The sequence below is a fragment of the Castanea sativa genome, chromosome 3 (genome assembly GCF_040712315.1).
Source record: "Castanea sativa cultivar Marrone di Chiusa Pesio chromosome 3, ASM4071231v1".
Taxonomy (NCBI): Eukaryota; Viridiplantae; Streptophyta; class Magnoliopsida; order Fagales; family Fagaceae; genus Castanea; species Castanea sativa.
In genome coordinates this window covers 51967361-52039449 of record NC_134015.1, presented here as the reverse complement: position 1 = coordinate 52039449, position 72089 = coordinate 51967361, and the positions used below count along the sequence as shown (strand labels likewise).

The 72089-nt window shown below is 34.3% G+C and overlaps 3 protein-coding genes, 1 long non-coding RNA gene, 1 other non-coding gene and 1 pseudogene across 6 annotated transcripts; 3 read left to right on the top strand and 3 right to left on the bottom strand.

Moving 5' to 3' along the window:
* Positions 1-14937: 14937 nt before the first annotated feature.
* LOC142629931 (E3 ubiquitin-protein ligase APD2-like) lies at positions 14938-16136 on the top strand. Its single transcript, XM_075803978.1, has 4 exons — positions 14938-15082; positions 15167-15236; positions 15314-15614; positions 15840-16136. Exons 1-4 carry the CDS (start codon positions 14972-14974, stop codon positions 15916-15918), a joined length of 561 nt encoding a protein of 186 aa, XP_075660093.1. The 5' UTR covers positions 14938-14971; the 3' UTR covers positions 15919-16136.
* A 3898-nt stretch (positions 16137-20034) lies between these two features.
* LOC142627661 (uncharacterized) lies at positions 20035-21667 on the bottom strand (annotated as a pseudogene).
* A 16582-nt stretch (positions 21668-38249) lies between these two features.
* LOC142627220 (uncharacterized) lies at positions 38250-44285 on the top strand. Of its 2 annotated transcripts, none has more exons than XR_012842788.1 (4): positions 38250-38357; positions 40385-40530; positions 40707-40871; positions 44202-44285. It is a non-coding gene; the product is annotated as an uncharacterized LOC142627220 (long non-coding RNA). The 2 variants fall into 2 exon arrangements; XR_012842787.1 differs by lacking the exon at positions 44202-44285 and adding an exon at positions 43308-43402.
* Positions 44286-48666: 4381 nt separating this feature from the next.
* On the top strand, positions 48667-50184 carry LOC142629136 (aldehyde oxidase GLOX). Its single transcript, XM_075803119.1, has one exon. It carries the CDS (start codon positions 48667-48669, stop codon positions 50182-50184), a length of 1518 nt encoding a protein of 505 aa, XP_075659234.1.
* A 5681-nt stretch (positions 50185-55865) lies between these two features.
* Positions 55866-55938, bottom strand: TRNAA-AGC (transfer RNA alanine (anticodon AGC)). Its single transcript has one exon. It is a non-coding gene; the product is annotated as a tRNA-Ala (tRNA).
* A 653-nt stretch (positions 55939-56591) lies between these two features.
* LOC142629865 (protein NRT1/ PTR FAMILY 4.6) lies at positions 56592-63886 on the bottom strand. Its single transcript, XM_075803911.1, has 5 exons — positions 63678-63886; positions 63436-63541; positions 63010-63227; positions 58333-58773; positions 56592-57865 (listed from the first exon to the last, which is right to left on the bottom strand). The coding sequence occupies exons 1-5, from the start codon at positions 63678-63680 to the stop codon at positions 56900-56902; spliced, it is 1734 nt and encodes a 577-aa protein (XP_075660026.1). The 5' UTR covers positions 63681-63886; the 3' UTR covers positions 56592-56899.
* Positions 63887-72089: the final 8203 nt, after the last annotated feature.

Genomic DNA, 72089 nt, shown 5'->3' with positions numbered 1-72089 from the left:
CCAACCACGAACTCTTGCTGCTTTCCTTACAAATTTTGTTATGTGAGAATCTATATATATATATGAAGGAAAAGATTGGTGCAAATGGTTTCAAGAAATTTCAAGGAGCAGTTTTTCAATGGTGACTCATTGTGACTATGATGCTGAAGGGATTTGCTTGTTTGAATATGTTTTTTTTTTTTTTTGAAGTTTTTATTCTAATTGTGAAGAAAAATATTTTAGATAATTTTGATTAGTCTACTTTGGAATTTTAGGTTTTTCCCTTTTCCAATTTGGAACTATCACTCAATATGTATCTGTCACGTTATATTAGAATTGATATTTTGTTAAATAAGACTTTATTTTTCATTCGTACTACATGTACCGTGATGCATATATTAATCTAATTAATGTTTTGTTTCTTTACATTCTGTACCCAATGATAATTTTTTCATTTAATTAATTTTCTGATTTTTTAATTTACAAATATAAAAAAATGTTAAAGAGTTGAATTAAATATAAATGAAAGTTGAATGAATGAATAAATATAAAGTTAGATGACAACATTTTTACAACAAATTCTAAGTGATGGATTGTTATTGTTGGGTTAAAAAAGTAATCTCGGCGTTAAATTCAAATTTGAACTAATAATAACTAACTATTTATGATTTGTTGTGAAAATATTGTAAAAATATTGTGGACGTAACACTTTTCTAAAAACAAACTAAATTAATTTATAATTCAGTTTAAAAAAATTGTGTCTTCAAGTAGACTGTCCTAACGGAGAAGTTCAGACACATGTATATCAATACCGTAGCATGCACTACATAAGCTGTCTTTTTCCTTAAAAAAAAAAAATATAAAATTATAAATACATTAGTATGCGTGACATCACTATGCTTGAGTAATTTTTCAATAATTCTGAGTACAAACATATGCTACTCAATATTTTCACATAAACGGTAGATCCTACTATCATGTGAGGGGAGAAATTATCACATTGTTATTCTCCAGTTAATAGTACTAATTAATTTTCTAGCAATACATATTATTTTCATGTATTTTCTCCTAAAAATTATCGGACTACATTGTAAAATATGCACTTACATCACACTTTTTTTTTTATAGTTTTTCTCTAAAGTAAGTTGGAAAAATCGTTTCAACCTAATTCGTCGCATTATTTATTTATTTATTTATGAAAATGTGAATTTTCTTTTTTAACATACAAGGAGTTAAGGTTTTTTTTTTTTTTTTTGGGTTTTCGCACGTCAATAGTATGAAATTTTAAAGTATCCTCAGTTCCTGAAGAAAGTTTATTACTCCAATTACAAAAGTAGAGTTGTTAAGCGAACTAAAATCATCCCTCATATAAGTCTTTTCATAAAAAAAAAAAACTTCATATAGCATGAGTGTGCCATTTTATGTTCTATCAAGGTACTTATAATGGTGGTATATATGCTATGTATCTGATTTTTCCCCTTAATTTTAAACTTTTGATTACTTTATAAGAAAAAAATGGGTATGTGACAAGTTGTGATTGATAAAGCATAGAACGGAATATTTAATGGCAAAAGTAGAAATTTATCATTTCAACCTAATTCATCGCATTTTATTTATTTATGAAAGTGTGAATTTTCTTTTTTAACATACAAGGAGTTAAGGTTTTTTTTTTTTTTTTTTTTTTTTTTTTTTTTTTGGGTTTTCGCACGTCAATAGTATGAAATTTTAAAGTATCCTCAGTTACTGAAGAAAGTTTATTACTGCCAATTACAAAATTTGAGTTGTTAAGTGAACTAAAATCATCCTTCATATAAGTCTTTTCATAAAAAAAAAAAAATCTTCATATAGCGTGAGTGTTCCATTTTATGTTCTATCAAGGTACTTATAATGGTGGTAATATGCTATGTATCTGATTTTTTCCCCTTAATTTTAAACTTTTGATTACTTTATAAGAAAAAAATGTATGTGTGGCAAGTTGTGATTGATAAAGCATAGAATGGAATACTCAATGGCAAAATTAGAAATTTATCGTTAGGGGTCAAATTAAAATATGATAATAAATTTTATTTTACACATTATATTTTATGTTATGTATTAAAGTACAAAAATTTTGAACCTAGTTCTAGATCTAGAACTATGTTCAAAATTTTTGTACTTTAATGTTATGTATTTTTGTAGATCTAGAACATAGTTCTAGATGAAAATAAATCATTTTATAAACCAATATATGTATACCAATTTTTTATATTAAACTTAATAAATATGTGTCAAAATTAGGAAAACATGTTATATACTTTTTACCTATTTGATCAATTATCATGTAGGTATCACAGAAAATATAATTAAAAAAAAAAATATCTCTAATTAAGACAGTAGTTAACGGCCTTTTAGAGAATTAAAATATTCAAATATGTACGTTCCGTTTGTTTCAAAGAAAAATATTTTCAAATGTAAAATATTTTACTGAAAATATTTTCATTTTACTGTGTTTGATTAAGTACAAGAAAAATTATTTTCAAATTTTTTTTAATATAAAATGTGAACATTTTTCTAACTCATAGCCTACCAGATCAGTGCATATCTAACCAACCAAATCAGAGAAATGTATTTGGAGCTATTATAGGGTCTCCGTAAATACAAAGCCACAAACCCATGGAAAAAATAATCAAGATTTGCCACAATCATCCTGAAAAACTATGGTAACCCATGAGAAATGAGAAACAATTTGAGAATCAAATCCTCCCTGTTCTTTTTGACCTCCATCCATATTTAATTCTGGTTGCTACAAGTTGTAGTTTATTTTCAACTATTTTAACTCTATAAGAAATGCCTACACCATGATGTAGTTAATTGAGTGGAACCATTGTTGAATTGGCGAGCCACCAGATCAAACAACTGAGACCCAAAATCCATCAACCAAAAACTATACAATCTCGTTCACCAGATCCAGCTCCGATTCACTAAAAGCAAGTCCCACCGCAACCCAATCTCTAGAAACCTAGCTAAATAATCTTGAAGAAGGAACAAGATTGACAGTGGCGCCGAGAGAACTTGAGAACTAGTGGTGGCGCTGACGACGTGGAGCTGGTGATGGGTGGCAACGGTGAAGGGAGAGCCAGTGATGGGTGGTGCCGAATAGGGTGGAACTGGTGATGGGTGGTGATGAAGACGGTGGAACCAGTGATGGTTGAGAGAGAAGGGCTGAGAATGGGCTGGGTTGTGGAGAGAAATTTGAGAAAGCTTAAAAGTGAGAGAGAGGCAGTGCATCGGGACTGAGAGTGTGCAATAAATGTAAAATATTTTACTGATATTTTAAGTGTAAAATATTTTACTGATATTTTAAGTGTAAAATATTTTACATAAATTTACTTTAGTTGATTTAATTGACAAAAAATATTTTACTTTTGATCAAATATTTTACTTTAAAACAAACATTTTAAAATATGAAAATATTTTACATTGAAACAAACAGAGTGGTAGTAACGTTTTTATCAATTTCTCATTCATCAAGCACAGACTGAATTTTTTGGTCCTCATCTGTTGGAAAATTTTTTAATTAATTAATTAGTTTATAGTAATAAAAGATTAGCCCAAAATCTTTTTTTTTTCCCCATAAAACAAAGCAAAAACAGAAAAGAAATATAATAGTTGTAAAAATCAAAGACGCTTGTAGACTTGTAGCCTTTAGACTTTAGACCCACTCAGAGTTGGAGAGTGATAGTAAAACCTTGTAAAACTTCCAAATTTCAAAAATCAAACACAATTATTAAACCGACTATGAGTGATATTCAGAAAATTAATAGTTAATAAATGTAAACCGACTCCGAGTCGGAGTCCGAGTCTGAGACTAAAACCTTATAAAACAAGGTGTAGTTAGTATAAGGCAACAAAAGTTCAAACTCAACTTTCTCACAAACTCTCTTTTATCATCAAGAAGAAGAGTAATTCTTGGTTCTGATATTGGTTACTACCATGGAGTTCTATGGCTTTACTGGTAACGAAGACAACTGGGAGATGCAATCTTGTTCTGCATATGATGTCCTCCCTTCTGATGAGAGCTTCTTTCATGCGCTTGTAGCAAAGCAAAGTCCAGATGAGAAAAACGGTGCTCTGTGTTGCGATGATAATGAGAGTTGCTTTCTTATGCTTTCGGAGCAAGGTTCTTCTGAAGATTCAAGCACTGAAAAGCTTGAGATAGATGAGTTTTTGGGTGGTGATTTTTGCATGGAAAATCTTCTTTCTCTGGAAGCATTCCTTAGGGTTCTTGACATGAAGGCTCCTAGGAAAGATTTAAAGGGGGGTCAATGTGGATTTGCCAAAAGTGGGGCCTCTTTGGATGAGGCTTGGTGAGATGAGTTAATGTTTGCTGATTTTCACCAACCCTGTCCTCTTGCTACTTTCCTTACAAATTTTGTCATGTAAGGTTGTGGGAATCTATATATATGAAGGAAAAGATAGGTGCAATCACATGAAGGATCAAGTGGAATTTGAAGAATTCAAGAAGATTTCAACAAGCAGTCTTAATTACAATGGTGACTCACTGTGACTAGGAGATGGATTATGATGCTGAAGGGATTTGCTTGTTTGAATATAAATGTTTTCTTTTTTTCTTTTTCTTTTTTATGTTTTGAAGTTTTTATTCCAATTGTGAAGACCAATATTTTAGATAATTTTGATTAGTCTACTTTGGATTTTTTGGGTTTTTTCCCTTTTCCTTTTTGGAACTATGGATGTGTATCTGGCGCATTAATAGAAATAAAATTTGTTCAGACTTTATTTTTCATTTGTAAATATACTGTTTCTTAACATTCTATATACCTAATGATAATTCTTTTTTAATTTAAAAATATCCGAAATATTAAACCTATTTTGTTTTTGAACACTTAACAATAATAATCCCCTCAAGGGAAGTGGATAAAGAATTGAATTAAATGAATAAATGTAAAATTTGATGACTAAATTAAAAACGAACTAAAGTTATAATTTATAATTCAGTTTTAAAAAACCGTGTCTCTCAAGCAGACCATCCTCTTGGCTATTATTTCCGGATCACCAACAGGGAGCACATGACCGAGTTGAAGGAGAAGTTCAAACGCTTAAGTATTTGTTAATAATAATGCAAATGTATCCCAATACCGTAGTACAATACATATATAAATACATTATTATGCGTGTCATCACTATGCATGAGTAGTTTTTCAATAATCTTGAGTACAAAATCATGTAATGCTTTCTCATTTCACATAAATTATGGATCTTATTATAATGTGAAGGAAAAAACTATCATATTGTTATACTCCAATATTAATAGTACTAATAACTTTCCAGCAATACTTATATGTTCATTTATATTCTAGCTTCTAAAATTTATCGGACTATATTGTAAAATGTGCACATGCATCACACTTTTTATTTTGACAATGTTACTCTAAACTAATTTTTTTTTTGATACGAAATACTGAACTTTTATTAAGAACTAGAAAAACTTATTACATCATGGGCTAGGGCTTGTTCTAAAAGGCAAGGATTCTCCTTTATCCAAGTCATAAAATCATCAACGCTTAAAGCGTGTTTAGCTAATAAGTGGGCTGGACTATTTTCCTGTCTCCTAACGTGGGAAAACTCTACCCACGGAACTCTTTACTCAGCTCTTGCACACCTTGTATAATTGTGGCCACAGAGGAGGGCGGGTATGAGGTCTCACATAAGGCCCTGTGGATGATGAGCGGGTCACCCCCCAAGATTAAACTGTGTATTCCTATATCTTTCGCGAATATCAAGCCCACTTCATGCGCTAAGGCCTCTGCCTCCACGACTCCCAATGGTGCATGAATTTTCTTACTCATTGCAGCCTCAAGCCGGCCCATATCATCTCTTATAATCACTCCCAACTCCAACTGTTTTTTGGCTGGTACAAATAGCTGCATCTACATTTACCTTGAAAACATTGCCAGGAGGTGGGATCCACATGCCCTTGACTTCAACCACATGTGTTGTGCTTACCATGCAAACGTTGGCTGCCTTAAAATCCTCAATATATTGTGTTGCCCAGCTGACCAACTCCTTGCCACATCGTCGCTTGCCTCCATGCCTTATTATATTTCGATTTTGCCAAATAGCCCATGCCGTGCATACCATCTTTGCCACCACGTCAATATCAGTCCTTTCCACCATCATCACACCCCATAGCAGATCAAAGAAGGACTGCACTCTCTCATATCTCAGTGGGACTGCAATTTTTGAACATGACCACACTTCTCTAGCACTCGGACAAGACCACAGTGCATGACCCGTGTCTCGACATCCCTTCTACACTCATCACAGACGTGATCTTCTACCACTCTACGACGCATGAGATTTGCCTTCGTGGGAAGACTATCTCTGCATGCCCTCCATGCGAAGTGGCGTACTTTGTGAGGCAGGGGTAGGGCCCACAGCTTATTCCAGAACAATCTCACTTGACTACGCTCCGAACTGGCAGCCAGTTCGCCAACCTACGAGAGTCTCATGGCTAATTTGTAGGCACTCTTGACGCTGAACTTACCATTAGAAGCTTCTGCCCATATCAGCCTATCAGCGGGAAGGCGAGAGCTTAATGGTATTCCTTTGATCATCTCAACTTCATGGGGAAGGGAAAGAACATCCAAAATGCTAGACTTCCAACTTGCCGTGGCATTATCAATTAGCTCACTGACTCTTGTGTCTTGGTGCGAAAACTGTCTAGGCGAAGCCACTTTGAAGGTGGTTGGAGATGGTAGCCATTTGTCCCCCCAAATACGAATATCTCTCCCATTTCCCACTCTCCATCTCATACCCTCTCTCACCAATTTTTGAGCAGCCATTATAATGCGCTAGGAGAAAGAAGGGTTGTTCCCTAAAGAAGCTTTAATGAAGTCACCCCTTGGGAAGTATTTTGCCTTGAGCACCCAGTACACCAAAGAGTTATGGTTTGTTTGAAGCCTCCATCCTTGTTTAGCTATGAGCGCCAGGTTAAATTCTTTAAGTTTCTTGAAACCTATACCATCATTATATTTTGGCTCACACAATTTCTCCCAACTTAACCAAGCTATTTTCTTCTTATTTTCCTTTTGTCCACACCAGAAATTTCTTATCATGCTTGTCAATTCTTCACATAAAGCATCTGGTAATTTGAAGCAACTCATAGTGTATATTGGTATGGCTTGGACCACCGCCTTGATCAGCACCTCTTTACCAGCTTTGGACAACAACTTTTCCTTCCATCCTGCTAACTTTTTACGAAGCTTTTCCTTAATCTCATTGAAAGTGCTCCTTTTATTCTTCGCCACCAAATACAGCAAACCCAAGTATTTCTCATGCTACTTTATTACTTGAGCTCCAAACCTTTGTTTTATCTCCTCTTGGATTTCATGGGGGGTGTTCCTACTAAAAAACAGAGACGTTTTTGCCCGATTTAACTGCTTGCCCGAAGTTTGTTCATATACTTTTAAAATTTGTTGAAGGGCATCACATTCTGCCAAGGAAGCTTTGCAGAAAATCAAGTTATCATCTGCAAAGAAAAGGTGAGATAATTTTGGGCCACCGCGACATACCGCAATTCCCTCCAATGCCCCACTTGCCATCGAGGCTTTTATCATTGATGAGAGGCCCTCTGCACATAAGAGAAAAAGGTAAGGTGATAAGGGGTCCCCTTGACGGATACCCCTAGATGGAACAATATTACCCCTTGGAACCCCATTAATCTTTATAGAGTATGTGACAGTAGAGATACATTGCATAATAAGACTCCATTTCTCATCAAAACCCAATTTTTTCATAATTTTATTCAAACACCCCCATTCTACCTTATCATACGCCTTACTCATATCTAACTTCAAAGCCATCTCCCTAATCTTACTCCTTTTTTTCTGACTAATATGGTGTATGGTTTCAAAGGCGACAAGTACATTATCAGTAATAAGCCTACCATGCACGAAGTCACTCTAAGTATCACTTATAATGGATGGTAAAATTTTCTTGAGCCTATTAGCTATTGACTTAGATGCAATTTTGTATGCTACATTACATAAGCTAATAGGTCTGTACTTCGTTACCTTCTTGGGAATTTTGACTTTTGGGATTAGAACAACGTGACTTTTGTTAAATTCAAGGGGAGAAACACCGTGGTTAAGAAAATTTAACATTGTTGTTGTGACCACCTCACCACTTACATTCCAAAATTTCTGGAAAAAAAGAGGAAGCATGCCATCCGGTCCTGGTGCTTTCAGTGGGTACATCTGCTTTAATGCCATTCTCCTATCTGTTCAACCATTGGTTCATTGTGGAATTCACCTTTGGCTGGACTGCTTGGAGTAGGTAAAAAAAATCTGTTGGTTGACACGAAGTAAACAACTCCTCATAATAAGCTACCAGCACCTCCGCTACCTTCTCATCGTCCTCCTGCCATACCTCGTTTGCATCCAAAATGCCTTCAATGAAGTTTTCTTTTGTCTTGCAGAAGCTTTTGCATGGAAAAATCCTGTGTTTCTATCCTCGGATTGGAGCCAGTTGAGTCTGGATCGTTAGCGCTACATGTCATCCTCTTTATCAAGCCAGCAGTTAAGTTCACTCTGGGTTCTCTTCAGGTCGTTGTTGACCTCTGGAGATGTGGGTTGGAGTTCAAGCCATTCAAGTCATTTTTGCAATTCAGCTACCCTCCTCCCCACATGCCCGAACACCGTTTTGTTCCATGCTTCCAAGTAGCTTCGGCACCTCTCTATGTAATTCACCCATGTACTTCCTAAGCTTGCTAACTTTCCTTCCTCCCATGCCTCCGGGACCACGTCTTCACAACTTTGATCCCTAAGCCACATTGCTTCGAATCTAAACATTTTCTTAGTCTTCTTCCTCCTCAGGTTTGGCACCATTCGAAAGGCCAGAGGCGAGTGGTCCTAAACTGAAGAGGTAAGATGGAAAACTTTTTCCTAAGGGAAGATGTTGAGCCACTCTAGAGTTGCCATTGCTCTGTCCAGCCATTCCCTAATCTACAGACCATCTACACGTTGATACAACCACGTGAACTTTGGGCCAGAGAATCCCAAATCCTGTAGCCCACAATAGTTGATGGTTTCAACGAAACTCCTCATTTGTTGTCTCGGTCTGTCACTTCCCCCCTCCTTCTCCGAAGCACTTGTAATTTTTTTAAAATCACCAATCGTTAGCCACGGTAAATTTGAACTTCTTTCTAAGTGTCGTAATTTTGCCCAAGACTCAGGCCTTTTTGCTATTTCTGGGTTGCCATAGAAACCAGTAAAATGCCTCCACCCTATATTTGCCCCTCATCAATAAATGCATCAATATGAGACTGAGAGTACGTCTGAACTTCCATAATGATCCCCTCCTTCCATAGTAAAGCCAGTCCACCACTCTTTCTTTCACTTGGTACTATCAAGCCGTGTTTCAAATTACACTTCTCCTTGACTACTTTCATCCCTTCTCTGTTAGACTTTGTCTCTATGAGGAAGACGATAATGGGAACTTCTTTATTGATTACCTTTTCCAAGGCTTTAATTGACCAGAGGTTCCCAAGCCCCTGGTAGTTTCAGCTGATGAGACTCATTAGGCCCAGCGGAGTTGCTCAGCAGACTCCGCCGATTCCAGTTGTGTTTTTATTTGTGTAAATAGACCTTCAGTTTCGTCCTCCACCCTTTGCTTCTTCTCCATGCACGTAACTTCAGATAGGCTAGGTATAACATTGTCATATTTTCGTTTTGGATCCTTTCCCACTTCTCTATAGTCCATTCCATCATGATTAGAGGGTCCAGTGCATAGCCGAGACCCAACTCTCCTCGTTGGGCCCTTTTTTGTCTCCTCGCAAAGACCTTCAACTTCTTTCATCGGCCCATTTAGAGTTTTTAATTTACTTTTACTTTTTCCACCACACACGTTGGGCCCTCTTTTACTTTCTTTCCCTTCCATGTGTTTTTCAGCCCAGCCCACTTCAAAATTCACTTCCATGGGAGCCAATTTAGTTAAATGGGAAGTCAACTTTACTTCCACCTTTTCCAAGTTACCATCTTTAATTCCCAAGACATCGGTTATATCTCCATTGATCCCGACGTGCTGATCATTGCCAGCCAAAAGCTGCGAAGAATCCGGAATGTGGGCGTTTGAAATCGAAATAACGGAATCCGTATTCATTGCATCATCAAGCACGTGCTCCTCACGCTTCTTTGTATCACCGCTGCTCTCTACCACCATCGGTGCCGTCGTGATTGGGTCTCTCTCATGCGTCGCACTCGCATCGGTAGTAACTAGTCCAACCAATGATGAACCAGCGTTAGTTTTTCCTTGATGCGCTTGACGATTTTCTACCGTACCTGGTGTAGACAGATGGGTGCCTATGCCATCATAGCCTTGTACCTCAACTCGGGTTTTCCTCGCCGGATTAAACTGCTCTGCTCTGAGCCAAGGCCCGAACTGCTGCTCTGCACCTGACAGATCACCCTTGCTGCTAAGCCATACAAAACATTCCTTATCATCGTGCGATAGATGGCTGTACCAATAGCATATCTTTGGCAAGCGCTCGTACATGAACGAAACCCACCCTTCTCGCCCATCCCATATGATCACTCTACTTCTGCAAAGTGGTTTCGTCACATCCATTGCAACCCGAACTCTCATAAAATTCCCTCCCTTTATCTCCGAAGTGTTCCTTGGTTTTGAAACAATACCCAACGTTTTTCCAAGACTGACCACGGCCTCCACCGTCATCAAAGCAAAAGGTAGATTGTGAATTTGAATCCAGAACAATGTCTTATCAAAGCTGAGTTCTTGTACTGGGACAGAGCCATCGTACCTTTGCAACGCCACTAAGTGTCTATCAAACACCCACGGTTCGCCTTGAAGGACTTTTTCCACATTGATCTCTAACTCAAATGCTATTAACAAAATGTTTTCACCCACCATGCTAACCTCAAAATTTTGTTTTGTCCTCCATTTCGGTCTGAACGTTCTGGCTACAGCCTCAACGTTTACCATTCTCCAAGTAAAAAACTTCGCGGCAAGGACGTGCTCTTGTGACTGCTTGTCCTTTGAAAGATCGCACTTTTCGCCTTCTGTTTCAGACAGAGACAATTTCTTCCATCTCATAGCAAGCTCCTCCATTCCTCTTTAGAGATATCTCCCACTACTCTCCACAAACAACATGCCCTCCTAGTAATATAGCTAGATTACTAGAGGGAACGACACTACCCTCACAAGAAGGGACATAATATGCTACAGGGAGTAGAGAGGAAAACCCTACCACCTCACTGAGAACCTTTTCATTTTTACTCTAAACTAGATTTGAAGAATCTTTTCCAACTTAATACATGACAACTTATAAGACTGTTAACGTGTGTTAAGTTACATAATTTATTAAGTCATTTAAATGCATTTTTTATATAAAAATGTGAATTTTCTTTTTTAACATATAAGAAGTTTTAAGTTTTTTTTTTTTTTGGGTTTTCCCACTTCAATAGTATCAAATTTCAACGTGTCCTTTGTTCTTTAAGAATATATATACTCTGGTTAAACATAGGATATGCATAGATTAAGAATTAATAAGTCTTTTACAAACCATACTAGCTTTATAATCAACTACTAATTTTCCTGATCCAAGTCTTGCCAATGCATCAACATATTGGTTAGCTTTTCAGAAAACATGGTCAATCCGCTTGTTGAGGATAGCTTTCAATAGGTTCTGTAGTCACATATTTATTATTGCCAATTACAAAAGTAGAGTTATTAAGAGAACTAAAATCTACCTTCATATAGCATGAGTATTCCATTTTAGCATGAGTATTCCATTTTATGTTCTATCAAAGTACTTATAATGGTGGTATATATGCCATGTATCTTATTTCTTTCCCCTTAATTATTTTAAACTTTTGATTACTTTATGAGAAAGAAAATGAACGTGTGGTAGATTGTGATTGGTGGAGAAAAGAGCGGAATACTCAATGACAGAGTCAGAATTAATTTATCTTTAGGGAGCCAAATTAAAATATGAAAATTATTTTTTTACACATTATATATTACGTTATGTATTGAAGTACAAAAAATTTGAACATTTTTCTTTTTGAGAATAAAATTTTTGAACATAGTTCTAGATGAAGATAAAGTATTTTATAAACTAATTTATGTATAATAACTAAATATGTGTCAAAATTAGGAAAACATATTATATACTTTTCTACCTATTTGATCAATTCTCATGTAGGCCTCACAGAAAATATAAATATAAAAAATAATTATCTCTAATTAAGCCTGTAGTTGTTCCTCAAAAAAAATAATTAAGCCTGTAGTTGACGGTACTTTATAGAATTAAAATAATAAAATATGTAGTAAAGTTTTTATCTGGTGGAATTTTTTTTAATTATTTATTTACAATAAAAACTGATGGTGGGCTGTACTTTTTTTTTCATCATAAGACAAAATAAAAACAGAAAAGAAATTTAATAGTTGTGAAAATCAAAGAATGCTTGTAGCCTTTAAAGTTTAAACTTTAGACCCACTCAGAGTCGGAGAGTGGTAGTAAAACCTTGTAAAACTTCCGGGTTTCAAAAATCAAACACAATTATTTTCTCTTAAACCGACTATGAGTGAAATTCAAAAAATTAATAATAAATAAATAAACCGACTCCGACTCCGAGTCCTTGTCTGAGACTAAAACCTTATAAAACAAGGTGTACTTAGGGTCCGTTTGGATAGAATTTATTTTGCTGAAACTGAAAACTGAAAACACTGTAGCAAATAAATGAAAAAATGTGGATTATGATTTAGGATATACAAATTACTGTAGCTCACTTAAATTACTGTAGCATATAAATACAACATATATTTTTTTTCCCCTTCCTTCTTCTCTCACTTCTCAGAAATCCACACACCTCTAGCCTCTCGTTCTCAGAAATCCACAAGCTCAGAAATCCTCCGACCAAACTTCATTCTCGGACTTCCTTCTTCTATCACTTCTCAGAGTTCCACAGCGTAGCATCTCTATCTATCTCTCTCTCTCTGCGCTCGTGAGAAGCTCTCATCTATTCCGATCACTCCGCCGTCTTATCGTAATCCATGGGTCGCCGCAGCTCCGGAGGTCAGTCTTCTCTTTCCTTTTCTTCAGATCTTTGTGTTTGTTTCTTTCGAAGCTGTTTTGATTTGTTTTCAGCTTTCTATTTCTCTGTTTCATTTCTAGGGTTTCAGTCACGCCCAATGGATTTTTGTTCCTTAGGCCGGATTTTTGTTCCACTCTTAAATTTTAAAAAGAACTTATGCTTCAAATACACAACCTCTTCCGCTGCCGTCCCGGTTTCGACTCTTGCCAGCTCAAGTACACCGGCCGTGGCAACTAGGTTCAAATTTTTTTTTTCTTTTTACCAATCTCTGTTTGGTTCGCGAGAAAATATTTCAAATCCCTAGCTAAAACATTTTTTGAATGTTGTGTTGCCTTGGAACTTTAGGAAAAGAAGAGAAAAAAAAAAAAGTTTCAGTTGTTGTGTTGCTTTGGAACTTTAAGAGTGGAGATTGCAATTGTCATTTTTATGTGTTTCTGAATTACTCTATGTTTGGTTCCCGAGAAAATGTACAATGCTGAGTAAAATTCAACCAAATAAGAAGGATTGAAAAGAACAAAACCAAAATAATAATAATAATTCAAATGTTGTGTTGCTTTGGACTTTGATGGTGAATTTTGAGATTCATTAGCTATCTGTTTGGTTTCCAAGAAAAAATACAGGACAGGAAAAGTTAGGAACTTTAAAAATAATAAGGTTTCATGCAATCAGGTTCCTAAAAAATCTTTCATTGCTCTCTGTTTTGATTCCCGAGAAACTGTGGAACTCCTAGCATGTGGGGAGAAAAAAAATTCAAATGTTGTGTTGCTTTAGAATTTTTATTTGAAGCATAAGTTCTTTTTAAAATTTAAGAGTAGTGGAGATGGTGGTCAAAATGGAGATTTAATTGTTATGCCATTTTAGGTTTCCGGACATCATGTTGTATTGTTGTATATTAGGACCATCAAAATTGAAATCAAGGAATGTGAGAATACAAATTCGGTTATGTTCTTATTTTTCTGTGTTATTGTTCTCTCTGCAATGTTTTGCTTCTCTTTGCTGGAATGATATATTTTGCTAGTATTAATAATCTTATCATGATTGGTTTAACTTGTCCAGTAGACTTGTTTCTAGAGATTGTTCTTGTATACTATGCTGCAATATTGCTGGATGCTCTTCTACTTCTTCATTTTTTTTTTTTTGGAATTATTTTGTATGTTTAAGTATTGTCAAGGCTTGTTGTCTGTTCTGGGTCAAGTGATCTTTTTCCATCTAGGCTTATGCAAAAAGGGGACTAAATTGTGCTAAATTGTGTGCTACATTACATTCATCAGATAGCATTTTGTGTGCTAAATTGTGCGAATGTGCTTCCTAATGATATTTCCACTGAATATGATTAAAGGTCCTTTCAACTTCAAGAACATTATTCTCTCTTAGATTTCATCTACAATGTTGAATAAATCATGTAACAAATGGATACATATATTTACAGGCGAACGGGATCTCCAAACTTTATTGCCAGAAGTGACAGATTCCACTGACTTCCTCGCACTCCATGAGCCAATCAGTGGTAACCAATCTGCCTGTGCAATATATTTTTAAGCAATTTGAGTTTAATTTAGTGCTATAGTCTTAGAGAAAGAATTATGTGGTAATTTCCATATATTTTAGTCTTGTATTAAGAGCTCATAGGTCTTAAACGAGAGGAATTGCTTTTAAATTTTGTACTATTAATGTGTTCTGTTTCTTGATTGCAATATTCATGAACTGAACTGAAAAAATGTTGTGGAGACAAGGAGACAAATTTATGAATATTTCCTTTGCATATTTGGCTAGGTAAAGAAGTTTGAATACACCATTGAGGAGGATGACAAGTATTACATTGGTGTCATAAACTCGAATAGTAGGAGCATAATTATGAACATGATAATGTTTCGGCAACAATGTATGATACTACTAAAGCTAAGAGCAAGTGTTCAACAGAAACAGGTTCTTGCCGCCTCAGGCTTGAATTCCCTAACACTCACTATGTCATACTGACCACACCTAACCATGTAAGGCGTTTTCTCTTTGCCTCCAATACAATTTGCTCAACTAATTAACAAATTCCCCAAACTAAACCGATAAATTTAATGCAGGGGAATCTAGCAGGATGCTACATTGAGCTTTCGTTTGTGGCACGTGTGGTAACATACATTGCAATTTTAGGTACAACATTGGATAATGTTTCTACTATTTTAAGCAATTTCAACTTCTTTTGTGATCTTATATGTGTTAATTTGCAGGATTTATTGTGATTGTTGTTTTTCTGATCCTAAAATACCTTGGAGCCTGTGAGGGTGAGAATACGATAATGGACATGGAGGTAACAGAAGTAAGGCAAGTAACTGAGACTGACCCCATAATGCCGGCAAAGCCAATTCCATACACATACGGAACAGGTGAAGAAGATGATGATTCAGGAGATAGTAGCTTTTCAGAGGAACCATATGATGCAAAATTGTGTGTGATTTGTTATGACGAGCAGCGCAATTGCTTCTTTGTTCCTTGTGGCCACTGTGCCACTTGCTATGACTGTGCACAAAGGTACATATATAAAGAGTCATATTCTCTTTATTGTCCATTTGAATGCCGTCTTTTACTAAAAATTTAATTGCTTATTGTTGAAAGTTGGTTAAAAAACAATGTTTTAAAAAGTTGTACATAAACAAATAAACTAAAAAGCTATAAGAAAAAGCTATTGGCAAATGCACACGAATTAGTATTAAAATCTTTTGGAGGTTTGATTGGATCATTGGATGCATTTTGCAGGATTATGGAGGGGGAGAACAAGGTGTGTCCAATATGTCGACGACTTATTCACAAGTTGAGAAGATTGTTTCACTCTTAAAAGCTAAATATTTGAGCTTGTGAAATTGTGATTATGCTTGAGAGGAGATTTTTAGTGTAGGTAAAAGATTATTTTTTGTGTGGAGAAATGAGTGTGAATACTTTGTTGTCCTCAAGCTCATGGCCTAACTGCTTAATACGCAGCATTGAGTTAAAGTTCTTGGGTTAAGCTTCATGGAAGTGAGTCATTTTCATTTGAATTGACATTGAACACAGAAGTATGCATCAACCATGCATCAACCATGCATCCACAGTCTTGATTTTACTAAGTTATTTTTATTAAAAACTTGTTAAGATAATAGAGAAAACTAATCTTTTTGTTTTTTTGTTTTTTTTTTTGCTCTATTGTTTGATTACTGAGAAAATTTACAAAATCATAATAATTGATAACTAAGAAAATTTACGAAAACAAGGTGAGGATTTTCAAAGTGATTCTTTTTGGTAGAGAATTGCATTGCATTTTTTTTGCGCTGGGTTAATTTCTTTTCAAAGAAGATTTTCCGCTCAACATGTCATCTGAGGACTGGAGTCCAATCGATACTTGAAAGATTTTACACTGAAGTTTTGTATGAAATGAAAACTATGATAGAGATTCAAGAAGAATACACCTATTTTCTTAAATAGTTCATAAAATTTATGCTAAGATATACCCATTATTTTTATTTCAAACAATTACATATATATATATATATATATATAATGGTATATTTTACTTTAGGTGTGTATCTAATCTATAAAAATGTGGACAGTTGTCGTAAAAAAACACTGCGGCTCTATTTGTTTCATTGTAAAATATATTTTAAAAACATTTTTTAAGTAATTGTTTCATTCTCAAAATTTTTGTCAAACTTGTAAAAAAAAAAAATTTATTGACCCAAAAAAATTTGTGTTTAAAAGTTGTAAAAATATTTTACCAAAAATTTGTTAGTATAACATTTTCAGAAACTCAATACCCCTTTCTTTTCTTTTTTCTAGTGGCATTGGGCTTCAATGTGGGATTTGTGGAATTATAAAAATTTATTATATAAATTTCAGAAAATATTATTATATATGCAAGATATCTGGAGTTGTAAAATTGTCTTTAACAAATAATTTATTTGTGGAGTCATACAAATTCTTATATCTTAAAAAATAAAATTTTAAATTAATTAGTTTGCATCTCTTAATATTGATATATATTAGTTCAAATCTCTCCACCTCATTATTCACGTATAAAAAGAAAATAATATTTTTTAACGATAAAAATATACTTGTTTTATATTTACTGTTTCAGGATACTCTTTGAAACTGAGGAGTGACGGACGAAAAGAAAAGAGTTAAACTAAAGACAAAAATAGAGAGGATGAGGACTACATTACTTCAATGTGATTTTTTTTTTTCTTTGAAAACAAGAAAGAAACAAGAAACAGAAAAAAAGAAAAGGATAAATGCACTCGGCTGCATTTGGCAAAACTGCACAAAGTCAACAACTGCTTCAAAGAGCAAGGACAAATGCAGCAAGTTCTAAGGGTGTAATCTGACCAAAACCATACAGTCCAAGCAAAGACTACACTCCAGTAATAAATTATCCAAGTAAGACAGCACCAGGTCCTGTTTTAAAGTGAAAGTGTAAAGATAATGAGTTTGCTACAATCTTAAAATTGTAGCAAAAAAATTCCATGACAAAAAGAGTTTAAATAAGACTTTTGACATTCAAAATTCTAAGTCTCCGTCTATCAGGCATTTTCTCAGTAACCAATCAGGCATAAAAATAAATCAAAGCTAAGAAGGTGAAAAATGCATATTATTCAACACAAACTTTTTTTTTTCCCTCCAAAAGAATCTTTATAAGAAAGCAACAGGTTGAACAAAATACGTAGATATTCATGACCAACATAATCACCAAAATAATGCAAACCATAGGCAAATGCTCCAAACTCCAAAACTTTGTTATCAGCACATGCCATGTTATTCTTCAGAGTGATGAATGTGAGAAGCAGTTTTGAGTTTTTCACTTCATGAGACTCATATTCGTTCTATTTTAACCTCAAAACATGTGTCTTCATTATGTCTTGTAGTTCACTCCATCACCCAACAAATTTACTAATTTGTTAGATTTGACTCTTATTTTAGATGGTGGAATGAACATTATAAATTAATCATGAGTCATGATAGTGCTCGTAAAAACTTAATAGTTTAGAGTAAAGTAAACAATGTAGTTGACTCTATAATGAAAGAAAGTTATAATTAATCCTCTTTTCTATGATGCATCCCTCTTTTCTAAAATAGAGCAAGAAGTGAAAGACATGAAATAAACCAAGTAGTGGTTAGACTTGTTTGAGCTGGAATTTGGTATTATCTTCTTCCCATGCTGGAAAAAACAGAACTTCTTTTCATTCTCTGTTTTTTTAGTTGGAATATATTCAAGACAAGCCCAGATTATTAAAAAGGGACCCTAGCAAAGGTCTTGAAAAACCATGGAGATCATCATTTGGGCCCCAAAATGCCTTTCATATTCAACTTTACAGGTCATCTAGCAATATGGAGTCTCCTTTAAGTTTCCCTCCATGTACACACATGTATCATGCATATTAATCTAAACACTCTTTATGTTATCAAAGCTCACATAAGCTTACAAATCTCATTACATTTGTTCACTATATCATATTAGTCATGATGTGTCCTTAATCTCACATGAGCTTAATTCAGATGCTAAGCATGTTAAGTCATACAAAGTCTAAAAAAACTTTAGAACATTAAAGCAGAAGTTTAGAACTCAGAAGTCTAGAACATTAAAGCAGTTTTTTTCAAGAAAATCTGATGATAATCAGTAAGACAGCACCTAAAAGTTTCATTTGCTAATGTATTCTTTTGTCCTCTAATTGTGAATATGGCACCCATTGCTCTTTTACTCTCTTGCAAATCTATGGGTATCGAAGTATATGCCACGCCAAGGTCAAGATACTAATTTAGGACCAAAGAATAAATCAGATGTAATGTAATAATGGATCACCATCTTTAGTTTTCTGCCAAGATTAAGATCTAGCTTGTTTAGAAGATTCTAATTGTTAAGTTGATGTCACTATAAACAATCTCTAGTTTTCTAACTTTTACCCTACGCTACACATATTCCAGTTGGAAGATATTTTTCTACACAAACTATTACTGCCACTAATATCTATAAATTATCCAAACACACCAATAATAAGTTGACACAACCTTTTACCCCAATTTGTCACATTGATATGATCTAAGTGATTTTTTTTTTTTGATACAAAGTGATCTAAGTGAAATTGATATTAATCTAACATAGTCAACTTCCCATGTAGAGGGCTGAAACATGTATACCACAGGGAGACTGTGCAGCCCCATTTCATTGGATGAAATAGAAAGATGAAAATTTTACTTGAAACCTGAAAATTTTATGAAATTCAGAGGATGTTATTACGTGAGAAAATGACTCAAACTTTTGTAGAATTCTTTAATGGTCATGATATTCAAACACAAATGAAACAATAGACAAGTTGTTGTATTACAAGACAGTAATTCCCTACTGCAAAGACAGGCTGTGTACTTCATTGGACTATGAATTTAAAGGATTTTCATGAAAGCATTTGAATGTACCATACATTTTGTGGGAAAAAAAGAAGAAGAAAGAACAGAAAAATAAATTCAGATTCGACAGTATTGATGTATCAGAATAATAAAATTCAAGTAGAGTAGTTACTTCATGATTGGAAAACAGTATGTATCAGCTCAAGTATAAAGGATGCCATGCAAGTATAAAACTACGTACCTTCCATATGGTCACAAGTCATGCAGCTGTGGGAAGGATCAAGCTTTGAGGACTTAACTATGCCAAAAAAAAAAAAATGTCTGAGAGGTTATTAATATTAGGACATATGAAAAATAAAAAATAAAAAATTAAAGCAACAGGTAAGCATAAGAAAACGGAACAGGTAAGCATACGTAGATATTCATGACAATTAATTGGTAACCATTGTCTTACATACACACCCTTGGTAAGCATTTTAGTTTCTACCAATAAAAACAAAACAAAATTCACATAGTGCAACAAGTACAACATTGAAAATCCGATTACAACACCAATCCTATCGAGGCAATCCCCTTTCCTTCACTAAAAATGAAATTCAGGGTGCCTTTGGTACTCATTTTCTAGCCACTTCAGCTGGATGTCCTTGTCATCGCAAAGCGCTGCGAACATGTGCCTACCCTTCTCTTTTTCCATGAAGTAGACGGTGCTGAATAGATGAAGGTAATGACCCGAGTGCACCCCGGGAAGACTCAACACCATGTCCAGAATTGTTTTAACCTGAGCAGTTGCTGTGGAAGCAAATGGTGTATGGGTACCTACACTCCTACTTTCAAGAAAAACCTCTGAGATGCTCTTCAAAGAGTCGGACATCTCTTGCACAACTGAACGCTTTTATTTTTATTTTTTATTTCTTGCAAATTGGCTTGAAAAGGTGGACATTGGTTGCCAAGCCTTTCCCCTTAGTCATTGTCGGTCCTGCCCTCGACGATGATGGACCTTGAACCTCCATTGCGTCAACATTCAGAAAAGGTTCACATTGGGGATCAACAAATTGTGTGCTATCAGCAGAGTCCCCAGAACCTTCGGTGGTTTCCTTTGGCATTTGACCACTTGTGTAGAATGCAATTTTTCCCGTTGCAACTGTACCTCCAAACATGATGTTCAGCGCCTCACGATTCGGCAAACGTTTATTTTTGAAGGTTTTTGCACTGGGACATGCCTACATGTGGAGAACCAGTAGTTAGAACACAATAATATATAGTTGTAGATAGTAAAGTTTTTCACAATCATGTAAAGTGAACTAACCGTAATCTTTCGGGTCCACCACTCATCAGTGGCCTGAAGCAGTCCAGTGCTAGCATCATAACCCAACCCACTCTCATTGTCAAAACACTCATTATACTGCTTCCACCCTTTTTTCAAATGATCCCATTTGTTTTTAATCTGCAAGAAAGTCACCACTTTTCCAAAATGGTTATCCAACTGCTGAATCACTGCATCAACCCCAATTTTGGTTAGAAATCCTCCGCTCCTCTAGCCTTCTAGGACTTGAACAGCACAGAACTCACAAAAAGCTTGTAGTTCCTTAATGTCTTTCTAGTCAGCTCTCGGATCATTACTAGCACCGTCCTTCGATTTCTCCCTAACCATTTTTGCTACAACTTCCTTCTATACTCATTGAGGCATTTCAACAAACAGTTCATGTGCATGTCATATAATCAGTTAGGCATGCCCACATGAAAAATGCAAACTGAACTCACATATACATTTACAACAGAGGTAGGAAGATAATTTACATGCGGTATTACACAAAGGATCAACAAACCCACATTATAGTGTCATGGAAAACACAAAACAGCCACACACAAACGTTGAACAGAAACACCACACACAACCGTTGGACACAAAAAAAAGAAAAACAAAACCACAGATTGATGAAGCCTCATGGATCACATTATAACCACACCAACAGATGAGAGAGCATGAGAAATTAGAGGCAACTTACCCGTGAATGCAGAGACCCACAATGGCAGCAACGATGTCCCAAGCGGAGAGAAGGTTTGCTCGTGCAAAGGAAGAGCAGAGGGGGTCTTTTCAGAGAGTTCCGCGTAATGGGCTTTCTTCTACCATGTGCACTGCTCTGTTTTGATGGTTTTGTGGTTGGTGAGTTCATTGAAGATGATTCGGACGGAGCATTGAAGAGGTTTGAACACATTCTGCCACGGTAGTTGGGAGAAAAGAAGAAAGCTGAAGAGAAAAATATCCGTTGAATGAGGAGGAGCGCACCGTTTTGATGAGATGGAGCTGGGCTTGTGCGATCAGATGGCTTCAGGTGTGCGCACCGTTGTCATCACAGGACAAAGCATTGAGATGGAGTTGGGCTTATTAGTGAAACGGTGCGTCTCAGCTCATCACGCATGCGTTGGAGCTTTTAGTGAAACGGTGCGTCTCGACTCTTTTGTTTTCAGAAGGTGTCCATGAACAGTTGAATCCACGCGTTTTAAATTTTAATGAAACGCTTTCTTCTTCTTCAGCTCTTCTTCTTTTCATCCTGCGTTTCCCTCAGCGCGTTTTGTGCTTCTGGTACACGTGGGTCCTTGCATATCACAAACGCAAACGCACAGACGCAGGAATAAGTTGAATCCAAACGCCCTCTTAGTATAAGGCAACAAAAGTTCAAACTTAACTTTCTCACAAACTCTCTTTCATCATCAAGAAGAAGAGTAATTCTTGGCTCTGATATTGGGTTACTACCATGGAGTTCTATGGCTTTGCTGGTAATGAAGACAAGTGGGAGATGCAATCTTCTTCTGCATATGGTGTCCTCCCTTCTGATGAGAGCTTCTTTCATGCGCTTGTAGCAGAGCAAAGCCCGGATGAGAAAAACGTTGCTCTTTGTTGTGATGATAATGAGAGTTGCTTTCTTATGCTTTCGGAGCAAGGTTCTTCAGAAGATTCAAGCACTGAAAAGCTTGAGATAGATGAGTTTTTGGGTGGTGATTTTTGCATGGAAAATCTTCTTTCTTTGGAAGCATTCCTTAGGGTTCTTGACATGCATGAAGGCTCCTAGGAAAGATTTGAAGGTGGGTCATTGTGGATTTGCCAAAACTGGGGCTTCTTTGGATGAGTCTTGGTTAGATGAGTTAATGTTTGCTGATTTTCACCAGCCTCGTCCTCTTGCTGCTTTCCTTACAAGTTTTGTCATGTAAAAATCTATATATGAAGGAAAAGATTGATGCAATTAAATGAAGGATCAATTATGCTATATTTGTCAAGGCAAGTGGGTTTTGCTGTGGGGTTTGAAGAATTCAAGAAGATTTCAACAAGCAGTCTTACAATTGTGACTCACTGTGATTACAATGCTTAAGGGATTTGCTTGTTTGAATATGTTATTCTTTTTTCTTTTCTATTTTTGAATGTTTTTATTCTAATTGTGAAGAAAAATATTTTAGTTAATTTTGATTAGTTTACTTTGGATTTTAAGGGTTTTTCCCTTTTCCTTTTTGGAACTATCAATATGTATCTGTCGCATTATATTAGAATTGAATTTTCTACCACCGCAAACTCTTGGTGCGGTGGTCACTCCACAAGTGTAAATGCTTGCGGAGTGTGGGGGGCAATGGCCGGGGTTCAAGTCTCAAAGAGGGAGTTTCACACATATATATACACTTAGATTAGGTTAGAGTAGAAATTCTATCTTGTATAAAAAAAAAGATTGAATTTTCTATCAATTTTTTGTTGTTGAAATTTTGTTAAATACGACTTTATTTTTCATTCGTACTACACCATGCGTACACTAATCTAATTAATATATTGTTTCTTGACATTCTATATCCAATGATAATTTGTTTATTTAATTAATTTCCTGATTTATTTAATTAAAAAATCTCAAAAATATTAAAATTATATCGTTTTGAACACTTAGCAATAATAATACACTTAACGGAAGTGGAGAAGAATTAAATTAGTGATAAATGAAAGTTAAAAGGCCAAATGTAAAGTTAGATGAATAAATTAAAAACATAGATTATAATTTATAATTTAAAATTCAGTTAAATAAAAATATGTATATATTGTACCATTCAGTACTTGGAATTTGCTTCCAAGATAAGTTCCTTTAAGATGTTAGAAATCAAACATGTTATAGTTTTTTTGTCTAGTGGTTACTAAAAATATTCTCGCTCAATTGCCTACTGCAAATTGATCGTTGTGTTTCCATCGGTAATATGTTAAGCTATGTCATGAGTTGTGAAAATTCTTGAATGAAATTGTCCAATGAGAATCTGGTTTGAAAATCCATTAGTTTGAAGGCTTAGAAAATTATGAAGATTTTTATATATCTTGCAATATTAGAACGTTCCATTAGCAACACTTGCTTGTTGTTTGTTGCCTATATAGAGTTTTAGGAGAAAATCAAAAAAATTTCCATTTAGTAAGTGTTTTAAAAAACAAAAAAAAATCACATAACTGGGTTTATTGCAAAGGATATATTTGTTTCTAGATAGATCTAAATGTTTTTATTATTTTTAAATCAATAGTTACACTTACAATAGAGGAGATGATTCAATTTGAACCATAAATATGTTAATTTAAAACACTTCCAGGTACAAATTGTACAAAGACTCTTGGTTAGATAAATTTAAATGTTGAGATTAAAGTATTGCTTAATCAATAATTAATGTGACCAAATGCGAACATATTCCAACTTCATCCTTTTTTTTATATTTAATTAAGTCCTTAATTAAGAGAGTGTTTGGTTCACCCCCATTTTCACCACTACACAATCTCCTTCAACGATCACATCCCTTAAAGATGTCGACGTCAATAGCGAAGTGGATTGCTTTGACAACTGAGATCGATATATCTTCTACCTCTTCTATTTTGCTATATATAAAACACACACATGGTTGCTACGAACTCATCATTATTATGATCCCATATGACAAACCCAGCACCCACCAACTTTTTTTGCTCTTGAAAAATTGCCCCATCAGAGTTCAAATCACAGAAATTGCTTTTCGAAGACAACCACTTAATCTGGCTGCACCACTTTGGGGCTGTTTGGATTTGTTGTTTCCATCACTCATAACTTTATTTTCATCACCCATAACTCAAAAATGGTGGGGCCCGCAGCTGAGAAGTTTGTTTGGTTTTTGTTTCCAGATTTTGTTTCATCACTCAATTCTTTGATTTTTAAGCGATGAGTTATGGAAATTGAAAACACATTTTAGGTGTTTTCAATTTCTAAAACTCAGTTTTCAATGGCATTTTGGTAATTAAACACACACTGAGAGACCCACTAGTTAGAGTTCAGTCGCAACTTTTGACCTTTTTTTTTTCTCACTCGGTTCGGTGAGTTTAGGTTTTCTTCTTCTTTTTTTCCTTTTTCCTTTCACACTGGTCTTCTTCTTCTTCTTCTTCTTCTTTTCTTTTCTCTTTCATGTTGGGTCTTGTCCAAGGAAGTCAATACCGTACCGGAGGCTGTACCGGTTTGGCCACCGGTACGATATATTTCGGATACCGGTCAATACCGGTGTACCGTTTCGGGTTTTACCACTATTTTATATACACACACACACACACACACACACACACACTAAAATCTCTAGAACCATATTTATAAACATATAATATTTCACTTATATTATAGTAAATATAAAATTTTATTATAAAACATCACCTCAATTCAAAACAAATTATTCATAGTTTTAGACTTTAGTATCAAATAAAAGAAAAAAGAAACACAATATAAAAAATAGAAAGCTTAGTTGTTCATTGCATACTAAGAAAACAAATAATACTAAGAAGTTAATGTAAATAAGTTACCATTATGCCTTTACAAAAATTCAAAAATTACAAAACTAAAAAAAACTAAAAAAAAAAAAAGCTTTTTTCTGTACCGGCCGGTATTGCCTGAAATTGGCCGGTATGGCCTGTACGCGGCCGGTATTTTTTCCGGTACAATATAGAAGTGTACCGGTACCGGTGCACTGGTCGATACCGGTACGGTATCGGCCACACTGGTCTTGTCTGGTCTTCTTCATCTTCCTTTTTTTTTCTTTTTCTTTTTTTTTTTTAAATTTTCCCTTCTTCTTCTTCTTCTTTTCTTTCCTTTTCACATGACTTCATATCCAAAACCAACATCTTACCTTCATCCGAAAATGCAACATCAACCTTCAATTTAACATAAAAATCCATAATCCCCTTAAGGAAATCCAAAATTCAAAATCCATAGAAGTGAAAATGAAATCCAAAACAAAATTAAAAAACCCACACTTCTCAATCATAAAAAAAAGCAAACTCAAATCTGCAAACCCAGATTTCTAGAACAAACCCATCGCACCAACAAACCCATCTACATTAACAAACCCATCTACAAACTCAAAAGCAAACTCAAATTTGCAAATCTGGGACCCACACATTGAGGTCGCCTCATGTTTTCTAGGAACAACTATGCAATTTTGTGGCTCGGTGATGGCAAGCCTGGACTATGGATGAATTCTATTTCAAAGATGGGAGCCATATACAGCTTGAAAATGAGAGAGGAAGAGATTTTGAAGGAAGCTCAAAAAAGGGCTTGTGGTGTTGTGGTTGAAACAGATAGGGATGAAGAAGACATTGAGCTTGTGGTACCAGCTATTTTTGAAAACTATATAAGGGTTTTAGATGCAGGGGAGCAAGTAATTGCAAGGGGAGAGGTAGAGAAAGATGAGACTCAGGGGAAAAAGAAAAAAAAAAAGGAGAAAGAAAAGTTTTATGACATTGGGTCAGTGTGTGGGTCCCAATTTTTTTTTTTTTTTTTTTGGTTGAAAACATAACTGAGTGATGGTGCCAAACGGATGGGGATTAGGGAATTGGGGTATTTTAAGTGATGAGTGATGAGTGACAAAAATTGAGTGAGGAGTAATGAGTGATGAAAAAAAAAAAAAACCAAACAGCCCCTTTGTCATTATCATTACATTACATGATCAATCACTTTAAGAATTCCTATGTTATCACATGGTATTATAGTTTGAAATATCAATAATACGTTCCAAATATGTGTTACCACTAAACCGTACCTATACTAATCACAGAGTAATTGTAAAGTATATATAAATTAATAAAAAACTATTTTACTAATATCAATAAAAAAATTAGTTAAAATTAGAAAAATATATAAGCACATGTGTATTTTAAATAAATAATACTAGACATCTAAATGAAAATTATGGTAGATTGATAAACTAATTAAAAAACATTTGTTTTCTTTTAAATGCATTAAAATTTTAGTAAATTTTTTTAATTGGCATTGTATTTTAAATCTCTTTGAATTCTAGTAATAAGATTTTATCTATGTTAAATGAGTAATAGTGGATCCCACCAATAAATTACTAATTAGATCCGCTATTCATGTGAGAGAGAAGAACATACATGAATTTTGCTTCCAAGAGTACTAAATAATTACATTGATTAAATTATCTTAATAATAAGTGAGCTACATAGAACTTAGATGATACATTCATCTAGAATAAACAATCTTTTGCTTAAGTCTAGAATAAACAATCTTAATCATTAATGAATGACATGACAAAAATGCAATGTATCTTGTACATACATTGAGCCACTTGGCACAAGTACAATTGTACAAATATATATAATGTAACTTTTCGTATATTAATCAAAACAAAAACTTATGATGTTAATAGTAATGTGAATAAATAATTATATTTTATTTTAAATTTATTGAATTTGAAATTTTTGGTAATATAATTTTAGTTGGAGTATAATGGCTATTTAAGTTGAAAAATGCTAAAGTTACAAATTATTTTACAAATTTCTGATATAATGAATGATTATTAGTAAGTAAAAAAATAATGTTAGTAGTAGGTTCAAATGAGAAATAGTAAGAATTTATATCAATAATTTGTAAAAATTTTGTAAAATAACTTATGTCTGTAACATTACTCTTTACGTTTTTTTTTTTTTTTTTTTTCTTTTCAAGCTTTAGAATAACAGGATAAATTATAGCTTCAAATTAAATTATTTTCCTCCAACCCACTATATGGCGATTGAAGAAATCATAAACAAATAATTTTAGTCACATGAATTTCTAAGTAAATAATGTCATAACTTGTTTAAATAATATATGTGAATGTTTTTATAAATAACAACATAGTAGGTTAGAGGAGACAACCCCCTTTTTTTAGGAAACAACTCCAAATTAGCTTGGAACTAAACTTTATTATTGAAAACATGGTTTTAACCATAGTAAATCATCTTAATAATTAGTAAACCACTAGAAATTTTGGTAATAGGGTTTAATATACAAAGAAGGTTGTCTTAATAATAATAATCTATTTAATTAACATTTTTTCGTAATATAATTTTAATTGGAGTCTTAAGTTCTTTTCTTCTTCTTCTAAAGCTTTAAAAATAAAAAAAAATTAAAGTTTTATCTATATTAGACTATCTTAATAATTAGTAAACCACTTAAAAATTTGGTAATAAAATTTAATATATATGGAGTAAGTTCTTAAAAAAGAGTAAGTTATCTTAATAATTACTAAATCAAGTGACAAAAACATACTAGATATTAGATAATGAGTAATTCATATTTGAAGCAATAAAGCAGGATATATATATATATATATATTAGGCTAGGGATGATAGATTCTAGCGACATGACAGTTTTATTATAAAATTTTATATTCGAAACTTGTTATTTCAAGTGTTATAAAATTTGTGAAAAAAATAAATTACATGTCTAAAATTTATTATTGAGGAAATTAAACAATTAGTAACCTAAACAATTTTAGGTGTAATCATTAAATGTAGGCCACGCCAACCCAAGAGATAGAAAATCCATCTAATATAGTATTCATCACATTCAAATAACCTACACTCTAGAGAACCTGAGACAACGGGACATATTTTCTGGTGTGCCAAAGAGCAAAGGAGATATGGAGGGGGCAATTTTCAAAGTAGTAGTGTGAGGGAGGGCAATATAGTAAGTTAACACACCTTTAAAATGTATTAACAAAATAGCATCTCGAGTTTTAGAAACTCGAGTTCCATTTTAAAACTCGACTCTCAAACACTCGCTTTGGACTTGATGACATGACCGCCAATTTCAAAAAATGCCACATAGATCTCGAGTCTATAAGACTCGAGTTGTACAAAACCAAAGTAAGTCTTCCAGACTCGATTTTCTTGGAAATTCACACAAAGACCAACAACAAAGAGACCCAGCAGAACGATGTTGAAAGAAAAAACCTAGTAAAAGAAAAACAAAAACCCAGTAGAAGAAAAATAGAGAAACCTTCATGGTCAGATGAACAGGGCCACGAGTAAAGAGCACGAAGCCTAAATCCCATACCACCACCAATCCAACACTGTGAAAATTTCACACGAGTAGCTCCGATCAGCTCGCGATCCCAACACCCACTCACCGACACCAAGCACTAATCACGTGCATATATAGGAGTATTATTCTATTGTCTCCGATAACATTTTCATTTCCGACAAATACAAGAAATGGCGTCAATGTACAGAGATCGGACGGCGGAGGGGATCACTCTCGGAGACTCTGAAGAAGATCAGAGGAATCACAGCCGTTCATCATCAACGAAGATCAGAACAAAGATCATCAAGAAGAAGAAGAAGAAACCCATAACGATCTGACGACGGAGGCTGGAGGAGATGGGACTGATTTTGGTAATAATTCTGGGTTGCTGCAGATCCATAATTCTGGGTGTCACTGCTTGTGTTCTTGGAGAAATGGGTTGCCTCCGTTTGAGGGTTTGAGATCCACTAAAAAAACAAAGGAAGAAGAAGAAGACGAAGAAGGCTGTGCTGAAAGGGAAAATGTTGAAAGTTGAGTTTTTAAAACTCGATTTCCACGTGGAAAATTTTCCACATCACCTTGTATTGCTTGGGTCTCGAGTTTTATAAACTCGAGTTCTACTATTAATCTCGAGTTTAAGAAACTCGAGATGTTAGTTTCCCACTTTGTTTTGCAACAGGACAACTAACGATATTCTTAGAAAATTAAAGTTAAATGAAAAAAAAAATTCAGATATGGAGATGTACAAAACTCCATTTCGGTTTTGAACCATCTATAATCCAATCTTGTTTCGACTTAATGTGGAATATGCTCATGTCGGACTCGTATGATGAACACAAGGCAGTGACGGGTTACAACAGCATGGGGATTATGGTGCAATAGAAATGAAGACCGAAATGGGGGGAGACAGAAGTCGGGCAAGGAAATAGTGCAGTGGACTACACACTATCTGGAGGAATTTAGTGTAGCAATGGAAAGGCCTGACACACCCTCAGTGGCTCAAGCAGTAGTTTGGACACCTCCATCGACGCAAAGATATAAAGTAAATTTTGATGGGGTTGTTTTTAAATCACAGCGAACAACTGGTGTGGGAGTTTTAATCCGAGACTGTCATGGTCAGGTAATTGTAGAGCTAAGCACAAAGGTAGGTGCACCGTTGGGGCCATTGGAAGTTGAGGCAAAGGCTTTTGAAGCGGGGATTTAGTTTGCGAAGGATGTTGGAATTCAGGATTTTATCATTGAAGGGGATTCTTTGATACTGTACAATGCTCTATGTGGGAACACATCACCTCCTTCCTCGATGGTAGCTGTGGTTTCAGGTATGAAAATGATGTGTGGGGACTTTTATCACGTTGAATTTTCACATACTCATAGACAAGGGAATAGACCAGCTCACTTACTAGCAAAACATGCTCAAAATATTATTCATTTTGTTTCATGGATGGAAGAGAATCCTAGCTTTATAGAGCAGGCTCTTACACATGATGTATTGACACTATTATAAATTTTAATAAAGTTTACAGTCTTCCTATCAAAAAAAAAAAAAAACCTACACACGATTATATTAACTACACGTATAAATATACGCATATATGTATGAAATTATGAATACTAATAATACCACCAAGCATCCTTGGTGCAGTGGTTACTCCACAAGTATAAATGCTTGTAGGGTGTGAGGGGTAAGAGGTGGAGTTCAAGTCTTCAGGAGGGAGCTTTACACACATATAAACTTAGATTAGGTTAGAGTAAAAATTCTATCTCGTACAAAAAAAAATGAATACCAATAATAATGCACGTGTTGAATACAACATTCAGCTCCTAATAAATGTATATACTTATACATACGAAAAACCCTTCTAGCTCCTCCCTATTCCTTCAATTTTCTAACACATAAACCACGCACACAGTCAATCATTAACCAAGAAACCCAAGAAAGCTAAAGCTAGCGGCCAACAATGGCATCCAAGAACCATTCTTTCTTCTTCTTGCTACCCTCTGTGACTCTAGGTTTATGGTCTCTGATATTCCCAGCCTCTTCTTCTTCATCTCCTTATCATTATTCGTTGAAATATGTGGCTTCTAACGGTGAAGGTGATTGGGTTTTACTCCAATCTAGCATTGGCATCTCCGCCATGCACATGCAACTGTTGAAGAACAACATGGTCGTGATCTTTGATCGCATGGACATTGGTCCTTCAAACCTCCTTCTCCCAAATAACACCTGCATTCAAAAATCGAACCAGCCAGTGGACTACACAGCTCACTTTATCGTAAATGACGTCACTTTGAACACCATTCGTCCCCTCCTAGTCTAGACTGACATGTGGTGCTCTTCAGGCTAGTTGATCCCCAACAGAACCCTAGTCCAAATGGGTTACAACCTTGTTATGAAGGTTATAAGCATTTTAGCAAATTGTCAACCATTGTGCATTTGTACCACATGAAGTTTCTTAATGGTTAGACCAACAAATCATTTACCATGTTGCTGTAATTTTTACTTAATTTTCTTCCTTTATATGCTAGGTTGCCAAAAGATCGTTATAAGGCTAAGGAGATTATTAAGGATCTGGGCTTGAGCTATGAGAGGATTCATGCTTGTCCTAAAGATTGTATTTTATATTGGAAGGAGAATGCCAACCTTGAAACTTATCCAAACTGTAACATTTCAAGATAGGAAAGTAATGAGTCTAAAGGTCAACAAAGTACTAATGCTTCCTCCAAGAGAAGAAAAAAGAAAGCTGCAAAGATCTTACGGTGGTTTCCCTTAAAGTCAAGATTGAAACGACTATTTATGTCTCCTGAAACAACCAATCATATGAAGTGGCATGCCAATGGTCGTGTGAATGACGGGTTAATAAGGCATCTTGCTGATTTTGAAGCTTGGAAATCATTTGACTCTAAGTACATAGAGTTCTCATTTGAGCCTCGTAATGTGAGGCTTGGATTAGTAGCTGATGGATTCAACCCGTATGGAAATATGAGTACTACTTATAGTACATGGCCTGTCATTTTGATCCCATACAATCTCCCTCCATGGATGTGCATGAAAAGGTCTTATTTCATGCTATCATTATTGATTCCTGGTCCAACCTCGCCCAGGAACGATATAGATGTGTACTTACAACCCCTAGTAGAAGAACTGAAGGAGTTATGAGATTTTAGAGTAGAAACGTTTGACCTGTTTTCCAAAAAAATCATTTCAAATGCATGTTGCATTATTGTGGATCATAAATGATTTTCTAGCATATGGTGATATCTCGGGTTGCATGTCCCTTTTGTAACTACGATTGTCAGTCTCGTTGGTTAAGATATGGAAGGAAATTTAGTTACATTGGACATAGGCGATTCTTAGATAGTGATCATAAATTCCGTAAGTAAGAAAAATCATTTGATGGGCATGTTGATATGAGATTAGCTCCTATTACAATATCCAAAAGGGAATCATATTACAAACGGATACTGTAGCCGATCATGTGTTTGGGAAGAAAAAAGTTAATTTGACCAATAAAAGAAAAAAAGGGGAGGAAGCCTTAACTGTGTAGAAGAAGAGAAGTATATTTTTTACCTTGCTTTATTGGGAGGACCATTTGTTGCGTCACAATCTTGACGTGATGCATATTGAAAAAAATGTAGTCGATAATATAATTGGCACATTGTTGAACTTGGATGGCAAGACAAAGGATAACTTGAAGGTACGTCAAGACTTAAAGGATATGGGTATAAGAAGTAGACTTCACTTGGAAAAGGTTGGGAATGATCAGACACGTATGCCACATGCCTGCTATTATATTAATGCTAGTGAAAAGGATGGTTTTCTGCAAGTTTTGAAAGATGTAAGAGTGCCGGATGGATATTCTTCAAACATCTCACGTTGTGTTAAACTCAAAGAATGTAAGATTAGTGGGATGAAGAGCCATGATAATAACATCTTAATGCATCAACTTTTTCCAATAGCAATATGCGGATCTTTACCCCCTGAAGTGAGTAGGCATTTAATTGACTTATTTTGTATCTTTAGAAAGATATGTTCCAAAGTAATAAATATGGAGGAATTTGGGGCTCTTGAGAAGAGAATTGCAGTGATATTGTGTAAGTTGGAAAGGATATTCCCTCCTTCTTTCTTTACAGCAATGGTACATCTAGTCATGCATTTGGATAGTGAAGTCAAAGTTGCTAGCCCAATTCATTATCGTTGGATGTATTCCATAGAGAGGTAACACATATAGTAACTTGATCTATTTGGTTTTGTTTAACTTACCAGTTTCTCGTTGTTGATCTTGGGTTTTCCAATAGGTACTTGTCAAGACTTAAGCCTTACATGCATAATAAAATTTATTTAGAAGGTTCCATTACAAAAGGGTACATAGCAGAGGAATGCTTAACATTATGCTCACGCTATTTTAAATCTGTTGAAATTGCATTCAATCGGCCTATAAGGAATGTTGAGGAATCCATGGGTGCAGTGGTGAGCATTACACTAGATTCAAATTCATGGATCCAAACACATCATTATGTGTTATTCAATTGTGAAGAATTCATACCATTTCACGAGTAAGTTATATGTCCTTGCGTATCCTTTAACGGCATTCCAATACAATACTCTAGCTTAACACTAGCACATTTGTCTACATAGTGTACATATAGCGAAGATCAAGGCTGGTTTCTCTTTTCATGTGACTGATGATGTTATTCAAAAGCAGCACATAGAAAAATTCTGCAGCTGGTTTAGGGAATATGTAAGTAAATCATATATATATATATATATATAACTATTTTCGGTTGGAACACTTTAGATAGCATACATATAATAAAAGTTTTTCTCTATATATTGTGATGTCAATGGATGCCTCCAAGAGAAAGGAACTCTTTGATAAAGTTAGATGGCTTGCTCGATATCTAGATAATGAAACAAAACGGTTCAAGCGTTATGTTATAAATGGTTTGAAGTTTTGCATCGAAGATTTTGAGACAACTAGGAAAATTCAAAATAGTGGAGTTTGTTTTGTTATTGAAGGTGGTGCTACTTATTTTGGTGTACTAATCGATATTATTGAGTTGAACTACTCTGACAAGTATCGATATGTATTATTCAAATGTCAGCGGCCTGACGTTATTAGTGGGAGATGATGCAAAAAAGATGAGTTTGGATTTCTCCTTGTCAATTTTTCAAGATTGATACACACAGGTGATCGATTGATTGACGAACCTTATGTATTAGCATCTCAAGCTTCGCAAGTGTTTTATGTGGAGGATGTGAGACATAAAGACTAGGTGGTAGTTGTAACATCCCAACCTAATTACATTATTAATTTTAGGGGTTTATATACTTAGTATTATCTTAATTACTCTAAGTGCATAAAGCTTTGTTATTGTGATATTATAAAACATATATGCTCTTTTAATGTTATGAAAAGAAATTTATAAAGGTAAGGGTTTATATGTAAATTTATATTGTTGTTTGGGCCTTTCTAGAATATAAGCTTATAAGATGGGGGGAGGGGGGGAGAAGTAAATTTTTAAAAGTTTAAAGGGTGACTCACCAACCCTTTTCCCATAGCATTACACGTGCCCCACCCCAAAGTCCATTTCCCTTGACTTCTTTGCTGTATTGAAGTCATTCTTTTGTTTCTCCATTCTTCTTTCTTCTTATCAGCAGCACCTCTCTCTCACTCTCTCACTCTCTCACAACAACCCTCATTTTCTTTCACTAAAAATCATATATACATCTCTCTCTAAGGAGGAATCAAAATCTTACTAAAGTTCAGCTTCAGTTGTGGGTAAGTATATATGTTTATTTTCTATTATGGGTATTTTAATGGAGTAATGGTTTGCTTTAGTTTCACTTCTTTATTCTCAAATCTGATTTTAGAAGCTGAACTTGTGATTCTGTTTTAGTAATTTGAAAGACTGATGATATTATGGTCAATTGGATGCTTATTAATATATTTTAATATGTATAGTATAGGTATAAAAATACCCAATTGAAATGAAGGCTAATTGCATTTAGTTGATGATTTTGTAAGAACATATGCTGAAAAATATGTTTACAATAAGAAAAATATGTATTAAATCATTTGCTATGAATTAGGATGCTAGAAGTAGTTTTTATGAATTCTAAGATACATATGGTTGTAATGGAAGTGGTCTCACAGCATTTGGATTAATATAAAAGTAATGGTTTAATTTCTAAGTTGCATGAATTTCGGTCAGGACAGATTTGAGCATGTTGCCTTGTAGGATTTTTAATAAATCATGGTTTAAGGATTTTTAATAAATCATGATTTGACTCTGATATTTATATGGTATTTACTAGACATCTAGAGGAGTATCTATGTAAAATTTCATGACATTTGCATGTGTATGGACAGCCCATTTGTATTTTAAAAATGAGGCATATGCTGCTGAAATGAGCAGTAAACAGTGAAAGATAACTTTGACTTTGTGGATTTAATTTTGAAGTTAGGGTGAATTTTTTGAGCTATAATTTAATATACTTATCTTTTAGTATGTCTACATCATAGATGAATTTTTATGCCTTGGTTTCTCTATGTTTTGGTATGTAATGTGTTTGATGAATGTACCTTGTTTTTTGGGAAACTTTATGTGATGGGAATTAAGATTTTCTTGAGTTTGAGAGTTAGGTTGTGATTGAGGTATAAATTTATATACTTAGGAAGAATTTTTTAGTAATAAGTTTTGGCCTTTCATTTAGGTGACAAGAATGAGAACATGGACACTTGAGCTCCTTTTGTACAAATTTTTCGCATATTCAGTTTTCAGGTAAGACATATGTGACTTGTGTGTTTGATAAGTATAAAAATTGTTTAGAAAACTATTATGCATTAAAACATTTTAATTAGAGATATTACATATAAGCATGATTTAAGTAAAACATATGTTCGTGAGTTGTGCAATCTTATATATATGATAATTTTAACATATTGATGCTATTACTTATATCACAAACATAATATTTAAGAATGAAGTGGATATGCTACTGTTGTGAAACATTTATGTAAAAACAAAGTTGTTAGAAAAATATAGTTTTCAATTATTCCATTGTTATGATCTGAACTCAGCCAGTAGGGGTTATAGTACTGACATTTCCATGGAGATTTTGATTGGCCATTATAAGTGGTGAGAAATTTGTTGTACCCGCCCTTGTTGGGAACTGCCAACTTGTGGAGGATACCAACCGACCCCCATGGTTGATGATATGATCACATCAAAATGGGTGATATTTTCTGATATGATCCTGGGATTACCTAACATTGTGGAGAATGCTGAATGCCTAACATTATGTGTTGGAAGCCTCTCAAAGTTGTGACAAACTTACAATTGGACTGACTAATATGTATTATAAATGAGCTATTAAGCTATTTGGAAATTATAAGAAAAGTATGATGATAAGAAATATATGTTAAATGTGTTATAAGTCTAATGAGAAGTTTATGATCAAGTATTTCATAGTCTATTTAAAGATAAGGTTACTGAATTATGTTTAAGTTCCTTATTATGTCCTTTTATTATTATTATATGAAAGGAAAATGAAGTATTTTCATCTGAAAGTTCATAAGTTATTTTAAGAACAAAATGAATAGTATGGAGGCTATTTTATCAAAGATAGCATATCTATAAAATATTTGATTTATATGCATTTTTATTAAAGGCCAATGGAGCTTAAAACCTTACTAAGTTTTGCAGCTCACCCTATTATATTTCAGTGCACAGGTTCTTTCCTAGAAGCAGCGGGAGTATTAGAGGTGGCAAAGATTCTGTGATTCTCGTTTGTTAGAATATATAGTTTTTTGTTGTGTAGTAGTTTAGTTCTTTTGTTATATAGGGGGAATCAAGATGTACTTGATCCTTTAAGCACAGATGTAATTCGGAACCTTAGTGTGTTTTGAACCCCAATTGTATGTCTTTAGGGTTAGATTTGTAAATAAGAGTTTTGCTAAACGTTTAGCTATGTAAGATTTACATGATTACCTGAAGTTTTAGCCAAGTGGTAATCTTGCAAAGTTCAAATGAAATGAAGTTTCAAGGTTTTCATCATTTTTGTATATTATGGCTTTTATGCAAGAAAATAAGCAGGAATACAGGAAGAAATTCTTGATAAGCACCTTCAGTTTAAGTTGGTTCGTGTTAGTATTGAGGTAAACTTGATATTAACATGCTGGTCATGCTCTAAATTCTGAAGTACAGGTTTGGGGTCGTGACAGTGGTGGTCAAAACAAAACCTAGGAAGGTGTTTGATGTTGGTATTGAAGCTGTAGATGATGATGAAGAAGTGGATACATATATGGAGAATGTCCCTTATAATGTAACTACTGATGATGTATATGATGATGCAAATGACAACTGTGCTTGGGCTCGAGTTGATGAAGAATGAACCATTTATGATACATCGTTGATTAGTGAGGATGAATTACTTGAATAAGACTTTATCGATGATGAAGAGCTTAGTGCTAATGTTTATGAGTCTAATGATGATGGGTCTAATGATGATGGGTCTAATGATGATGAGTCTAGTTAATACTTTTGTATTACTCATTATATTTTCTGTCTTGGTTTCTATGATTCTAAAATTTCTTGAAAATTTATCTATGAAACCTTATCTTATTTTGGGTATTTTGATGGTGTAATTGTTTTCTTTAGTTTCCCTTTTATATTCTCTAATCTGATTGTTAGAAGCTGAAATTTGTGGTATTGTGTTATCAATTTGAAAGGTTGAAGATATTATGGTCGATTAGATGCCTATTAATGTCTTCTTACATGTATACTATAGGTATAAAAACACTCACACGAAATGAAGGCCAATAGCAATTATTTGATGATTTTGCTAGAAAATATATTAAAGCTGTCACTGTGATAGATTCAGTGTTTACAACATGAAAAATCTGTATTAAATCATATTCTGTGAATTAGGATACTAGGAGTAGTTCATATGAATTCTAAGACACACATGGTTGTAATGGAAGCGGCCTCACAGTAATTGAATTAATATAAAAATAATGGTTTAATTTCTAAATTTTATAAAATTCTGTCAAGATAAATTTGAGCACGTTGTCTTGTATGATTTTTAATAAATCATGGTTTTATGCTTTGTCTCTGAAATTGATATGGTATCTACTAGACATCCAGAGAAGTGCCTCTGTTAGATTTCATGAAGTTTGGATGTGAATGAACAGCCCATTTGTATTTTATAAATGAGGTATATGTTGTTGAAATAAGAGAGATATTAGGGGCTCTTGTTGAAAATATTGTATTTGTGTTGTTTAAGGGTAGTCTTGTATAGATTTGCTTTATGAGAAGTTTTAGTGTTGAAAGTAGTTGGAGCTGTTGTATTTGCAATTACTTGTATCATTACTTGTCATTGTGCTTATATACTTGTTTATTTTAAATTTTGACAGTTGAAATGGCAAGGAGAAAGGCAAATTTATGCACACGTTCCAAGAGTGTAACATTGGAAAGAGCTTCTTAACAAGATGCGAATGAAGTGGGAGACTAAGAAATGCACAAAGCTTCTACACAAGATATGGGCTTTTTACTCAGTAGTTTACCATTCATACACAAGGTATGGGCATGTAAGTTGTGAACTCTTATATGAAATTTTATGAAACAAATGGGCATGTAAGTTAGTTTCCTCTCAACCATTACCAGCCACAAAATTCTTAGATTCTCTTTAGAGTGTTAATTCTTAGATCTTGCATCCTGCATCATTAATAGCTAAGAGTATGGTTATGATAAATTTGCTTCACACCATATATATATATATATATATATATATATATATATATATATATATATATATATATATATATATATATATGTATGTATGTATGTATTATATGTTGCATAACATATAATATTGCCTAACATCAGAGAAGAACAAACAGATACAACATATTGCCTAACATCTCAAATAAAGTGACAATAATTGATACAAAAATATAGAAGAAACATCAAGGACACTTCTCATAGATTGACGCTATTTAAAACTTGGAACAAAAGTTAAGAAAATAGTTTGGAACTTCTCCACTACTGTGCCATGAATTTCAAGAGTTTTATATAGCATAGAAAGTATGTCTTCTTTTTCCTAATCACCTCACAATCTTGGACATGATGATTAAATGGTTAAATTGGACATAGAGAATGCATATGATATTATAAAGCTTTGGCTTTTTGCATAAGATTCTCAAAAGTTTTAGCTTCAATTATATGTGGAGAAATCTAGTTCAAGAAATATTAGTCTCAGATTTCTCTGCCCTTGTCAATGGCTCTCTGCATGGTTTCTTTAAACTGGAGAGGGGCTCTTCATTAAGGAGACCTCCTCTCTCTCCCTTCCTCTTTATAATTAGTGCTAAAATCGAGCATATTCTGAAAGGTTTCAAAGTGTCTAGAATCTAGATCTTGTCCCAGTATGGAGCATTTCTATTTGCACAGGAGTTACTACTGTTTGGTAGTCCAAATAACAAATTTGGTTCCTATTTGGGCAAACAGTTAATTTATAATGATCTAGAATGGTCTTAAGTAAGAACATTAGTAATGGACTCTCATTAGAACTAGGTAGTCTCCTTAATCTCAAAGCCTTGCTACCTTCCAGTCAAGATACATGGCCCTTCCAATAAACCCCAACAAATCCAAAAGTCAATATCTGGCATAAATTGTAGGGGGAAAAGAAAGTGTCATAAAGTTCAAAGTTTGGGAATTACCAAAATCGGATGTAAATTTGCGTACCAAACACTTCTCTCATACCCAGTAGAAGCAAAAGTCTTATGCACTAGGTGTGATCCAATTTAAAAATAAATAAATAAAACAAAAAATTCAACATTCGAAGGAAGAGGTGCTATCCCAATCTAAAGAGGTTGCTTGGCCAGGTCAATAGTTGTATTTTCTCCTCCTTACTTGCTGTATTCTTTGGATTTTCCAAAATCTGCCTGCTTTGAAATGGTTAGGGAATAAATTGCTAGGTAATGCTAGGTTCTCTATCTTTTATCCCATAGAAAAGTGGTCAGGCACCAATAACAATCCCAACATACATTCTATTTGTTTATCTATTTCTAGCCACGAAAAACCTTGAATTAGAAAGGGTAACAACTTACAATTTAAATCCATCTTATTATGCTTAAATCTCTTCAAAAAGTCAAAAATATTTTCAGATATAAAAAAGATTGAGTATGTGTAATATTACTTGCATTAAAGTTTTGTCAAGTTTTAGGTTTGATCCACCAAAGTTTTGTATGCACAAGTACAGGTTGCACCCATAGCACATCTTATAAGGCATTTCACAATAATATTACTTGCACTATGAGCTTCATCATGTGCATAACAAAATTTATTTAAAAATAGATTTTACATGTTTGTTTGCATGTACAATGAGCAAATTGCTATGAAGTGACACTAGGAGCAAATTGCTATAAATTGCAGGCGAATTTATTTGTTTGTTTCTTGAAATATAGTAGTTTTTTAGCATGTTTCTAATATTTTATATTCTTTAGCGAATAACGACCACTTGTTTAATAGAATATTTAAGCTCGTCCTTAGCTTTGCATGCTTTGTTGTTTGACATTGGTTGATATTAATGTCTCCTTCAAAATTTAGATGTGCAGCCAGCTGTACGTGTCACTCGCGGGCCAAGCAAGTACTTGGATATTTGGGATCTTTCCGATGACCAAGAAATTGAGTTGCGCTAAATAGTATGCATCAGCCGGTTGATAATGGGGCGAGGACTTTCATTGGTTTCTTGGGTATGATAACACAAAAACCCCACATGTGCCCGATTAGATATCTCAATTGGAAGGACATGCCTAAAGAACTTTAAGAAGTTATAATACTTGTAATTATGACATTTTGTACTAGGTTTTACATAAGTATTTTAGCATGAAAACATTTTTAATTTGATAACTGAACTATTTGATTGTAGTGAAAATACAGTGTCCTCGTTAATCCTATTGCATATGTGGCTCTGGAGACATTTACCTTACAAAAAATTGGGAAGGTTTGGAGGGATCATAAGTCTAGGCTGAAGACTAAGCATTATATACTGCATTCAAGAAACAAAGCACGTGTAAAGAACAACTAACCCAAGGTATGCATACTAGAAGATTGGGATATACTTGTTGATCATTGGTATACTAATGATGCAGTGGTATGCTTATTTTCTCTCTCTTTTCCATCATGGATCATACTAAAAGGAGAATGATTATTGAGAAATTGAGAGAATACATATTGGATTGCTTTTATATAGGATTTTTTGGTTTTATGTGGGCTTTTTGTGAGACTGGTATATATGAGAAGTTGTGTTTTATATTTCATATTTGTTTAATTTGGTAGAAGTCTTAGAGGTGGTAAATGCTGGTTTGTCAAGGTTCAAAAACAAAGGCAAGTGTGTGGTGTGGAGTGATTTTCTTAATAGGTTCTAGCTTTCTTTTAAGATTTTTTGCTTTGGCCTATAATGATATTTCTTAAAATGAGTTAGCTTTCTTAATAGTTCATAGTTTTCGTTTTTCAAAAGAATTCATCATTAAATCAGTATAATTATATCAATCATTAAGCTTCTAGTCCAAATGGAAGGTTTAGACATGCAGATCTAGTCACCTTGCAACTAATCCTATCATGATAATCATAGCTCCACTTGCAATTCTGCATAAGTTATTGTTACCACACAATCATCATAATCATGATCACTCAGGTATAGATAAAAAAAAAAAAAAATTATGAACTCAGGTAGTTTATGGAGTATTAAGAACATGTTTTTAATTGAACTCAAGTAATTTTTTCTGGTTGAATTTTCTTTTCTATTCCTAATATCAATAAATCTAGTGCTGCTTTTGCCTTTTTCTTAGATACCTATTTCTTATTTCAGTAATTTATCAGCTGGGTCTTGCTCAATTTGTCTTTTTTGTTTGTTTGTTTGTTTTTTTTTTTTTTTTGGGTTTTGTGTTTTATGGGTTAATGATATGGAAGAATATAATTATAGTAATTAGTAAATAATTTTTTGGTGTTTAATTTAGAGCTAATAGTTTGTTCACATGCAGATGATGTTGAGCTTACAATTTTTTTTTGGTTGATATTTGTTTCATGTTTTCCTCTATTATATCTATGACTTGAATTAGTATGGAGTATGGACCTATTTATAGTTAATTTAGTTAGTAAAATTAGATTTCTCATTTCTACATGTATGCCTCCGAAATTTGTGCTAATTCTTATATTTCTTGTTATTTTCCTCTTCATTAGGTTGGATGTGGGCTTCTTCTTCTTCTTTTTATTTTCTAAATGTTTAAAATAATTTTTTTAATCTATGCATTTTGCAGTTAGTGATGTTTTTGGTGGTTGTTGACTTGTAATTATCTTATAGTGGATATTAAGCTTTTGAATTGGTATGACAATAATGTTGTTCAAGTAATTTAGCCGTGTGAATCTTATGAAGTGGAAGTGAGAATTATGACAAAATTTGTCATACTTTTTTGGGTCATAATTAAGTGTCTTCTCCATTTCTTTATGTCATTTTTTATTTCTAAATTGACATAAAGGTATCTGCTTTGGGAAAGCTATAATGGGAAGCTTATTTAGTAATGTTTTGTTATCCACTATATTGCTGCAAGTGAAGCTTCAATTATCAAATTGTTACTCTTTATCATCATGCAGTTCCTCTCATTCTTTTACTTTGGTTTCCAATAGATACCAATAGGGCCGACCCAAGGCCTAGGCCTAAGGCCCCCACCACAAAAAATATTTACGCTTTACAAAAAAGGCCCCAATCCCATTGTAAAAGGCCCAAAATTTTATTTAAAAAAATATGAATTTTTTCAAATTATTGTGCACTTTTTATTATTAGTGATGTTAAGGATATTACGAATTTCACTATAAATTTACAAACTGATATGTTACCAATCACAAAAAAGTTTTTTAAATATTCATTAATTACACTATTGAAACTCATCAATCACTATTATTGTCACATTATATTGTGAATATTTTGTAATACCTTTAACATTTTTTTTCTAACAAGGCTTTAAAAAAGATTTGCAAATGTGTTAGATCATCCATGGTGATTAATCTCCCCTAATAGTTTGAAACTTTAATATTTGTAAACTAATCTACTACAAAGCCACACATTAATTAATATCATAGATTGTAAATTAGATTATAAATGTAATTAATTATGTACGTTATATATCCAAGATAAATTAATTTTCTTTTTAATTTTTTTTTGTTTTGTTAAATTAATTTTTCAACTATGAGATTCAATTCTCTATATGAAATTAACGTTATTTTTAGTCCGTATAATTCATTAAATTATGTGTTTAATACATCAAATTAACCTCAATTTGATTAATATTATTTAATTTAATTAATATTTATATATAAAAGGCCCCACATAAATTTTTCGCCTTAGGCCTTAATCTAGTTTAGGCCAGTCCTGGATACCAAATGATATTTTTGAGCATTTTGGCTTTAGCTAAAAGTGGCTTTAGATACTTAAAGTATACTGTATATAAACATGTAATTTTATTGAATGTAGATAGAGTCCGAGAAGAATAAGGATTGTCGTTCTAAACAGGATGGCTTACATACTGCTAGTTTACTGTAGCTATGCTGTGCACGCTGCAAAAAAGGTAATAAGTATTATGAATATTTTCTGCTAGTTTCACTACATAAATATGATGTTCATAACGTAGGCAAAAACAGATGGGCGTCATGTAGAGCGTGCAGTATTATATAAAATACTATATACTCGTAAATATGGATTTGCAGTTAATCCTATAGTGCAAGCGAAAATGGTGAGTAATTTCTCCCTTGTAGTTGGGGGTAAACAAAATAGGAATTCAAGAAACAATATTATAGTTTTTCCCTACAAAGTTGTCTCAAAGATGAGCTTTGTTCAAATAAATCAAGTCTTAGAAGTCTTGCAAAATATTGTATATAACTTTTGAACTAGCATGTCTTTTTTGACAAAAACCAAGCATAAGATGAAATCCCATGTGTTTGTTTGAACACTTGTGTAACTATTTTGAATCAATGATAATTGTTATTAATGATTCTTTTAATTTTTATATTGATATATTTGAATTTGATGTTAGCCAATACACATTCCTTTTTATTGTGGGGTCATTTGATTGTTGGGTTACATAGCAAACTCCATTTCATTGTGGAAATGTTATTCTTATTGAGTTGAGGCCTCTATGTATAGTTCCTTTGTTATATTAAAGCATACCCAGTGGATGTATATGACTTCCTTTTTTTTTTTTTTGTGGAGAGGTTCATGTTGTAAGTTGCCTGTAGATTATCAATTTTCTCTTGAGGGTTACTGGTATATATTGATGCTTGCTTGTCCCATCCTATATATATATGTTGTGGGGCCATTTTAACTATGTGATTTTTAACTTTTTTTGTTTTGTTCAAACCCAAATATCAGGACAAAATGAAAGAATTATTGGTTGAGCCTTCGAATCAATTGCAGTTATCTGATACAAGTGGTAGTATTGCATGGTCAACAGATGATGTATTTGCCAAAGTGATGGGTAAGGAGCGCAAAGATCGTATTCGTGGGGTAGGATTTGGTCCAAGCCCAAGTGATCAAAGTAGCAAGAGTGCTCTCACGGACATTGAAATACACTCAAGTCAAGCAAGAGACAACAAAGTTGCACAACTGAAGGTTTCCTTGGCTACTATGGAGGAGAAACTAGTAAGTTTTGATGAAATGAATGAAAGACTTAGTCAATTCGAAGAAATGGAGCAAAGAATGACTCGCATGCTTCAACAAATGCAACCAATTTCTTCACAATGCAATCAGGTATATTAACAAAGACTTAGTCAATATTTTTCTCTTTGTAAGCACTTCGTTGTTGTTGTGAGTGCTTGATTTCTTTTGTGATTGAGATTGCTATTGTGTTCATCTATTTATACTTATGTCAATTATTGGTCAAGTATATTAACAGTTGGGCTTATAGCTTAAAATTGAATAAGCCATAAAATTTGGGGTTTAAAGTAAATAATCAAAGTAATAGTTTTGTGTAGTGACTCTTTTTCTTAACTAGGGCCCTACTTTATTAAAGGGAGAGAGTTTAGGATTGAGAATACTCTACATAATTATGTAGGTTAATAGTATTACCGTTTGATTTTTTTAATTAATGAGCTAATTTAAAATATAAATTAACAAATTGACATCAAATAAGAATTTTCGCTCAACATATTCTTTTGCCATATTTTGTTTGGCTACTTGTTATATATTTATTTATTTATTTTGGGGGAGAGCCAATCCTAGGCCTGTAGGCCACTTAGGCCATAATCCAGGGACCTATGGAGAAAGGCTCCCAAATGTGGGAGAAATAAGTGATTATTTTATTATTTAGAAAAAACATATATGAACTGTACTTATTTTTCCCTCCACTTATAAGAAGGTTTATGAATTAATATTAATTCATCCCAATTATCATTGAGTGAATTAGTTATATTAATAAAAAAAAGAGTAAGTCATATTAAAAAGAAATATGTCAATTTTAAAATGACTTTTAATGGTTTAAAACATAAGAGACATGTCTTCATTTAACTTGTTCCCATTTTTTGCTTTGGTAATATTTTCTTGTCATTCTATTCCATTTATACGCACTTAATGAGTAATCATATTTTGTATGTAGGATGTTCCTCTGGCCCAACAATTTCCAGCTCTCCAAAAATCATCAGCCGCATCCCATCAACCAAGCAGCTTATAAGTTTTATCTTGGTGTTCGAGGACTTTTGTGTACAAAGAATTACGGAAGAACAACCACATTTTTGCAAGTGTTGAAGGATATTTTAAAACACTTTGGAACTTTGATTATAATATTAGCGTAATTTGAGCGGTTGTTTTATTCAAAGGACCACATCTTTTTTGTTAATCTTTTGATGGTGGTTATAGACAATGTTATGTATTTGATAATATATTTCTATGTTAATATTACATTAGTTTGGAAATATTTGTGGTGTTGTTAATTAGTTACATTTGTAATATTGTATTAGTAGAGCTAAAACTATTACAGGTTCTTTATAACAGGTCTGTGAACAATTTATTTATCAACAAATAGTGGTTTTAAAACCCTTTGGAAAAAAAAACCTATAGCGACAGTCAAAAAGCACCGCTAAAGGTGCACATTTTATGTTTTAAATGAATCTCTACAGCGGTGCTTATCACTTGCCACTATAGGTTCAAACATATAGTTGTGTGTCTCCCCGCCGCTAAACGGTCACACATATAGTGGCGTTTCTACTCACCGCTAAAGGTACCGCACATATATATAGCGGCATTTCCACCCACAGCTAAAAGTGCAATTAGTCCATTTTAATTGATTGCTAATAGCAGCACCATGTGCCAACCGCTAAAGGTGGACACCAATAGCGGCGTACATAACTTGCCGCTAAAAGTTAATTAACACGAATTCTAATGTCATATGGTGGCGATTTTATGCTAGTCGCAATAAACCAAAACCACCTTTAAAAGGTATATCTACAGCGGCACTTTTTGTTATTGCCACAATAGATCTATAGTGGCACCGCAATAGTGGCGGGAAGAACCGCCGCAATAGCACCCGCCACTAAAGGTCAAATGTTTTTGGGGCCTCAATGGCGCTTTTGGCCTGCCGCAATGGGTCCTTTTTTTTTTTTTTTGTAGTGCACTTGGGTATTTTGAATAAATAATACTAGACATCTACATGAAAATTATGGTAGATTGATAAACTAATTAAAAAAATGAATTTTATTTTAAATGCATTAAAGTTTTAGTAAAAAATTTTAATTGGCATAGTATTTTAAATCTCTTTGAATTCTAGTAATAAGATTTTATCTATATTAATTGAGTAATAGTGGATCCCACCAATTAAATTACTGGTGGGATCTGCCATTCATGTGAGAGAGAAGAACATGCATGAATTCTTCTTCCAAGAGTATTAAATAATTAATTACATCAATTAAATTATCTTCATAATAAGTGAGTTACATAAAACTTAGATGATACAAATTCATCTAGAATAAACAATCTTTTGCTTAAATCTAGAATAAACAATCTTAATCATTAATGAATGACATGACAAAAATGCAATGTATATTGTACATACATTGAGCCAATTGGCTCAAGAACAATTGTACAAATATATATAATGTAACTTTTCTTATATTAATAATAATAAAAAACTTATGGTGTTAATAGTAATGTAGATAAATAATTACTTTTTATTTTAAATTTATTTAATTTGAAAATTTTGATAATATAATTTTAATTGGAGTATACTAGCTATTTAAGTTGGAAAATGCTAAAGTTACAAATTATTTTACAAACTTTTGATGTGGTTAATGATTATTAGTAAATAAAAATATAATGTTAGTTGTGGGTCTAGTTGAGAACCAGTAAGAATTTATCATAACAATAATTTGTAAAACTTTTGTAAGATAATTTATGTCTGTAACATTATTCTTTAAGTTTTTTTTTCTTTTGAAGCTTTAGAATAATAGAAAAAAGTATAGCTTCTAATTTAATTTTTTTTCCTCTAATCCACTATATGGTGATTGAAGAAATCAGATAATTTTAGTCACATGAAAATTTTTAATGAATAATGTCACTTGTTAACTAATATATGCAAATATTTTTATAAATAACAACATAGTAGGTTGGAGGAGACAGCCCTTTTTTTTAGGAAACAACTCCAAATTAGCTTGTAACTAAACTTTATTATTGAAAATATAATTTTAACTATAGTAAATCATCTTAATAATTAGTAAACCACTAGAAATATATATTTTTTATTTGAGAAACACACACACACACACACACACACACACACACACACACACACACACACACACACACACACACACACAAGGAGTTAATACACAAAGTATTTTTTTTTATATCAAGATTTAATACACAAAGTAGGTTGTCTTAATAATAATTTATTTAATTAACATTTTTGGTAATATAATTTTGATTGGAGTCTTAAGTTCTTTTCTTCTTCTTCTAAAGCTTAAAAAAAGGTTTTATCTATATTAGACTATCTTAATAATTAGTAAACCACTTAAAAAATTGGTAATAAAATTTAATATATATGGAGTAAGTTCTTAAAAAATAGTAATTTATCTTAATAATTACTAAATCAAGTGACAAAAACATATTAGATATTAGATAATGAGTAATTCATATTTGAAGCAATAAAGCAGGATATATAAGTCTTGGCTTTTATTAGGTTAGAGATGACAGATTCTAGCGACATGACTTTTTTTATTACAACATTTTTATTTTCACAACTTGTTATATTTCAAGTGTTATAAAATTTGTGAAAAAAAAATTTTAATGTCTAAAATTTATTATTGAGGAAATTAAACAATTAGCAACCTAAACGATTTTAGGCGTAATCATTAAATGTAGGCCACGCCAACCCAAGAGACAGAAAATCCATCTAAAACAGTATTCAACACATTCAAATAACCCACACACGGATATATTAACTACACGTATATGTATGAATACCAATAATAATGCACGTGTTGAATACAGCAATCAGCTCCTAATAAATGTATATATAGAACCCTTCTAGCTCCTCCCCATTCCTTCAGTTTTCTAACTCATAAAACCTACGCCACTATATGTACATGTATATATAGAACTAAACTGCACACAGAGTCAGTCACAAACCAAGAAAACCCAAGAAAGCTAAAGCTAGCGACTAACAATAATGGCGTCCAAGAACCCTTCTTTCTTCTTCTTGCTACTCTCTGTGACTCTAGGTTTATGGTCTCTGATATTCCCAGCCTCTTCTTATTCTTCATCTTCTTATTATTATTCGTCGAAAGACGTGGCTTCTGACGATGAAGGTGACTGGGTTTTACTCCAATCTAGCATTGGCATCTCTGCCATGCACATGCAACTGTTGAAGAACAACATGGTCGTGATCTTCGATCGCATGGACATGGGTCCTTCAAACCTCTCTCTCCCAAACAACACCTGCATTCAAGAACCGAGCCAGCCACCAGACTGCACAGCTCACTCCGTCGTGTACGACGTCGCTTCGAACGCCGTTCGTCCCCTGCTAGTTCAGACCGACACGTGGTGCTCTTCGGGTTCGTTGATCCCCAACGGAACCCTAGTCCAAACAGGCGGGTACAAAGCAGGCGACCGCGTGGTCCGCACGTTCACTCCCTGCGACGACTCCTCCTGCGACTGGATCCAGCTCGGCGTGGCGCTAGGCGAACGCCGATGGTACGCGTCGAACCAGCTTCTCCCAGACGGGCGCGTGATCATCGTCGGCGGCCGACGAGCCTACACGTACGAGTTTTTCCCGAAAACTGATGCGAATGCCGCGACTTTTTACATGAGTTTCTTGAAGGAAACGTGCGACGGTTATGGCGACGAGAACAATCTCTATCCTTTTCTTCATCTCCTGCCCGATGGGAATCTTTACGTTTTCGCTAACGAAAGGTCAATCTTATTTGACTACAATCGCAACCGGGTGGTGAAGGAGTTCCCGGTCATTCCCGGCGGGTTCAAACGGAATTACCCCAGCACTGGCTCCTCCGTTTTGCTTCCGTTGTGGCTAAACGGAGACGCGTTACCGGTAGCGGAGGTCATGATATGTGGCGGCGCGCCGTACGGTGCGTTTAACAATTCGAATTACAAGCGGGTGTTCGTTCCCGCCTCCAACACCTGCGGGCGGATGAAACTGACCGACCCGGACCCGAAGTGGGTCATGGAGGTCATGCCGATGCCACGTGTCATGTCCGACATGGTATTGTTACCCAACGGTGAGGTTCTCATCATCAATGGAGCAATGAACGGGACAGCTGGCTGGGAGGACGGGACAAACCCGGTTTTCAACCCGGTTCTGTACAGATCATACCTGACCGACCCGGCCCGGAGATTCGTGGTGCTCAACCCGTCGAAGATTCCGAGAATGTACCACTCCACTGCGATACTGTTGCCAGATGGCAGAATATTAGTGGGTGGGAGCAACCCGCACGAAAAGTACAACTTCACATCGTACTTTCCAACTGACTTGAGCTTGGAAGCTTATTCACCCTATTACCTGAAGCCACGTGTCTCCGCCATGCGGCCTTCGATTCTCTCCGTGGAGACCAGCGACGGCACCGTTTTGTACAAGCAGGTGTTTTCCGTTACTTTTCAGTTGAATCAGTACAATCCAGGGAACCAGATCTTTGTGAGCCTCGTAACGCCGTCGTTTACCACGCACTCCTATGCTATGAACCAAAGGTTGATGTTTTTGGAGGTGATTGAAGTGCACCAACTGTCCACGTATGCTTATAAAGTGACAGCTCGTGGGCCACCCACTGCCACGGTGGCACCACCTGGGTACTACATGCTCTTTGTTGTCCACGCTGGCATTCCCAGCCAAGCGGTTTGGGTCAAGGTGGTTTGATTTTAGTGAATATTTTATTCACTTTGCATGCAGAGTAAGTCTGGCATCATAATTAATTCCACAATTTTGTCCTAATTTTGTCATACGGTGACCTATGAGTGGTGGAATCATGGATTCTATAGACTTACCATTTTATTTTCACTATTTATAATTTGTCATATGACAAAAGTAATAGAAATTATTATGGCGCTAGACTTACCCTTTAATGCATGCATGCATGCACAAATTTATTATATAGATGAGATATATGCACAGCTAGAGTTTTTTTGTTGGGGCTATTATTAATGTTATTGTTAAGATTTTAAGCGTTTTGGTCCGTCTTACTTTCTTTTGTTTTTTCCTTTTGTGGGCATGAATTATTTTAATTTGCTTCTAGTTTGAATATGTAATTGCATCATTGATTAAGTGAAGCTAGCAAATATATAATATTATTGACAGTTTTCCTTATAGTGAAGCAATGGAAGTAATGCATTTTACAGTTTTGACAAGTGAAATTTTAGTTCACTGTCTTTTCATAAACTGCAGTCAAGTAACGTATTGGTGACTTTTTTTTTTTTTTTTTTTAAATTAGAAATTAGCTATAAGGCTATTAGGTTAGGATTCTATTAATTTCATTTCAAAATTAGTAATATCCATGTTTATTACGTTAAACCACCTTACAAATACAATTACTTAATTTATCAGTAACTTCTGTTAACTGAATGGGCATACTGCATGTGCCATAATTAAGATATTAAATACATTCATGTCAATCCATCCCAAACATCTTCCCATGTCAATCCAATCCCCAGCCTAATAATTCCGAGCTCGAAAACTCCCAAAAACTTCTTTATCAATTCCTCTCTAAATCAATGTTATTGATTTGAAAATACCGTAACAAGAAACCCCCTCTTTCAACTTGCCGTCATGGGTCAAGTTTTTTTTGGTGAATATTTAGGTCCATTATTAATGTTATTTTTTAAATTTTAAAAGCAATTCGGTTAGTATGATTTTCTAATTTTCTTATTCGTTCAGTGGGGCACATATATATGAACTATTTTATTCTACTTCGAGTTTGAAATTAATTTGGCTTCCCTAACTCACGGAAGTTTTATGGAAAATATGCAAACTTGGGACTAGAAGGATTTCTTTTAGAAATACAATTAAACAAGTAGTAAACATAGAAATGTAAAAAGAATACTTATATATATATATATATATATATATATATATATATATATTAAAAGAAATGTAAAAAGAATATGAATTACGTACATCCTTTAAAAAATAACATGTGTAATTTATGAATAACTCTTTTTTTTTAAATCATTTTGTTCATACTTGATTACATAGTCAAGTAAGATTATTTAGTACCATTTCACAATGAACTGAATGAAGTGAGAATATTCAGCATTGGCACGTACCAAATACGTTGACCATCGACGCATTGCCCTATACATTTGTTGGTGATTTTTTTCCACATGCTAATAAACAACTATTATTAAAGCATTGCCTTATGCATATATATATATATATATATATATATATATATATATATATATATATATATACACACACACATTTTTCCTAGTATATGGAAGAAGAGAAATTTTTTTTCATATATATAAAAGCAATGGAAGTAAGTAACGTATTTCATTGTCTGTTCATAATTTGTAATCAACTATCGTATTTATTACTTCTATTTTTTTAGTAATTAAGAAGTAATTGTAGTGCTATTAATTATATTTCATAAGTAGTAATGTTGATGTTGATTACGTTAACAACTTAACAAGGACCATTAGTTTATTGGCAACCTATTAATTTAGACTCTTCAACTTGGCTTTATTGGCGAAACAAAGGTGGGGATGGCTTCATGATAATTTCAGGGACGGAGCCCGAATTCCTAGTTGAGAGGGGCAGAAGTTTGAAAAAAAAATCATAAATATCCAAATAAGTATCTATTTAGTATTTTTAACAAATAAAACTATCTTTTCTTATATATTATATTTCAATCATCTATGAAAATGGAACTAGGCATTCTTTTAAATCTAAAAAATCATCAATGATTGTCATAGAATGAATAATTATTATTACAAAGTAAACATGAATATAAGCACTATGCATAATTCATTTAAGTATAATTTTTTTACTTTTCTAAAGGTAATTTCATTACTTATCAATTTATAATTAATAAATTTGCAATTTATGAATTTATATATTATCAATTTATTAGCTAGTTATAGCACTATCAGTCACTAAATGTGGGTAAGTCTCACAATTTTATTTAGTTAAGTTTGTGTGACATTTTATGCAATTGTTTTGTCTTTGTTTTTGTTTAATTATTCAGCCACACTTGCCCATTGCCCCACACCAACTGCTACCCCACTACCAATAGTGTTATCTAATTAACTGCTTCAACCAACTTCCCACAGTCCTACTATTGACACCACACAATTTTACAGCATATCTCAATAGAAAAATATAGTCACACATAAAAGACAGTCTCTTAGACAAAGAGATAGAAAAGTAAAAACACATAAATCAGATGTAAAAAGATTCCAAGAGATAGATAAAACACGTAAATGCATATGGAGGAAGAGAGAAAAATCAAATGAGTCATTGACTCACTGGCCAGAGAGTCAAATGTTGCAAAATGCAAAGAAAGAAGAAAAAATTACAATGATAATGGAGATCTGACTAGCAATGGTGAATGAGCGAAGTGTAAATGCATGGCTTCTGGCGATGGCGATGAGGCATCAGCTTGCAGATTCTCTTTGAGGCTGAGATGGTTTTTATTTTGCTATCACATTCTAAAAATCGGCTTACTTATTTTGTTAAAATTTCTAACATTGTTTAGGCTGGAATGGATTTTATTTAGGCGTAAATACATTTTTAGTCCCTACATTTTGGTTTTTTTCCATTTTAGTCCCTACTTTTTCATTTCACTACTTTTATTCCCTAAACCAATTAATGCGTGTTATTTTAATTCTTTCCGTCAGTCAACAAATGGAAATAGCTGAGGTGACTAACGGAGGGATTAAAATATTATTATAAATACATTGTAGCACTCATCACTCAATCCACATTAGATTATAATTCAAAATATTTATTTCTCAATTTTAACAAAAGAAAAAATACATCAAGATCTATGTTCATCTTCAACAAGAACACCAAAGAAGACAAACCCAGATTTTCTTGCATTTTCTTGCCCTTTCTTGTCAACCAAACACAAACACAAATCGATCTCCAGCAAGTACATAAACACAAACTTAGCAGCAAATCTTCTTAGATTTTCTCAAACCACAAAACCCAGATATACAAAATCACAACTCAAACCTAGATTTTCTCATATTTCAATCAATAACGAAACCTCCGGCAAATAAAATTCATAAACCCAGAAACCAAATTCATAAACCCAAAAAATTCGGCATAAAAACACCATAAAAAAAATCATAAATTCCAAAGCCCCCATCCTCAAACCCAAGCAAAATCATTTTTTTAGTTCTTTTTCAATATTTGTTTGGTTGCCAAGAAAATGAAAGAATAAAAATTTGGACAGTACCATCAAAGTCTATTCCATCTAAATCCAACTCTAATCAAATCTAAATCAAAAAATTTATCTAAACCCACTCGGTTACATACACATTACATATACAAAACACTTACACGATTTACAACACAGATCTGCATTCCTAGAAATTCAAACCCAAGTTGATCCACTACCACACAATCAACCACACCCACCCTAGACTGCCATCTGGAACCACCATAAGCCGATTCATCACCACACAAATAGCCACACCCACCCTAAACCGCCATCCTAAATCACCCCAAGTTGATCCACCACCACACAAACAGCTACACTAGATCTGAAACCACCAAACCCATCGCCAGATTTGTTGCAACATTTCCTCCTCTCTTAGGCACCATCGCCTAGGGTGTGGGTTTGAGAGGGTGAGGTAGACAACGTGAGATCTAGCTCAGTGATAGAGGTGAGAGAGGAAAAGAAAGTTTGTTGAGAGAGAGAGAGAGTTTGAGAATTTACACAAGTTTGAGAGTCTAAGCCGAGTGGGTTTTGGGTCTTCAAATTGTGTTCGTTTATTTTCTTGTTTGTTTTCTAAGAAAAAAAAATAAAAAATGTCGTATAAAACAAATTCTCTTACTGTGTTTGTGATTAAATCTGGGTTTCTGTTCTTGTTCTTATGTTTTGGTGTGTTCTTATTTTTTTTTTAAATTTTTAACTCATATTTGTTTTTTGTTAAAATTGAAAAATAAATATTTTAAATTATAATCTGATGTGGATTGAGTGATGAGTGTTACCGTGTATTTTTAATAATATTTTAATCCCTCCGTTAGTCACCTCAGCTATTTCCGTCTGTTGACTGATGGAAAAAACTAAAATAACACGCGTTAATTGGTTTAGGGACTAAAAGTGGTGAAATGAAAATGTAGAGACCAAAATGGAAAAAAGTCAAAATATAAGGACTAAAAGTGTATTTACGCCTTTTATTTAAGCTAATTTATGGGGTTGTTTGGGCCATTTTTGGGTTTAGGGTGCAAGAGTTTAGGGCTGATCTGTATTATTGTTTGAGATTTTTTTTATTTTATTTTTTATTTTTTTAAAGGGCCAAGATTTAGGAGGGGGCCAGGTTTAATTGATTTTGGGTATAACTTTTAAATTAAGGTCATTATATATATATATATATATATATATATATATATATATATATATATATATTCAAAATATCAGGGGGCCATTGCCCCCCAATGTCAAATTGTAGCTCAGTTTTTAAATTGAGTCCAAATCTTCTGTATCATTATTAATATCTCAAAAAAAAAAAAATCTTAATTAGTTTATCGTGTGTGCGTGCGTGTGTGTGTGTGTGTGTATATATATATATATATATATAAAAGGATAAATACTTCCCAATTCAACTTTTATGAATGCTCCAATCAGACCAATCACTTCATATACTTGGGAGGAGTATTTGTCAAGCTAGGGGGATTAATTGGGAATGGGGATAGGGGGATTAATTGGGAATGGGGAGAATGTACAGATTAAAAAGGACATATGGCTTCCATTTCCTTAATCTAGCGGAGTTATCTCTCATTGTTTTGGCTTACAAGACGAGGCCGAGGACATTAAGCCTTTGAAGTCGCCATTGTTAAGTCCATTCCATTAAGCCAAGGCTAAAAAAATGGCAGAATATATGGGCATTGGACATGTTGTTTTATGGAAGCCAACAATCATGTCAAAAAGTTGAACTCACATTTTCAGTTATAAAATACATGTGCGTTTAGCTACTAATTAAAAATCCAGCTTATTTTTTATAACGTCATGTTTGTTGCTAATACTCCATAATGTAAAGGTTATGTTCTTGTCAGTTTAATACATTTCAGAAAAGGGGAAATGAAAGTTGAAATATAAGGGCCTATCTATTTTGGCGTAAACCCAAATGGATTCCAAGATTTTTCTGCTAAAAAACCAGTGTATGACAATCATGTATATAATAAACGTTGCAATATGTATATTATATGGTAGTAGTATTTTTAGGCATTGATGTTCTTCATTGTCAGCAAGCATACTGCATGTACATATACAAAACTACAAGGCCCAGTACAGAGAAAGCATGCTGGTTAAAAAATATATAACTGATCAGTTCACTCAGTCCAGAATGCCAATAAAAAGTTACATAAAAAAATGGAGATGCGGGGTATCGATCCCCGTACCTCTCGCATGCTAAGCGAGCGCTCTACCATCTGAGCTACATCCCCTTTTGATGTTAGTATTCTTAAATATTTTTAATAACCGTTAGAGAACAGCACACTAGCACAGGCTTTTCTCTTCACCACCGAAGCCTCTCGTTTCTCATCCCCTATAAACGTACAAGCATCACCCATTCAATAATGTTCTCTCACTTGGTGCCTCAATCACTGGTGTCCTATCCAAAATAAGGACAAACGAAAATAATGCTATATATAAGTTCATGTCTTTATGAATACATTCTTTTATAGCTGGAGTTCTCATTTGTTAATTTTAGCTCTTACTAGTGAAATACAGGATTCACACCTCAGTACCTCATGTGTTTTGGATGTGGGAATGTTGTCAATAATCAATAGGGACAAAAAAAAAAAGAAGGTTATGCTCTCATAGTTATATGAATCAATTGGCTTGTTACTTGTATGCAATCTTATAAAAAAAGGAAAATTTTACTGGGCGCTCGGTCTCTTGTCCCATTGAACTGGTATTTTTACTAAATGTTCTTTTCAAGTGCAGTTTTGAAATCTTGCAGATAATTTTGCTTAGTTTGCTCTTTTCATTAATTAGTTTCAAGTTTTGTGTACTATACATAAACTCCTTTGGCCATGCTCAAAATTGCACATACAAGGTTTTGGTATAAAAATGTAAAGTCATCTGCAAAATATAAACATAAAATTGCAAATGAAGAACTTGCCTTTTCTTTTTTCTTTCTAACATCACGAACTAGTTACTAATCCTGCTATTACAAGAGAAACAATGATTACAACTTCTAAGTACTGCGCATCTCACTCTTTGCATTGGCAAGGATTCAATTACCTTAGAATTGCTCAATCTTTTGCAATAGCAAGTGAGGAAGATGCATTGGCAGGCACATATGATATGTTACCAAAGAGGCTGCTTTTGATTGAAAGTTAAAACTGACCATGTATGCATAAACAGGCAGTGTGTTCATGTACATGTCACCATAACTTTGTTTTACTTTTGTGCTCTTGTGTATTTGTACCGGCTGGCCCATAAGAGGTAGTGCAAGAAATTCAATGCACTGAGCACACACATGAGCCAGTAAAATCTATCCAGGTGGTAATGATTTATGTTGCTACCAGAAAGCCATGGCTTGTGTTTGGAGTGACCAGTGACATTGTTAACTATTGAAACAATGACTGTGCTGAGGTAGTACCCCATGGCCAAAGAGGCCCAAGAAAGAGATGTAGCCAAGGATCTCATGCTTGCAGGTGCCTCTGTAAAGAAAAATTCCAACAAACCAGCCAGGGTGAAAAGATCTGCTGAACCGAGGAACAAGTATTGGAGAGCAATCCAAAAGAATGTGATGGGCAATGGATTCTCAGAGTCAAGCATTCCTGAGTTGGTAGCCACACTCTTCCGCTTTATCTCAACAAGAGCTGCTATTACCATGGCTATAATTGAAAGTACCAGACCAATTCCAATCCGTTGGAGATGAGTGATTCCCATTTCAGATTTAGTTGCTTTACGAGCAAATGGGATGATGAAATGGTCGTAAAGTGGTGCAAGGATCATGATGAATGTGACTGGGAAAACAGGAAGTGAAGCTGGTGGGACTTTTAAGGAACCAAGCTTGGTGTTCATTGTAGCAGCTTGTTCGACAGAAAATGTGGACAGCTGAGCTAGGCAACAGTTGAGCATAATGGTGCAAGCAAATATTGGAAGTACCTTTAGCACAATTTTGACATCTTCTACTTGCTGCACCGTGCATTCTAGTGCGTTGTGGACTGGTTTGTCTACCACTGCATTATTTAGGAATTTGAGACCTTCTGTTGCAGTTTGACTGGACTCCATTGTTTTGGCATTCTTTTCTGATTCCTTGCCATTTGGAGTTGGAGAAGAAGGGTTTGTGGTCATGCTTGCAACAGCATTGCTTGGGCTTCTGCTTGTGCAGCAATTGAGTGTGGCAGCAACCAAAACCTGTTTAATCATAAAAGAAACTTAGTCTGTTTACATGGGGGGATGAAGCTAAATTGTGATTAAAGAAACATAGTCTATTTACATGGAGGATGAAGCTAAAATGTGCTTTTAAGCTCATTCAAATGCATACTCAACTGGGAAGTCCTTAAATGGTCTGAATGAGCAAAATTGAGCATTCTAGATTGGTTTATAAGGTTAGAATATCATTGAAGACTATTTATGGGAATGTCCTGGAAGTCGTTTCTTTGGTTTGCAGAACACATTTGCAAGCTTGCCACTCTTAGTAGTGCTGCAGGCAGAGTTAAGTGGTTCATCAAAGTACTCTTGCTTTAATTAGTGAAGCATGACAAGGCCTATCCATGATATGGTGCATTGTGGTGGGTGATAAAACAATTCGAGATTAGCTTAGCCTTCATAATTTATGCACACCAAACTAGAGCTATCATATTGTGCCAAAGGCAACCTACCTTGAAGATGGTTGTAAGTGGACTTCCAGAAGGTGTTTTGTTCCTATAAAAAGCTGAACCAGCAAGGAAGATTGGGATTGATAAGAATATGCTAATGGTAGAGAATCCAAAACCCCATTGCCACCCTTTATTGTCTTCAATCCACACCACAAATGTTACTGCAATAAGGCCACCACATGAGAGACAGAAAACAAAGTAGTTGAAGAAGGTTGATCTTTGCTTCCTTCCTTGTGGTGTGCTTTCATCAAATTGCTCAGCCCCATGTGATGGTAGTGATCCCTTTATCCCTCCAACACCAAGGGCCACTAGATAGAGCCCTATAAACAGCATTGCAGCTTTTGCACCATAAACTTCCTGGCAAGGAATATTGAGGTTGGTTGGGTCACATGGTGGTGGCATTAGTGAAGGTGACCGAGCTTGCACAAAGAGTACAATCAAACCCTGTTTGAGTGGTTGCTTCATTAGGAACAGAATATAATGTATACAGTTCATAAAGTTCAGCAGCTTATCATTCTAATATATGTATTTCAATTTAATTTAGGAATTACAAATAGCGTTAAACTAATTAGAATTTGTATCTAAAGAAAAAACTAATTAGAACCTATTGTTAAGTGATTTTCTATAGAGTCTCTAATTCAACTTTTTATTTATTAATTCTACTAATTAAATATTCATTTTTGAATTTTTTTAGTATGCTCTTTGACAGTAAATACGTTTTGTAAATTTTTGTGTTTATTCAATTAGTTGGACTTTGTAAATCTAAACTTTATCCTATCCACCATGTACTAAGTTCTTTTTTTTTTAGAAGAACCTACTATGTCCTTGGATATATTTAATAAAAATTTTCATTTTTTTTGGGCCCTTATCCTAAACTTAAAGCCAGGAAAATTGCCCAGTCACTTCCAACCTAAAAAGGTAGCCCACCGTAGTGAGACAGTGGTTTGTGACTGGCCCAAATATTTGTACTAGATATATTTCTGTACAATCAAGTGGCCCTTATTATTTTTCTCAAAAAAAAAAATGGCCTTATTATAGACAAAAAGGACTATAACAAAACAGGGTTTCTTTAAAGAGACCCTTTTCTTTAAAAAATTTTCATTTTTTTTTGGGCCCTTATCCTAAACTTAAAGCCAGGAAAATTGCCCAGTCACTTCCAATCTAAAAAGGTAGCCCACCGTAGTGAGACAGTGGTTTGTGACTGGCCCAAATATTTGTACTAGATATATTTCTGTGCAATCAAGTGGCCCTTATTTTAGACAAAAAGGACTATAACAAAACAGGGTTTCTTTAAAGAGACCCTTTTCCTTGGGCCCATAGAAAAAGAAGAAAATGACCCTCTTCCCACTTTTTTGTTTTTGCTTTTGTTTTCGTTTGCTGAGTAATCCTTTTCCCACTAAACAATATGTTTGTACACTGCTAATATTCCTAATTTAGTTGCTTTAAAAGAAAGAAAGGAACTTTTTTTTTTTTTAATACGAGATAGAAATTTCATTCTAACCTAATTTAGATGTATACATGTGTGAATTTTCCTCTTGAAAACTTAAACCCTAACTCTTATTCCCTACACCACATAAGCACTTATACTTGTAAAGTAACCATCGCACTAAAAGTGTGCGGTGACGAGAGAAACACACACTTACACACACAAAAGCATAATAGAATCAAAAATATCTAGAAGGCAATTAATGGCCGTCATTGGAGTACCATGGGTTGAACTATAAACCTCACTTTGCAACAGTTACTCAAAAAATAAAATTAAAAAACACTTTTACTTTGCAACAAATTAAGATCAATCAAGCCCTTTGCTAGGTAGCTAAAAAATAAGAGATATTTCATGGAATTGCTGCGCGAGATTAGGTTATTCCCTGATAACATGTGAGACATATAGAGGTGCGCACGAATATCACATATTCTAAGAGAATAGTATAAGATAATTTCTTAAAAGTAGGACCAAACTAGTTGGTTGGCCCCACAGAACTGGGCCCATAGGCCATGTGTTGATCCCACAGGAACTCCTGGACTGTATTGCAAAACAGTGACACATTTATCGTATTAGGTAATGAGATGTCATTGTTGAAATATTGTTGGGTCTTGAAGTGGGATTAAGGTACGGGCCTACTTTCATGGACTTGAATTCTTCTCTATCAAGATGGAGCCTATACATGTGGTCCATCCGGAGCATGCCATATATGGATCATCTTTTTTTTTTTTTTTTTTTTGAGAAACATATGGATCGTCTATATATAGAGTTTTACTTATAAAGAAGCATGGTCCATATGAAATGAATTTTCTGTATGGATTGCCACTTCTACGTACACTTTATTGTGTTTAGAGTCCAAATCTTTTGTCTCACTTTTCTTATTCCACTCTATATTCTACCAATAAAAACTTGCCACGTGTTCACCTAATTAATTAAATACTATCATTATTGACTTATTAATGCTACATTTATTAATTAATAGTAGTATTTAATTAATTAGGTGAACACGTGGCAAGTTTTTATTGGTGGAGTATAGAGTGGAGCAGGAAAAGTGGGACAGAAGATTTGGACTCGTTTGTTTAGTCACTGTACACCAAAATTCCCGTATCTTATATAAGGATGATAAATGTACACGTGTGTCCTAACACCCTAGCTGCAGAGATAAGATGAGATGAGTTATGCTACAAACACAAATTATTTTACAATATTTTTTACAAAATGTTGATGTGGCCAACCTCTCATTGGTTTTCATCTAAGCTCACCATTAATATCACTTTTTTATTTACCAATAATCACTCACCACATCAACATTTTGTAAAAAAATTTGTAAAATTGTTTGTATTTTTAGCATTATTCAAAATCAGATAATGTGAAGTACCATGTGGCCCAAAAAAGTATGACATGTGTCATGTGAGTTTTAATAAGGGTTAAGCTTATATTTAGTACATTAGTGCACTTGACACGTTAGGATGCAAATACATATCTGGTATGGATTCCATTGTGTTCAGTGCATTACAGCAATGGACACAATTTGTGTCATTTAATAGGAGGGCTCATTTGTATAAGGTAGTAGAGACAATATTTTTGACTCCTCTTAAACTTTTGTTCATTAGGTGGCAAGTTTTTAAAGCTAGAGGACAATATAGTTGTATTGATGTGGCCTTGGAGCTGAAATTGAGAAAGTGAAGTTTCTCTGTGTATTAGCAAAACAGAAATAAATATGGGACCATGAGACACTCACTGCGATTGGATATACGTTGCATGAGGAGTATGTGTGGGACCGAGATGTTCTAAATATTTTTGTGTTTTTGTGTGCCTAAAATGATAAATTTGGTATGATTTGTTAGCAATATAAAATAAAATAAAATAAAATAAAATAAAGAAAAAGAAGAAAAAAAAGAAGAAGATAAGTTTGGTATGATTTGAAAGTTTTCTTCAACTTAATTAAAATTTTCTCTTGGTGACTTAATCGATTTCTTCACGGGAAAATCCTTCAACAAATAATAACTTAGTATTTTTTTTGGTTAATGGAACATAATATATCAATGTTCAATGAACATGTCAAATGTTTTTAAGCTAGAAATCATGTTAACTTTGTTTGTTTCGTACCACCAAACTAGAAAAAACATTAAATGATTTCTGTCTATTCTCTTACTTCACCTCTCAAATTTATTGTTTCTACCAATAATAAGGCGGTTTTCTGAACCCATGTTCTCCCAATAAGAAAAATCAGACAATTGAGTTATAACTTACAAGACATATAGTAGTTTCTAATTTCTGATTAATCTTCCTTTCTACTATCTAAAAATTATTAGTTGAGTTCATGTTATTAGTTTTTGTTTCCAAGTTATTGTAGTACAAAAATCAAATTAAGTTGAGAATCTTGGTTAAAAAAGGGAAGAGGGTGTGGAAGAAAAAAACAAAAAACATGGGATATGAATTATTGAATACAAAGTTAGACAGGCACTAAAAAAAGTATTTTTCTTTTAAAAACAAAATTCTAATTTTTTTTTAAAGCCAAAAAGAAAAGCAAAATTTATAGACAGGTGAATTAATTGGCAATTTGCAGAAAATTGAGTGCATCCATTTACTACTCTCACCAATGAGAGTGCCCAAGTAATGTTCCTGAAATCCAAGTTGGGGTATCTTTAATTATTACAACCCCAGAATAGTATGCTTTGAGCTCCAATGACATTCAAAATTCATGCAAGTTCTTTTCTCTAACAATGTCACCAATGGAGCAGAAGCAACAAGAAAGGGGGTTGGAATAAGAGGTCATTAAAATAAACCAACTTTTTTTTTTTTTGAGAAGGAAAATAAACCAACTTGAATCATACTTTTCAATTTCGTGATTTTGATTTGTTGCATTTGATGCAATCATGCAACCCACTTTACAAGTGACTGATTCTGGCTCATAATAATTGCTTAATGCAAGCCACGTTTACTTTAGATTCCCATTAAGAAAGTCTTAGCAGCCTTTTTCTATATAAATCTTTTTAGCTTTTCTTTTTTTTGTCTTTTTAATTTTCAAGATAACAAGATTGAAGTACAAAACCATTATCCCAAAAAAAAAAAAAAAAGGTCTAATCTTTAGGAAATCCAAACTTAGTTCACTAAATAATTAACAGAGAGAATTTTTATGGCTAAAATATGTGTATGTGAAAGAGGAGGGTCTGAAAATTAAGAGTACAACTTACCAGGAGTTCAATCACTGCACTTATCAAGTAGATGTGATAAGTAGTGAAAAAGGCATCAGATAGGAAGCCCCCAAGGAGAGCCAAAAGGAAAGCTGTCCCCATGAAATTTGTGACATTGTTGGCTGATTTGGAAGGAGAGAAGTGCATGTACTCCCTTAGATAGAGTACCAAATTGCTTGCATTTGCTAAAAATGCCAGGTTCTCCAATATCTCCACCACTACAAGCAAAACCAAATGATTTTTTTTCTTTTAGCGATATATATACAAATATATATACCTTTAGAGGGAAAACCTTTTCCACACAAATAGACACGCGCACACACACACACTTAAGATATTTTCTTGTGAATTGGAAAACATGAATCATGTGGTAACTTTTAAAAAGAAAGATCAGGTTGTGGGTGATGGAAACTTTTTTGCACTAACCCAATACAAAAGAAGCAGCAAGCATGCCACCATGGTTGCCTCTGAGAGCTGGTTTGTTCCTCCAGTTCACATAGCCTTCCCATCTGCTGAACTGGTGCTCTTCTTCCTGTACATAAAACTCTAGAGGAGTTAAACAAAAAATAAAGCTATATTGGTTGTGGTTTCCAATAAAGGAAACAATAACATGCAGAGATAGAAAGAGAAAGAAAGATGGAGAGAGAGAGAAACGAAAAGGAACCCACCATTATCTTCTCTCTTTTTCAAGTTGGGTTGATTGGTTTGGATCCCAAGTGTAGAGAGGACTTTGATGATAAAAGTAAGAGTGCGATGACTGGTGGAGGGAGATATATCATATATATAAAGAGGTGGGGAAATGAAAAGGGGCCAACTCGGGCTGGGAATGGTCTAGAACAAGACAAAGACTTTGATACCTTCAAAGTTCACACTCTCCCTATGTTTCCCACTCATAACTCCTTTCCTTTATATATTTATTTTTTGTTGTATGTGTGTGTTTTTTTTATCCATGTCTTTAAATTATATTTTTGGTTTCTAAAATTTGGTCAGGATTCGATTTTAGGCCCTCATAAAAAATTCGGATTTAATCATTTTAATAATGGAACAGTCAATTTCTAAGTTTACGTGATTAAATGGATGTCGAGGCATCATATTTTTTAAGGTTGAACCAACTCTATGTTAACACAATTAACCTAATACCAATGCGCATGGTAATAGAAAGAGAGTTTTTATTTATTTTTTTTTTTAATATGAATAAATCTTTAAGAGGATTTCATCTTTAATTAGGTATTAAACTTACTATTAAAAAGAGGTAAGGCTACCAACCGAGCTATGAGCCTTGGTAGGGAAAAAGATCAATAGCTTGGTTAAAAAATATGTAGTATATTTCTGTAATAATGAAAGATAGGTAGGGAGAGAAGCATCAAATCCTCACACCAAAATGAAAGAGATATACTAGCGAATTAGGGAACCCTTGCCTTGTTTGACTAGAAACCAATATATTAAATGTAAAGTTCTTGACCCCCTCACCATCCTAATTATGGTATGCTAGCTTTCAAGTTTCACCCTTCACAAAATGGCAATGTTAAAAGGAACCTATCTTTTATTTTATATTTTGGTAAAATTTTTGTATTTTTTAAATTATGGTGTGTTAGAAATATGGTCAAAAGTTTTATTGTGTGTTAGAAATATGAAATTATGGTGTGTTATATTTTGGTAAATTTTTTGTATTTTTGTATTTTTTTTGTGGTTCAGAAATACCCTCATTAATGAAGGGTAACTTCATTTAGAAATATGGTCATAAATGTCAAATAACAAATTTTATTTTGAATTAAAAAAAAACTTTTAAAAATTAGGATTTTTTTTCTCTTCATGCTCAAAAAAAAAAAGTACAGTTATTGTTTATCTCTACAATTTATCCTTTTTATTTGTTTGAAAAAAAAAATTGAAATTATAATAGATGCATATTATTAATTTTTACTCCTCTGAGCATGCGACCACATGCTCAGAAGCTAGTATATATAAAAGCTTTCACAGAATATAAATGTTAAAAGGAACCCTTTTTTATTTCCACAGTGTTGAGACTGATACAAGCAGTAAACAGCACAAAGAAACAGAGGCAAAACGACATTCAAGATCAAACAGGAGAAGGAAAACGACACAGTACAAATTGGTGTATCAGCACGTGTGAAGAAAAGATGCATGTGACTTAGTTGTTTAGAACTCTAGCTGTCATGTATTCATTGGTGTAGTTATAAGTGGTGGTAGTTATAGTGTTTAGATAGCTGTTAGAAAGTTAGTTAGAGCAGAGTATTTTGGCGCCCATTTTACTCTCTTGTATACATGTATATATATAGCAATCATAGCTTGTAATTATCATTATCTGATTTCAATGAATTAGAATTAGTTCAGAAATTCTCTCTAGAAATTTCATTCTTTTCATGGTATCAGAGCAGTGCTTTCGTTGAAGCTCTGTTTTTCCCCTTTCTTGTTTTCTAAACCCTAATTCTGTTTCCACGATCTTTGAAGCTTCTACAATGGCTGCCACAACTGATTCTTCACAATCAGTACCTATTACCACAAATTCTTCGCAATCTGTACCTTCTTCTAGCACAACCATAGCAGATGAGTATGCTAATAACCCATATTTTCTTCCAGCCAATGAAAATCCAGGTTTTGTTCTTACCTCTCAACCTTTAACTGGACCTGAAAATTACATGAGCTGGGCTAGATCTGTGTTCTTAGCTTTAAGTTCTAGGAACAAATTTGGTTTCGTTAATGGCGTAATCACTGAACCAGACCCCAATTCTCCATTGTTCAATTCATGGAGTCGATGCAATACTAATGTATTGTCATGGTTAACCAATTCTCTGAGTTTGAATCTCAAAGCAAGTGTGATGTACATCAATAATGCTAGGGATTTGTGGATTGATCTAAAGGATAGGCTATCACAGGGAAATACTCCAAGAATGTTTGAGCTTGAGAAGGAAATCTCTCATCTTTCACAAGGTTCTCTCTCGGTGAGTTCTTATTTCACCAAATTTAAGACTTTGTGGGATGAATTTGCCAATTATCAACCCTTTACTGTTTGTAATTGTGCTTGCACTTGTGGTGCTAAATCTTCTCAATTGGATGCTCAGCATAAGGAACATGTTTTCCGATTCTTAATGGGGTTGAATGATAGCTATGGAAATCTTATTGGTCAAATTCTGTTACTTGAACCTTTCCCTTCCCTTAGCAAAGTATGTTCTTTGATATTGCAAGAAGAGAAAAGGAGGAATATTGGTTATGGGGTTCATATGACTCATCCTATTGAGGCTGCTGCTGCAATGTTTGTGAATAATGGAAATAAAGGTCACACTCCAGCACATTATGGTGGTAAAGGAGGGGGGCATTCTAAGAAAGAAAGGCCATTTTGTACCTATTGTGGACTGTTAGGTCATATAGCAGACAAGTGCTATAAACTTCATGGCTATCCGCCAGGATATAAGCCAAAAGGGGGCAATAAGGCTATGGCTAATCATGTTTCTGGTACTTTTGGGAATTTTGATGCCTCAAACCCTCATCAGCTTAATGGTGGTCTGCCCACTGTTGGTTTTCAATTTGATCCAGCCCTTGCTTCACAGAATGTTTTTGGTATTCCTACTAGTAGTGCTGGCTTGCAACTTGGTCCACAACCTCCTCTGTCACAATGTCCAATGTCTCAGGCACAATGTGAGTAGTTACTCACTCTCTTGAAACATTATTCAGCATCTGGATCAGGCAATGGTAATCAATCCCTTCACCAGGCTGCTTCAGTAATGGCACCTGCTGTTACCACTCAATCCTTTACAGCTTCTAGCTCCACTTCACCTTCCTGCCCTTCCAATTTTTCAGGTAATCCTCATTGGATACCACCAGACTTTCCTCATTCCATTTTTTCTGCTCAAATTGTCAATAGGCATGCATATAAATCTAATGATTGGATTGTAGATACTGGAGCTACGGATCATATGGTCCATTCTGTCTCTCAGCTTACTACCATTACTTCCATGGTTCAATCTTGTGTCTATTTTCCAAATGGAGAGGAAGTTTTAGTAACAGACATAGGCACAGTGCAGATTTCTTCAACACTCACACTCACTGATGTTTTATGTGTTCCCTCTTTCAGTTTTAATTTGATTTCTGTCAGCAAGCTCACCAAGAACCTTAATTGTTGTCTTATATTTCTTGGGAATTGTTGCTTTATCCAGGACCTTGCTCATTGGAGCACGATTGGTCTAGGTAAAGAATGCAATGAGATGTATTTGCTGCAAGACACTGCCTCTCACATTGCTGTTTCCTCACACACTGCTACTCTTGCTGTTACTGATGGCTGTTCTTCATCAGAATTATGGCACAATAGACTAGGTCATCCTTCTTTTTCCAAGTTTTCTTTGTTACAAGGTGTTATAGATGTTGCTGTTCAGAATAAAACAACCTATTGTGATATTTGTCATTATTCTAAACAGAAAAGGCTTTCTTTTTCTTCTAGTGTTCATGTATCCACTAGACCTTTTGAACTTGTTCATTGTGACTTATGGGGTCCTTTTGGTACATGTACTCTTGATGGATTTAGATTTTTCTTAACCATTGTGGATGATTTTACAAGATGTACTTGGGTTTATCTTCTCAAAAATAAACCTGACACTCAAGTTTTCCTTCCTCAATTTGCTGCTATGGTTAAAACTCAATTCCACAGTCATATTCAAATCATTAGAAGTGATAATGGCACTGAGTTTTTTTTAAAAGATTTCTTTCATTCCAATGGTATTGTGCATCAGTTATCTTGTGTTGATACTCCCCAACAAAATGGCATTGTTGAGAGGAAGCATCAACACATCCTTAATGTTGCAAGAGCTTTGAAATTTCAATCCCAAGTTCCTTTATGTTTCTGGGGTGATTGTGTTTTAACTGCTGTTTACTTACTTAACAGAATTCCTTCCAAGTCTTTAGGTAATAAAAGTCCTTATGAGTTACTTTTCAAGTCTGTTCCTACCTATGCTCACTTAAAGAGTTTTGGTTGTTTATGTTTTGCTTCCATTCTTTCTCATAATAGGCACAAGTTTGCACCTAGGGCTAAGAAATGTGTGTTTCTAGGCTATCATTATGGCATTAAGGGTTACAAGGTTTTAGACTTGGATTCTAATTCTACCTTTATCTCTAGGGATGTCATCTTTTATGAGCATATTTTTCCTTATGCTACTAATCCTCAGCCTTCTGCTTCTTACCTCAATGATTTTGTTTTTCCTCATTCTACTTCTGATTCTGTTTTTGTCTCCAGTCCTGCTTGTGTTTCTCATTGTGATCCTTCTCCTAGTTCACCTTCCACTACTATCTCTACTAATTCTATTCTCCCAGATTCTACTTCCACTCTTCCTTTAGATATTCCTTTAGATGATCATTTACCTTCACCTCTTTCCTCTTCTTCTCCTCTTTTAGTTTCTGCAGATGCACCCTCAACACTTGATCCTCCTTTGCTTAGAAGATCTGTTAGAAACCATCATCCTCCTTCTTACCTTTCTGATTATTCTTGTAAATCTGTGAGTACTAAACCTGCTTCTGAATTGCCCTATGATGTTTCTCAGAATTTGTGTTACTCTCATCTTGGTCCTGTTTTCCATTCCTTTGTCATGGCTGTGTCTTCAACTCCATCAGATCCTGCTTCTTTCCATCAAGCAGTTCAGTTTTCTGAGTGGAGGGATGCCATGGACAAGGAAATTCATGCTTTGGAACTCAATGACACTTGGACTTTGACTACTCTACCTCCTGGCAAGACTCCCATTGGTTGTAAATGGGTGTATAGGATCAAGTATCATGCTGATGGCTCAATTGAAAGGTACAAAGCTCGCTTAGTTGCCAAGGGTTTCACTCAGCAGCTTGGATTGGACTATTCTGAGACTTTTTCACCTGTTGTCAAGTCTGTTTCTGTCAGGCTTGTTCTTTCTTTGGCTGCTGTGAACAGGTGGTCCTTGTATCAATTAGATGTTAACAATGCATTTCTCCATGGAGACTTGCTTGAGGATGTTTATATGTGTCTTCCACCTGGGTTTCACAGCAAGGGGGCGACTAATCTGGTTTGCAAGTTGAATAAAAGTCTTTATGGTCTTAAACAGGCCTCTCGACAATGGTTTGATAAGTTTTCAACCACTATTTTGCAGATGGGATTCATTCAATTCAGATCAGATTACTCTTTGTTTACACATACTCAAGGTTCTTCTTTTACAGTTCTCTTGGTATATGCAAATGACATTTTATTGACTGGAAATGATCCCACCTGTGTTGCTACTTTGAAGAAGGTGCTTGATGCTAAGTTTGGTTTAAAGGACCTTGGTACTTTGAGGTATTTCTTAGGACTTGAGGTAGTTAGAACTGAAGCAGGGATTAGCTTAAACCAAAGAAAGTATTCCTTAGAAATTCTAAAGGATACAGGATTCATTGGTTCTAAACCTGTCAAGTTTCCTATGGAGCAAAATCTGAAATTATCTAAGTATGAAGGCAAGCTTCTTGAGAATCCTGCACTGTACAGAAGACTAATTGGAAGATTGTTGTATTTGACCCTAACCAGGCCTGACATTACCTATGCTATCCATAGGTTGAGTCAGTTTGTATCTCAGCCAAGAGAACCTCACTTGCTTGCAGCTAATAGGGTGTTGCAATACATCAAGGGTTCATCAGGCAAGGGTCTTTTCTTTCCAAGTAATTCAAATTTGCACATTAAGGCCTTCTGTGATGCTGACTGGGCAGGCTGCCCTGACACCAGAAGATCCTTAACTGGTTATGCAGTCTACATAGGTGATTCTTTAGTGTCTTGGAGATCTAAGAAGCAAGGGGTGGTGTCAAGATCCTCAATTGAGGCAGAGTACAGGGCAATGGCTAGTGTAGCTTGTGAAATCACTTGGATTTTGCAACTACTTAAGGATTTGAAGGTCAATCATTCTAAGGCTACTATGTTGTTTTGTGATAATCAGGCAGCATTATACATAGTTGCCAATCCGGTCTTCCATGAGAGGACAAAGCACATTGAGGTGGATTGTCATCTGGTGAGAGATAAAATTATGGAAGGCATGATTAAGACTTTTCATGTAGCTACTAATTCACAAGTGGCTGACATCTTTACCAAGGCTTTGGGGTATTCATCTTTTGCACGATTATCAATCAAATTGGGTCTAAGGGATATTTTCATTCCAAGGCAAGTGAAGTCAGCTTCCTTAGTCCAAGTCACTGAACCTAAGGCTCATGACTTGAGGGGGAGTGTTGAGACTGATGCAAGCAGTAAACAGCACAAAGAAACAAAGGCAAAACGACATTCAAGATCAAAACAGGAGAAGGAAAACGACACAGTACAAATTGGTGTATCAGCACGTGTGAAGAAAAGATGCATGTGACTTGGTTGTTTAGAACTCCAGCTGTCATGTATTCATTGGTGTAGTTACAAGTGGTGGTAGTTATAGTGTTTAGATAGCTGTTAGAAAGTTAGTTAGAGCAGAGTATTTTGGCGCCCATTTTACTCTCTTGTATACATGTATATATATAGCAATTATAGCTTGTAATTATCATTATCTGATTTCAATGAATTAGAATTAGTTCAGAAATTCTCTCTAGAAATTTCTTTCTTTTCACACAGTAAACTTGTCTTTTTCTTCTTCTTTTTTCCTCCCCCCACTCCACTTTTATTCTATCAATTATGTATAAATTACAATACAATAAAGTTTTGATTCTTTCAAATTTTATAAACGCGTAGCAACATGATCATCTAAATGAACTTGACCTATTAGGTTTAGGTGGATCATGAAGATAAAAAGATGAACAACATGATGATCCAAACTTTTGTTTACGATGGCCATTGGATTATGAAAGTTTCATCATATTTTACCATCAAATTATATATATAGAAGAGCAATAGATGGAATCATTGAATCCAGTCTGCATGAGAGAGTGGAGCTTTGCTGATTTTGGTTAAAAGGAATGCGCATTTTGATTTTTGTGAGGGTCACGAAAAAACAAAGGAAAGGCCATGGAGGACCGAAAGTGAGTCAAATTCTAACTTTTAGGAACATACCCACCATCCTCCACTAAACTGAGCTAGCTAGTGGTACGACTGGACTTGGCTTTAAGCTATTACCTATGAACATGGAGTTCAAAGTTTTACTTGCTGGATGGAATTAAGAAATTTAATAACTTAAAATCTAAATGTCCTGCCTTATATACGGGGTCGAATCCTTGGCCTCTTTTGTTAGCATATAAATTATAAAATATAGAGTGGTGATAATTACACATCGTGTACGTGATACACGATACCATGTTAGTTAAAATCATATTTTAAAAACATAATTTCACTATTTCTCAACTATAACTAAAATGTGTGCGTACAAGAGTGTACAATAAGGAGTGTGTAATAAAATTTAGCTTCCAATATATAACAAAAAATAAATAGAATAAGTTCTTAAGTCCTCTCTCTCTCTCTCTCTCTCTCTCTCTCGTTATGTGTGTGTGTGTATGGTTTTACCAGCGCAGCTATGCTACATAACTTAACATAATTGTTTATAACATGTTCTCACCAATTGATATTAGGAAAATATTAAAATTTTTGAATAGTTATATATGAAATAACATACATGAAGAATGATAAAAGATCAAAATGAAAACAACCCCAATTTAATTTGAAGCCTGTTGAGAGTGAGCATCATAATAGGCCTTTCAGATTTCAGTCAATTTAGATCAGCCACAGTGATTTTCCAAACATTGTAAGAGATGCTTGGGAGGGACAAGGGGTTAGACTGGCTGATGCCACATCTGATTTTGTGAATAAAGCAAAAATTTGGAATAGGGAAGTCTTTGGAAATGTTTTTGCTAAGAAGAAAAGAATTATGGCGAGATTGGGGGGAATTCGGAAAGCTTTGGCCAACAGGCCTTGCAACTTCCTTCTCAACTTGCAAAATCAGCTTTCTGATGAGTATAACAATATCCTATAGCTTGAGGAGGAGCTATGGGCAATGAAGGCCAGGACAAATTGGATTATTAATGGTGAGCGTAACACATCTTTCTTTCATCTCTCAACCATGGTGAGAAGGAGTAAAAACAGGATTACTTGCATTCAAAATGTGCATGGGGAGTGGGTC

What these genes read in the sequence shown, in the direction of transcription:
- LOC142629931 (XM_075803978.1), top strand. Translation starts at nt 14,972, where the DNA reads ATGTATGATACTACTAAAGCTAAGAGCAAGTGTTCAACAGAAACAGGT. An exon ending in AACATACATTGCAATTTTAG is followed by an intron (nt 15,237 to 15,313) that starts GTACAACATTGG and finishes GTTAATTTGCAG; the next exon opens with GATTTATTGTGATTGTTGTT. An exon ending in TGCTATGACTGTGCACAAAG is followed by an intron (nt 15,615 to 15,839) that starts GTACATATATAA and finishes TGCATTTTGCAG; the next exon opens with GATTATGGAGGGGGAGAACA.
- LOC142629865 (XM_075803911.1), bottom strand. An exon ending in TGCTGCTTCTTTTGTATTGG is followed by an intron (nt 63,228 to 63,435) that starts GTTAGTGCAAAA and finishes TTTTGCTTGTAG; the next exon opens with TGGTGGAGATATTGGAGAAC. An exon ending in CACTTACAACCATCTTCAAG is followed by an intron (nt 57,866 to 58,332) that starts GTAGGTTGCCTT and finishes ATGATTAAACAG; the next exon opens with GTTTTGGTTGCTGCCACACT.
- LOC142629136 (XM_075803119.1), top strand. Translation starts at nt 48,667, where the DNA reads ATGCACATGCAACTGTTGAAGAACAACATGGTCGTGATCTTCGATCGC.